Source organism: Phasianus colchicus, chromosome Z (assembly GCF_987193195.1).
Source record: "Phasianus colchicus chromosome Z, bPhaCol1.hap1.1, whole genome shotgun sequence".
NCBI lineage: Eukaryota > Metazoa > Chordata > Aves > Galliformes > Phasianidae > Phasianus > Phasianus colchicus.
This window is the reverse complement of record NC_143476.1, coordinates 7,172,883-7,241,839: the sequence shown is the minus strand read 5'-3', so window position 1 is coordinate 7,241,839 and position 68,957 is coordinate 7,172,883. Positions and strand designations below refer to the sequence as shown.

The window sequence follows — 68,957 nt, the reverse complement described above, 5'->3', positions numbered from 1 at the left end:
ACTAATATGATTTGATAGCAGAGATTCATTAAGGAATTTCTATCTGAACAGCAGAATACTTGCATTTCAAATAAAACCTCCAGAAGAGAAATCACGCTTTGGTTCTGCTGATGTGTTCTTATCAGTTATTGCAGCTTTCAGGTAACTCTTAGTTTGCCCTTATCAAACTTTCCTGTTTAGGGGAGCAACTCATGTGAGAAAGGAGGAAAGATGATACGTGGAAAGTATTACACACACTAATCTCTATTGTAGAAAATGCTGGCATACAAAATAATCTCCTTTATTAAAAAGCGTACAGTTAAGAGTCCAGCCCACATGAAGACAGAAGCTTCACTTCTTTTGGTGTCTATCTGGAGCTCTGCTGCTACATTTCTAATAACATTAGAAACATGACAAACCTAGCTAGCAACACTAACCTTAGAGTCTAAACCATGAAAAAGAAAAGGGAAGGCAGCAATTTCACATTTCTACTGCTGTCACCGTCCAAGGAGGTGACTAGGCTGCATTATTTTCAACAGCTGAAGTCATCAGGGCCCAAACTGTGTAACTGTAAAGGAAGACCAGCGTGTTCTGACTCAGACTGCTTGCTTATCTCTGTAGCGGAAAGGAAAAACTGAAATCTTCCATTCAGTTCAGCAGTCAGCTCCTCCAGCTGACACAAGGCCAAATGTTCTATTGCACTCACTCATAAATAAAGCATGGGGCAGATCTGCTAGGTTTACAAATTGCTGGAGGAGATGGTGTCTGCAGATTGCCTTTCCTTTGCCCTCTTCTACTACATGTGAGAGGAATCCAAACTGAGTTCTTCCTCTGCCTGGGGCATTTGGAACCCACACAGTCAGATCCGATACTAGGAGAAAAATTCTAAGAGTGGTGAGGTGCTGAACACCTCAATAGAAAGCAGAAAACTCTCCAAATCCTGTCCTTATTGCTTGTGTCCCACACTGAAGTTAGCTTTTCCCTTCCCACCAAGGGCCGCACTCTTTGATTCTCTCCATCTTCCCCCATCTTGCTCCCTTGCCCGTCACAGGAAAGCTCTACTTTCTAAAGTGCACACGATGCCTTGTTTACCTGCTGCCATGCTGCTCAGTACCGTCTCTTCTCCTGCTCTGTGCTGGAATACATTCAGACACAGCCTGATTTTCCAAGAAATCAAGCTCACAGTTCTGTTCCGACCATTACTGGATTGTGGAAGGATGCTCCCAGCAATATGCCATTCAGCAGGTAGAGCTTGTTGCTGGGAGGATGGTAAGATTTGACTCAGAAAGAAGGCTGTCACTGCAGCCAAAACCTTGTCAGAAGAGAGACGTGAGCTTGTCATTTGTCCATTGCATTCCTTGCAGGTTTGATATAGCACATGAAGATTTCGGTACATCAGCAGTGAGCTTTCACCATTCTCATCTTCACTTGTGATTGCTTGGGTGATTTACATACCAGCAGCACAAGGAGCCTTTATACTTCTTCTTCCTTTGTTTTCTTATTGGAAAATCACTGTGAGACAGGTAACATGGTTTACAAGTGTCAGTGCAATATATTTGCTTCTAGTAATGCAGATGTATTGATGCCTTGTTTTTCATCTGGCGAATGTACTTTGTAAGTTATGTACTTCTTTGTAAGCAGTAAGCAAGTACTTTTAATTACTGATACAAATTATTTTACCTGGACTTGAGCAAGGCCTTTGACATGGTCCCCCACCACATCCTTCTCTCCAAACTGGAGGGATGTGGATTTGATGGGTGGACCACTCGATGGATAAGAAACTGGTTGAAAGGCCGCAGACAGAGGGTGGTCATCAATGGCTCCATGTCCAGGTGGAGGCCGGTAACGAGCGGCGTCCCCCAGGGGTCTGTCTTGGGACCGGTGCTCTTTGACATCTTTATCAATGACATCGATGACGGAATCGAGTGCACCCTCAGCAATTTGCTGACGACACCAAGCTGAGTGGTGTGGTTGACACAGTTGAAGGACGGGATGCCATTCAGAGGGACCTCGAGAGGCTGGAAAGGTGGGCCCGGGTGAACCTGATGAGGTTCAACATGGCAAAGTGCAGAGTTTTGCACTTGGGCCGGAGGAATCCCAAGCATCCCTACAGACTGGAAGGAGCGGTCCTTGAGAGCAGCCCTGTGGAGAAGGACCTGGGGGTCTTGGTAGACGAAAAGCTTAACATGAGCCAGCAGTGTGCCCTTGCGGCTCGGAAGGCAAATGGTATCCTGGGCTCCATCAGAAGAGGGGTGGCCAGCAGGGACAGGGAGGTGATTGTTCCCCTCTACTCTGCTCTTGTGAGGCCCCATCTGGAGTACTGCGTCCAGGTCTGGAGCCCCCAGTACAAGAAAGACAGGGAGCTGTTGGAGAGGGTCCAGAGGAGGGCCACGAAGATGATCAGGGGACTGGAGCACCTCCCCTATGAGGACAGGCTGAAAGAGCTGGGCTTGTTCAGCCTGGAGAAAAGAAGGCTGTGGGGTGACCTCATGGCAGCCTTTCAGTACCTAAAGGGAGCCTACAAACAGGAGGGGAATCAACTCTTTGAAAGGGTGAGTGACAGCAGGACAAGGGGAAATGGTTTTAAGCTGAGGGAAGGGAGATTTAGGTTGGACGTCAGGGGGAAATTCTTTACAAAGAGAGTGGTGAGGTACTGGAACAGCTGCCCAGGGAGGTTGTGGATGCCCCATCCCTGGAGGTGTTCAAGGCCAGATTGGATGAGGCCCTGGGCAGTCTGGTCTAGCATTAGGTGGGATGGTTGGTGGCCCTGCGTGTGGCAGGGGGGTTGGAGATTCATGATCCTTGAGGTCCCTTCCAACCCTGGCAGTTCTGTGATTCTGTGATTCCTTGATAAAATTCCTTACTACCTTCAGTTGTATAGCCAAAGCAGTGTTTGAGCTGGTAATGTATTCTTGAACAGCACTGCTGCCTTTAGCATTTGTATGTTTAGATATGAAAAGAGAACTTGGTCATTATTTCACGATGAGAGAACCTTGATTTCACACAACAGAATTACAATACTGTAAAATGCCACTGTAAGAATGTGGCTTTTCTTCTTTCTTTTTTTTTTTTTTTTTTTTTTTTTTTTTTTTCTTATTGCAATGGTGAGTGTATGATTGATTCAAGATAAACATTTTTTTGTAAGTCAATCTCTATACCTGTTTTGAAAAATATGTGTTTTTATTTCTCATTATTTAAAAATTGTCAGGCGTGAAGAATCAGGAGGTCACTCATGATACAAGATCAATAAATATCTCATATCAAGGTTAGAGAACATTCTCTCTGTACATTTTAACAGAGGAGCTGCATCTGTACGTAACTGTAGCTACACACGATGAGCTTTTCTTGAAGGTAGGCAGGAAATTTGGTCTGCCCTGGAACAAAAATCCAGTCCTGTTTTGACTGCTATACTTTTCACTGAGATAAAAAAATGGCATCATTCTGCAGGATGAACTAGATATACGGAATTTGGCACTGCCCTTAAATTTTGTGTAGTGAACTGAGGGACATCAGAGCTTTACAGATTTCTACATATTCTCATGGAGAAATCTAGAGAGATCACAGGACGTAACACTGAGCTTCCAAATGAATAACAAAACACTGATGTTTTTCAGAAGACCAGAAGCTGTAGAGGACCAAGTAGCCTGGCTAGAAAAAGAGTGCACTGAATAATTGGCTGGATTAAATGAACTGCAGTGTATTTGCAGTGTTTATTCTGGAGTACTGCAGGACTTGACTAATTTTTGGCATCCTATGAGGAGATACTACAGCATTTACATTCTGATTAAATCATAGAATCACAGAATGGCCTGGGTTGAAAAGGACCACAATGATCATCTAGTTTCAACCCCCTGCTCTGTGCAGGGCAGCCAACCACTAGACCAGGCTGCCCAGAGCCAAATCCAGCCTGGCCTTGAATGCATACAGGAGTGGGGCATCCACAACTTCCTTGGGTTTTGCCTCTCTGGTAGTATTCCAGAGACGTCATGCAGCCTGGAGGAGAGGACCAAAGTTCCACCTGATGAGGACCTGCTGAAAACTGAGAGATTCTTCAGTCTGTGTTTGTCTAGTCTGAACTATGGGCAAATTGTCAGGTGGATCCTCAGGGTCCAGAAGAATGTGTGATTGCCAAAGTGAAAGACAATTTGCTGATAGTCCATGGAAACAGGAATCCTCCTGGCATCTGGCACTCAAAGACAAAGAGAACAGGAAAACCAGATGTGTTTCCCTGCCCATGGCAAACACCAGCCTTTCCATCCTTCCTGATGCCCACAGACGCCAACAGCTGATGCCCTCAAGTACAGGCAGCCTGGACTTATTTTCATTACATATCTTTGTCCTGATGTCCTTCTAGAAGATTGGATATTTCTCCATCTCAGGAGCAGAGGGCAGGAGGGGTCCAAGGTGAGGGCACACTCTCCTCTATTTTTCTGGCACTCAAAGACAGAGAACATGAAAACCAGATGTGTTTCCCTGCCCATGGCAAACACCAGCCTTTCCATCCTTACGGTCCTTACTGCCTTCAATAGTGATATTTGGCTGTCTTTTACCACTTCATCTGTTTAGCTGCTGTCATTCTAACGAAAAAGTACTTACAAGCATTTTTAATGTTTTTATATTAAATGTCAGAATTAAGGAACCATTATTATTACCAAATATTTAAAACATTCAACCCAGTGAGAAGTGAACTGATGTTGCATTTAGCATTCAGATAAGAACTTGACATTTCTCCGGGAAATTCTGTAATCATCATAGTGTTTCACAGTTTTCAGTTTATGAATACTAGTTAAGTCTTCACTAATACATTATCTTCTTCCCCCTTTATGCTTTCTATATTGCTTCTGAAGCAGACTTACCTCATGATTGAATAAATGTATAGTAACGTCCAAGGTGCTTGGATTGAACAAAAATAATCCCAGTATGGGGTTCAGTCAGACTTCTATAGAATAGGTGAATCTTATGCACTGGTGCCAGAGATTTCCAATAGACGACAGGAAGTTCAACAGATGAAAAGTGCACCTAAGTAAAAAGTGCTACTTTAATAAACTATAGTCTCATTGTCAAGCCTTGCACTGTCTCAGCAGATTATTACAAAATGTTCATTCAAGCAGGAATTCAGAGATGCGTCTGAATTGATAACAACAACGAGTAATTAAGAAAGCTTGACTGCAGTCTGCTTGAGGATTCCAGTCTGAAGTGTGTTCCACCTGATGACAACTGGGAATGTCTTTCTCTCACCATTAGAACCATTGCACCTCTGACTAAACACATAGCTAATCACCACTGAAAACCTAGGTGCAATTTCTGCAGTGCACAGACCAACTACGCGTTGATTAACATTCAGAGAGATTGTGCAGGTGTCCTTTTAGGAACTGGCCTACAGTATGCTAAGAGGGATGGATGTGGGGACATTAGGATAACGTGCCCTCTGCCTTTTAAGACAGCTCCAGCAGAGCAGGTCAGCAGGCTGAAGAGCTGAGTGGGTCACCAGGGCTCAGAGACTTCACTCGGCCATCTGAAAGTTGAGGGACTTCAGCCCAAGCTGCCCTTTTCCATGCAGGCAAGGAGGCCAAGAGAAGGTGGATCGGCACGGTTCTGGTGCAGACAGGGGCTGCAGTGTGAGCAGGCCTACACAGACAAGGCTGTGCCCACACAGAGTGACAGCAGCTTTCGCTGTGAGCAGATTCCCAGGGGGCCTGAGCCATGGCAGTTCTTGATGGCAGCATGTTCCAATCAGCCCTGGAAGTCTTCTCTGGACGTCTGTCGCATTCTGGAATCCACACTGAGGACGCAGTCGCTGTGTCAGAGCAGCTGGCAGAGTCACGGGGAACCGTGACGTAGTTGGCCCAGGGAGCAACAACAAGGCCTGCACTGCTCAGCCAGCCCAGGCCAAAGGGGAGCACGAGAGAGAGCAGAGGAGAGAGGGGGGGAAAGAGGGCCAGGAAGGAAAGGCCTGTGCCTGAATGGACGTGTAGCAGCAGCTGCTGACAGCAAACTCGGTGATGGCAGGGGCACAGCAGAGCAGTGCAATGCTGGCAGCTTCCTGTGTCTTTCACACAGGCACTGCAGACATGGCCAGCACTGGGAGATCAGCAGAACTGCTGCACACCTCTGCCAGCCCAGGCCAGAGGAGTGCAGAACAGTGAGCTGCTGCTGAGGGGAGAGAGGATGGCCTGAGAGCTGACCTGAGAGGCAGGGCTGGCTGTGTTACAGCAGCCTCTGTGTCCTCCTCCTGTGTCTGTGAGGGCCAGAGGGCCAGAAGAGAACATGCCCAGACAACGAAGCCCTGCTGTCCTCTGCTGCTCAGCTGGAGAGATGTTCCGCCTTCCTGAAGGACGCTGATCCAAAGGGAAGGAATCAAAGGAAGTCCAGGCTGGCTGTCCTTGTGGGCATCAGCTGCTGGCAGCTGCCTCTGTGCTGCCATGGGCAGGGCACAGCACACACAGTGTTTGCAGTTCCCTGTGTGACACTGGCCCTGGTGACCTGACAGCCATAGGGAGACAAGAGAAAGAGCTGCCTCCCTCTGCCAGATGAGGCAAAGGTGAGAATCCCAGAATCACAGCATGGCCCGGGTTGGAAAGGAGCTCAAGGTTCATGAATCTCCAACCCTTGGCTCTCCAAGGGTGCACAGGGGGCTTTGTTCTCCCTGTGGTGCAGCTTCAGTGCCAACTCACAGCTGAGCTGGTTGGCACACTGTGACAGCCTGCCGCTCTGAAGCTCTTGGGGCAGTGCTCAGTTCTTTCTGAAGTACTCTGGAAATGCTGCTTCTCCTTCACCAAGTCTGTTTCCAGACAGACGTCTTTTTCTCCTCTGTACACACAAACAGTATCTTGTAACTCCCTGGCACAGTGCTCAGAAGTGATACTTCTGGAAGCACGTCAGAGAAAAGTGGCCTTGTCCCAGTGGACTTTCAGAGCAGATGAGAACAAGTCTTGGTTGACGGCTTTCTTCTGCTTCTGGAACTGCACAGGCAGGTTGTGTGTTGTCATACTTTATGCCAGAGTGCCAAACTGAAGCAGTTTCTGCAACTTCTTTTTTTCATACTTGTCACTCTTTGCTGAGACCTTAACTTAGTCATTTTTAATGCGCTCTCATCTAAACTACTGTGTCCTCCAGTGTCAGTGTTGTATGAATCAGGACTGTGGGATTTCATCAGTGAAAGGATTCTGCTCTAATGACTGTCATTCTAAAGCTGATATTGTTTCTACCGCATCAGGCTTGCATGAAGCATCTTTGATCAACAGAGAAATCAGAAAAATGGCTTTTCCTATTGCAGTTTCCTTTTAACTAGTGATGAAAGCTGTCAGTTTATTTTTGGCACCAGAAATCCTGGGATGCAACCAGGTTAGATAAGAAGTGACACTGAGTCAACAGTAAGGGAACACAGATGAGATAGCATCACACAGCTCTGGAAAAGATGTTCCAGCTCTGTGTCTACCTACACCTTCAGGAGATGAAAAGTACTGGCTTACTGAGGTGTCCTGGGTTGCAGGCTCTGTTAATCTCCATTTTTGGAAGAGCTGCTTGCAATAAATACCTTGTAAGGTGAATGAGCTTGATAGAAGTAGGGTGTGAAAGAGATGGATTTGCTGTTTCCCTGAAGGTGCAGGAGTATTGCTGTGCCTACAGTCAGTAAACAAGGCAGAAATCACTGTGTTCCTCAGAATGAAAAGGAATAAAAATCTTTTTGGGAGTGACAGCACGCCTGAATGAAGCACAAATCTAAACATTTAAAATAAGGGCTAGTGTCAAAGGGACTTGCAGTATTTCTCGTGAAGAAATATTTGATGCTTCTTTATGAAAGTCATCATAACAAAAGTGTACTGATGTCTTTGCTGAGGATTTCCTTGGTTCCAGCCTGAAGGTGTGCGCAGGCATGAGCAGGCAGTGCTGAGCTGCAGGTGAGTGCCTGTGTCCCACAGCAGGAAACCCGTGGGTGTCTTCAGGGGGTTGAAATGGGCAGAGCTGTGAAACCTGCAGGCTTTCACTGAAATTGTCCCCTGCTTTATTTTGTAATCTTAGTTTCACCAATGCTTTCCAATATGATTTTCGTATGAATGCAGATACATGGGATAGGATTTAAAGTTTTTATGGTGCTGCTGTATAGTTTTCTGTGGTCATCATAAGCCAATAAAAAAAATAAATGGTAATCAGGCAATCTATTAACAACCTGTGGCACGTGTAAAACAATGAAATTCCTTGCAGGAAGACAATATTGCCATATAATAATGTGGCTATCCAAAACTGTTAATTATACTTGATGAGCTGGAGATAAACCTGAAATGCAGGACTTTGATCTTAGCCAAGAATAATAAAACTTATTATCGATCTTAAATTGGCAGCTGCTATCAAAAGCCTGTGTCTTATTTCCCTTTTAGTAACACTGGCTAAATCAGAGAAACTGATAAAAGAATTCCATGATTGCAGCTTAGGGATTGTTTCCCACTTGACCAGAAGTAATCTATGTCCAAAAATGTCTGTAAATACTTTTTCTATCTTATTTTGCCAGATGTATTGATATTTGAGATGAATGGCAAAAACATTTTGCGTACAAAGATAAGCAATGCAAATTCGCTGGATTGTTTTAGAGAAAAAAGCTCTGGTTATCTGATCGTTTCCATGCAGAAATAAGATTTACAGAAAAATTCTCCTTATTATTATTCACGCATGAATAAGTACAAAAAAGAGATGTGGGGGATGTTGTTTCAATTCAAGCTGATTGTAGGAAGGACTGTCAGGATAGAAAGGCTAGTGTCTGCCATGGGCAAAGAAACACTTCTGGTTTTCATGTTCCCTTTGTCTTTGAGTGCAAGAGGCCATGAGGAGAGTGTGCCCTAAACTTGGACCCTTTTTGACCATTGCAGCAGAGATGGAGAAGTGTTCAACCTTCTAGAAGGACTTCAGGACAAAGATATGTAATGAAAATAAGTCCAGGTTGGCTGTCCTTGTGGGCATCAGCTGCTGACATCTGCATAGTTGTTGCTATGGGAATGGCAGAACAGCAGGAATGTTGCATTTCCTTGTGTGACACAAGCACTGGTGAATTCAAAGCCACAGGGGTATAATAGAAAGAGCATCACCTCCCTGCCAGATTAGGCAAAGGTGAGTGGGATGTTGTTTCAATTAGTGCTGATGTCAGGAAGGACTGTAAGGATGGAAAGCCTGGTGTTTGACATGGGCAGGGAAACACATCTGCTTTTCATTTTTTCTTAATCTTTCACTGCTAGAAAAATAGAAAAGAGTGTGCCCTCACCTTGGAACTCTCCTGCCCTCTGCAGCTCAGAGGGAGAAATGTTCCAGCTTCTAGAAGGACATCAGGACAAAGATATATAATGTAAATAAGTCCAGGCTGGCTGTCCTTGTGGGCATCAGCTGCTGCCATCTGCATTGCTGCGGCCAAGAGCATGGCAAAGCAGGTAAAAGATTGCTTTTCCTTGTGTGACACAGGAGCTCTTGACTTGAAAGCAAGAGGGATGTAATAGAAAGAGCTGCAACCTCTGCCAGACATGGCAAACTTGAGTGGGATGTTGTTTCCATAGCTGCTGATGTCAGGTAGGACTGTAAGGATGGAAAGGCTGGTGTTTGCCATGGGCAGGGAAACACATCTGGTTTTCATTTCCTCTTAATCTTTCAGTGCTAGATAAACAGGGGAGACTGTGCCCTCACCTTGGACCCCTCCTGCCCTCTTCTGCTGAGATGGAGAAATGTTCCAGCTTCTAGAAGGACATCAGGACAAATATATGTAATGAAAATAAGTCCAGGCTGGCTGTCCTTGTGGGCATCAGCTGCTGGCATCTGCATTGCTGCTGCCATGAGCTTGGCACAGCAGGTAAAAGGTTGCTTTTCCTTGTGTGACACAGGAGCTCTTGACTTGAAAGCTAGAGGGATGCAATAGAAAGAGCTGCAACCTCTGCCAGACATGGCAAAGGTGAGTGGGATGTTGTTTCAATAGTGCTGAAGTCAGGAAGACTGTAAGGATGGAAAGGCTGGTGTTTGCCATGGGCTGGGAAACACATCTGGTTTTCATCTTCCCTTTGGGTGGCAGAAAAAGAGGAGAGTGTGCCTGCAACTTCTAACTCTCCTGCCCTCTGCTGCTCAGAGGGAGAAATGTTCCATCTTCTAGAAGGACATCAGGGCAAAGATATGTAATGAAAATAAGTCCAGGCTGGCTGTCCTTGTGGGCATCAGCTGCTGGCATCTGCATTGCTGCTGCCATGAGCATGGCACAGCAGGTAAAAGATTGCTTTTCCTTGTGTGACACAGGAGCTCTTGACTTGAAAGCTAGAGGGATGCAATAGAAAGAGCTGCAACCTCTGTCAGACATGGCAAAGGTGAGTTGGATGTTTTTTCAGTTGCTGCTGATGTCAGGAAGGACTGTAAGGATGGAAAGGCTGGTGTTTGTCATGGGCAGGGAAACACATCTGGTTTTCATTTTCTCTTTGTGTGCCAGAAAAAGAGCAGAGTGTTCCTGCTAGTTCTAACTCTCCTGCCCTCTTCTGCTGAGAGAGAGAAATGTTCCAGCTTCTAGAAGGACATCAGAACAAAGATATGTAATGAAAATAAGTCCAGGCTGGCTGTCCTTGTGGGCATCAGCTGCTGGCAACTGCATTGCTTCTGCCATGAGCATGGCAAAGCAGGTAAAAGATTGCTTTTCCTTGTGTGACACAGGAGCTCTTGACTTGAAAGCTAGAGGGATGCAATAGAAAGAGCTGCAACCTCTGCCAGACATGGCAAAGGTGAGTGGGATGTTGTTTCAATTAGTGCTGAAGTCAGGAAGGACTGTAAGGATGGAAAGGCTGGTGTTTGCCATGGGCTGGGAAACACATCTGGTTTTCATTTTCTCTTTCTCTTTGAGTGCCAGATAAACAGGGGAGAGTATGCCTGCAACTTGGACCCATCCTGCCCTCTGCTGCTCAGAGGGAGAAATGTTCCAGCTTCTAGAAGGACATCAGGACAAAGATATGTAATGAAAATAAGTCCAGGCTGGCTGTCCTTGTGGGCATCAGCTGCTGGCATCTGCATTGCTGCTGCCATGAGCATGGCACAGCAGGTAAAAGATAGCATTTCCCTGTGTGACACAGGAGCTCTTGACTTCAAAGCAAGAAGGATGTAATAGAAAGAGCTGCAACCTCTGTCAGACATGGCAAAGGTGAGTGGGATGTTGTTTCAGTTGCTGCTGATGTCAGGAGGACTATAAGGATGCAAAGTCTGGTGTTTGCCATGGGCAGGGAAACACATCTGGTTTTCATTTTCTCTTTGTGTGGCAGAAAAAGAGGAGAGTGTGCCTGCAACTTCTAACTCTCCTGCCCTCTGCTGATCACAGGGAGAAATGTTCCAGCTTCTAGAAGGACATCAGGACAAAGATATATAATGAAAATAAGTCCAGGCTGGCTGTCCTTGTGGGCATCAGCTGCTGGCATCTGCATTGCTGCTGCCATGAGCATGGCACAGCAGGTAAAAGATTGCTTTTCCTTGTGTGACACAGGAGCTCTTGACTTGAAAGCTAGAGCGATGCAATAGAAAGAGCTGCAACCTCTGTCAGACATGGCAAAGGTGAGTGGGATGTTGTTTCAGTTGCTGCTGATTTCAGGAAGGACTGTAAGGATGGAAAGGCTGGTGTTTGCCATGGGCTGGGAAACACATCTGGTTTTCATTTTCTCTTTTTGTGCCAGATAAACAGCGGAGAGCGTGCCCTCACCTTGGACCCCTCCTGCCCTTTGCTGCTCAGAGGGAGAAATGTTCCAGCTTCTAGAAGGACATCAGGACAAAGATATGTAATGAAAATAAGTCCAGGCTGGCTGTCCTTGTGGGCATCAGCTGCTGCCATCTCCATTGCTGCTGCCATGAGCATGGCAAAGCAGGTAAAAGATTGCTTTTCCTTGTGTGACACAGGAGCTCTTGACTTGAAAGCTAGAGGGATGCAATAGAAAGAGCTGCAACCTCTGCCAGACATGGCAAAGGTGAGTGGGATGTTGTTTCAATTAGTGCTGATGTCAGGAGGACTGTAAGGATGGAAAGGCTGTTGTTTGCCCTGGGCAGGGAAACACATCTGGTTTTCATTTCCTCTTTGTGTGGCAGAAAAAGAGCAGAGTGTGCCTGCAACTTCTATCTCTCCTGCCCTCTGCTGATCAGAGGGAGAAATGTTCCAGCTTGTAGAAGGACATCAGGACAAAGATATGTAATGTAAATAAGTCCAGGCTGGCTGTCCTTGTGGGCATCAGCTGCTGGCATCTGCATTGTTGCTGCCATGAGCATTGCACAGCAGGTAAAAGATTGCTTTTCCTTGTGTGACACAGGAGCTCTTGACTTGAAAGCTAGAGGGATGCAATAGAAAGAGCTGCAACCTCAGCCAGACATGGCAAAGGTGAGTGGGATGTTGTTTCAGTTGCTGCTGATGTCAGGAAGGACTGTAAGGATGTAATGGCTGGTGTTTGCCATGGGCAGGGAAACACATCTGGTTTTCATTTTCTCTTTCTGTGCCAGAAAAAGAGGAGAGTATGCCTGCAACTTCTAACTCTCCTGCCCTCTGCTGATCAGAGGGAGAAATGTTCCAGCTTCTAGAAGGACATCAGGACAAAGATATGTAATGAAAATAAGTCCAGGCTGCCTGTCCTTGTGGCCATCCACTGAGGCATCTGCATTGCTGCTGCCATGAGCATGGCAAAGCAGGTAAAAGATTGCTTTTCCTTGTGTGACACAGGAGCTCTTGACTTGAAAGCTAGAGGGATGCAATAGAAAGAGCTGCAACCTCTGCCAGACATGGCAAAGGTGAGTGGGATGTTGTTTCAATTAGTGCTGATGTCAGGAGGACTGTAAGGATGGAAAGGCTGGTGTTTGCCATGGGCAGGGAAACACATCTGGTTTTCATTTCCTCTTTGTGTGGCAGAAAAAGAGCAGAGTGTGCCTGCAACTTCTATCTCTCCTGCCCTCTGCTGATCAGAGGGAGAAATGTTCCAGCTTGTAGAAGGACATCAGGACAAAGATATGTAATGTAAATAAGTCCAGGCTGGCTGTCCTTGTGGGCATCAGCTGCTGGCATCTGCATTGCTGCTGCCATGAGCATGGCAAAGCAGGTAAAAGATTGCTTTTCCTTGTGTGACACAGGAGCTCTTGACTTGAAAGCTAGAGGGATGCAATAGAAAGAGCTGCAACCTCTGCCAGACATGGCAAAGGTGAGTGGGATGTTGTTTCAGTTGCTGCTGATGTCAGGAAGGACTGTAAGGATGGAAAGGCTGGTGTTTGCCATGGGCAGGGAAACACATCTGGTTTTCATTTCCTCTTTCTCTTTATGTGCCAGATAAACAGGGGAGAGTGTGCCCTCACCTTGGACCCCTCCTGCCCTCTGCTGCTCAGAGGGAGAAATGTTCCAGCTTCTAGAAGGACATCAGGACAAAGATATGTAATGAAAATAAGTCCAGGCTGGCTGTCCTTGTGGGCATCAGCTGCTGGCATCTGCATTGCTGCTGCCATGAGCATGGCAAAGCAGGTAAAAGATTGCTTTTCCTTGTGTGACACAGGAGCTCTTGACTTGAAAGCTAGAGGGATGCAATAGAAAGAGCTGCAACCTCAGCCAGACATGGCAAAGGTGAGTGGGATGTTGTTTCCATTGCTGCTGATTTCAGGAAGGACTGTAAGGATGGAAAGGCTGGTGTTTGCCATGGGCAGGGAAACATCTGGTTTTCATTTCCTCTTTGTGTGCCAGAAAAAGAGGAGAGTGTGCCTGCAACTTCTAACTCTCCTGCCCTCTGCTGATCACAGGGAGAAATGTTCCAGCTTCTAGAAGGACATCAGGACAAAGATATATAATGAAAATAAGTCCAGGCTGGCTGTCCTTGTGGGCATCAGCTGCTGGCATCTGCATTGCTGCTGCCATGAGCATGGCACAGCAGGTAAAAGATTGCTTTTCCTTGTGTGACACAGGAGCTCTTGACTTGAAAGCTAGAGGGATGCAATAGAAAGAGCTGCAACCTCTGTCAGACATGGCAAAGGTGAGTGGGATGTTGTTTCAGTTGCTGCTGATTTCAGGAAGGACTGTAAGGATGGAAAGGCTGGTGTTTGCCATGGGCTGGGAAACACATCTGGTTTTCATTTTCTCTTTTTGTGCCAGATAAACAGCGGAGAGCGTGCCCTCACCTTGGACCCCTCCTGCCCTTTGCTGCTCAGAGGGAGAAATGTTCCAGCTTGTAGAAGGACATCAGGACAAAGATATGTAATGAAAATAAGTCCAGGCTGGCTGTCCTTGTGGGCATCAGCTGCTGGCATCTGCATTGCTGCTGCCATGAGCATGGCAAAGCAGGTAAAAGATTGCTTTTCCTTGTGTGACACAGGAGCTCTTGACTTGAAAGCTAGAGGGATGCAATAGAAAGAGCTGCAACCTCTGCCAGACATGGCAAAGGTGAGTGGGATGTTGTTTCAATTAGTGCTGATGTCAGGAGGACTGTAAGGATGGAAAGGCTGTTGTTTGCCCTGGGCAGGGAAACACATCTGGTTTTCATTTCCTCTTTGTGTGGCAGAAAAAGAGCAGAGTGTGCCTGCAACTTCTATCTCTCCTGCCCTCTGCTGATCAGAGGGAGAAATGTTCCAGCTTGTAGAAGGACATCAGGACAAAGATATGTAATGTAAATAAGTCCAGGCTGGCTGTCCTTGTGGGCATCAGCTGCTGGCATCTGCATTGTTGCTGCCATGAGCATTGCACAGCAGGTAAAAGATTGCTTTTCCTTGTGTGACACAGGAGCTCTTGACTTGAAAGCTAGAGGGATGCAATAGAAAGAGCTGCAACCTCAGCCAGACATGGCAAAGGTGAGTGGGATGTTGTTTCAGTTGCTGCTGATGTCAGGAAGGACTGTAAGGATGTAATGGCTGGTGTTTGCCATGGGCAGGGAAACACATCTGGTTTTCATTTTCTCTTTCTGTGCCAGAAAAAGAGGAGAGTATGCCTGCAACTTCTAACTCTCCTGCCCTCTGCTGATCAGAGGGAGAAATGTTCCAGCTTCTAGAAGGACATCAGGACAAAGATATGTAATGAAAATAAGTCCAGGCTGCCTGTCCTTGTGGCCATCCACTGAGGCATCTGCATTGCTGCTGCCATGAGCATGGCAAAGCAGGTAAAAGATTGCTTTTCCTTGTGTGACACAGGAGCTCTTGACTTGAAAGCTAGAGGGATGCAATAGAAAGAGCTGCAACCTCTGCCAGACATGGCAAAGGTAAGTGGGATGTTGTTTCAATTAGTGCTGATGTCAGGAGGACTGTAAGGATGGAAAGGCTGGTGTTTGCCATGGGCAGGGAAACACATCTGGTTTTCATTTCCTCTTTGTGTGGCAGAAAAAGAGCAGAGTGTGCCTGCAACTTCTAACTCTCCTGCCCTCTGCTGATCAGAGGGAGAAATGTTCCAGCTTGTAGAAGGACATCAGGACAAAGATATGTAATGTAAATAAATCCAGGCTGGCTGTCCTTGTGGGCATCAGCTGCTGGCATCTGCATTGCTGCTGCCATGAGCATGGCAAAGCAGGTAAAAGATTGCTTTTCCTTGTGTGACACAGGAGCTCTTGACTTGAAAGCTAGAGGGATGCAATAGAAAGAGCTGCAACCTCTGCCAGACATGGCAAAGGTGAGTGGGATGTTGTTTCAGTTGCTGCTGATGTCAGGAAGGACTGTAAGGATGGAAAGGCTGGTGTTTGCCATGGGCAGGGAAACACATCTGGTTTTCATTTCCTCTTTCTCTTTATGTGCCAGATAAACAGGGGAGAGTGTGCCCTCACCTTGGACCCCTCCTGCCCTCTGCTGCTCAGAGGGAGAAATGTTCCAGCTTCTAGAAGGACATCAGGACAAAGATATGTAATGAAAATAAGTCCAGGCTGGCTGTCCTTGTGGGCATCAGCTGCTGGCATCTGCATTGCTGCTGCCATGAGCATGGCAAAGCAGGTAAAAGATTGCTTTTCCTTGTGTGACACAGGAGCTCTTGACTTGAAAGCTAGAGGGATGCAATAGAAAGAGCTGCAACCTCAGCCAGACATGGCAAAGGTGAGTGGGATGTTGTTTCCATTGCTGCTGATTTCAGGAAGGACTGTAAGGATGGAAAGGCTGGTGTTTGCCATGGGCAGGGAAACATCTGGTTTTCATTTCCTCTTTGTGTGCCAGAAAAAGAGGAGAGTGTGCCTGCAACTTCTAACTCTCCTGCCCTCTGCTGATCACAGGGAGAAATGTTCCAGCTTCTAGAAGGACATCAGGACAAAGATATATAATGAAAATAAGTCCAGGCTGGCTGTCCTTGTGGGCATCAGCTGCTGGCATCTGCATTGCTGCTGCCATGAGCATGGCACAGCAGGTAAAAGATTGCTTTTCCTTGTGTGACACAGGAGCTCTTGACTTGAAAGCTAGAGGGATGCAATAGAAAGAGCTGCAACCTCTGTCAGACATGGCAAAGGTGAGTGGGATGTTGTTTCCATTGCTGCTGATTTCAGGAAGGACTGTAAGGATGGAAAGGCTGGTGTTTGCCATGGGCTGGGAAACACATCTGGTTTTCATTTTCTCTTTTTGTGCCAGATAAACAGCGGAGAGCGTGCCCTCACCTTGGACCCCTCCTGCCCTTTGCTGCTCAGAGGGAGAAATGTTCCAGCTTGTAGAAGGACATCAGGACAAAGATATGTAATGAAAATAAGTCCAGGCTGGCTGTCCTTGTGGGCATCAGCTGCTGCCATCTCCATTGCTGCTGCCATGAGCATGGCAAAGCAGGTAAAAGATTGCTTTTCCTTGTGTGACACAGGAGCTCTTGACTTGAAAGCTAGAGGGATGCAATAGAAAGAGCTGCAACCTCTGCCAGACATGGCAAAGGTGAGTGGGATGTTGTTTCAATTAGTGCTGATGTCAGGAGGACTGTAAGGATGGAAAGGCTGTTGTTTGCCCTGGGCAGGGAAACACATCTGGTTTTCATTTCCTCTTTGTGTGGCAGAAAAAGAGCAGAGTGTGCCTGCAACTTCTATCTCTCCTGCCCTCTGCTGATCAGAGGGAGAAATGTTCCAGCTTGTAGAAGGACATCAGGACAAAGATATGTAATGTAAATAAGTCCAGGCTGGCTGTCCTTGTGGGCATCAGCTGCTGGCATCTGCTTTGTTGCTGCCATGAGCATTGCACAGCAGGTAAAAGATTGCTTTTCCTTGTGTGACACAGGAGCTCTTGACTTGAAAGCTAGAGGGATGCAATAGAAAGAGCTGCAACCTCAGCCAGACATGGCAAAGGTGAGTGGGATGTTGTTTCAGTTGCTGCTGATGTCAGGAAGGACTGTAAGGATGTAATGGCTGGTGTTTGCCATGGGCAGGGAAACACATCTGGTTTTCATTTTCTCTTTCTGTGCCAGAAAAAGAGGAGAGTATGCCTGCAACTTCTAACTCTCCTGCCCTCTGCTGATCAGAGGGAGAAATGTTCCAGCTTCTAGAAGGACATCAGGACAAAGATATGTAATGAAAATAAGTCCAGGCTGCCTGTCCTTGTGGCCATCCACTGAGGCATCTGCATTGCTGCTGCCATGAACATGGCAAAGCAGGTAAAAGATTGCTTTTCCTTGTGTGACACAGGAGCTCTTGACTTGAAAGCTAGAGGGATGTAATAGAAAGAGCTGCAACCTCTGCCAGACATGGCAAAGGTAAGTGGGATGTTGTTTCAATTAGTGCTGATGTCAGGAAGGACTGTAAGGATGGAAAGGCTGGTGTTTGCCATGGGCAGGGAAACACATCTGGTTTTCATTTCCTCTTTGTGTGGCAGAAAAAGAGCAGAGTGTGCCTGCAACTTCTAACTCTCCTGCCCTCTGCTGATCAGAGGGAGAAATGTTCCAGCTTGTAGAAGGACATCAGGACAAAGATATGTAATGTAAATAAGTCCAGGCTGGCTGTCCTTGTGGGCATCAGCTGCTGGCATCTGCATTGCTGCTGCCATGAGCATGGCAAAGCAGGTAAAAGATTGCTTTTCCTTGTGTGACACAGGAGCTCTTGACTTGAAAGCTAGAGGGATGCAATAGAAAGAGCTGCAACCTCTGCCAGACATGGCAAAGGTGAGTGGGATGTTGTTTCAGTTGCTGCTGATGTCAGGAAGGACTGTAAGGATGGAAAGGCTGGTGTTTGCCATGGGCAGGGAAACACATCTGGTTTTCATTTCCTCTTTCTCTTTATGTGCCAGATAAACAGGGGAGAGTGTGCCCTCACCTTGGACCCCTCCTGCCCTCTGCTGCTCAGAGGGAGAAATGTTCCAGCTTCTAGAAGGACATCAGGACAAAGATATGTAATGTAAATAAGTCCAGGCTGGCTGTCCTTGTGGGCATCAGCTGCTGGCATCTGCATTGCTGCTGCCATGAGCATGGCAAAGCAGGTAAAAGATTGCTTTTCCTTGTGTGACACAGGAGCTCTTGACTTGAAAGCTAGAGGGATGCAATAGAAAGAGCTGCAACCTCAGCCAGACATGGCAAAGGTGAGTGGGATGTTGTTTCCATTGCTGCTGATTTCAGGAAGGACTGTAAGGATGGAAAGGCTGGTGTTTGCCATGGGCAGGGAAACATCTGGTTTTCATTTCCTCTTTGTGTGCCAGAAAAAGAGGAGAGTGTGCCTGCAACTTCTAACTCTCCTGCCCTCTGCTGATCAGAGGGAGAAATGTTCCAGCTTGTAGAAGGACATCAGGACAAAGATATGTAATGTAAATAAGTCCAGGCTGGCTGTCCTTGTGGGCATCAGCTGCTGGCATCTGCATTGCTGCTGCCATGAGCATGGCACAGCAGGTAAAAGATTGCTTTTCATTGTGTGACACAGGAGCTCTTGACTTGAAAGCTAGAGGGATGCAATAGAAAGAGCTGCAACCTCTGCCAGACATGGCAATGGTGAGTGGGATGTTGTTTCCATTGCTGCTGATTTCAGGAAGGACTGTAAGGATGGAAAGGCTAGTGTTTGCCATGGGCTGGGAAACACTTCTGGTTTTCATTTTCTCTTTGTGTCCCAGAAAAAGAGCAGAGTGTGCCCTCACCTTGGACCCATCCTGCCCTCTGCTGCTCAGAGGGAGAAATGTTCCAGCTTGTAGAAGGACATCAGGACAAATATATTTAATGAAAATAAGTCCAGGCTGGCTGTCCTTGTGGGCATCAGCTGCTGGAAACTGCATTGCTGCTGCCATGAGCATGGCAAAGCAGGTAAAAGATTGCTTTTCCTTGTGTGACACAGGAGCTCTTGACTTGAAAGCTAGAGGGATGCAATAGAAAGAGCTGCAACCTCTGCCAGACATGGCAAAGGTGAGTGGGATGTTGTTTCAATTAGTGCTGAAGTCAGGAAGACTGTAAGGATGGAAAGGCTGGTGTTTGCCATGGGCTGGGAAACACATCTGGTTTTCATTTTCTCTTTGTGTGGCAGAAAAAGAGAAGAGCGTTCCTGCAACTTCTAACTCTCCTGCCCTCTGCTGCTCAGAGGGAGAAATGTTCCAGCTTCTAGAAGGACATCAGGACAAAGATACGTAATGAAAATAAGTCCAGGCTGGCTGTCCTTGTGGGCATCAGCTGCTGGCATCTGCATTGCTGCTGCCATGAGCATGGCACAGCAGGTAAAAGATTGCTTTTCCTTGTGTGACACAGGAGCTCTTGACTTGAAAGCTAGAGGGATGCAATAGAAAGAGCTGCAACCTCTGCCAGACATGGCAAAGGTGAGTGGGATGTTGTTTCAGTTGCTGATGATTTCAGGAAGGACTGTAAGGATGGAAAGGCTGGTGTTTGCCATGGGCAGGGAAACACATCTGGTTTTCATTTCCTCTTTGTGTGCCAGAAAAAGAGGAGAGTGTGCCTGCAACTTCTAACTCTCCTGCCCTCTGCTGATCAGAGGGAGAAATGTTCCAGCTTCTAGAAGGACATCAGGACAAAGATATGTAATGTAAATAAGTCCAGGCTGGCTGTCCTTGTGGGCATCAGCTGCTGGCATCTGCATTGCTGCTGCCATGAGCATGGCACAGCAGGTAAAAGATTGCTTTTCATTGTGTGACACAGGAGCTCTTGACTTGAAAGCTAGAGGGATGCAATAGAAAGAGCTGCAACCTCTGTCAGACATGGCAATGGTGAGTGGGATGTTGTTTCCATTGCTGCTGATTTCAGGAAGGACTGTAAGGATGGAAAGGCTGGTGTTTGCCATGGGCAGGGAAACACATCTGGTTTTCATTTCCTCTTTCTCTTTTTGTGCCAGATAAACAGGGGAGAGTGTGCCCTCACCTTGGACCCCTCCTGCCCTCTGCTGCTCAGAGGGAGAAATGTTCCAGCTTCTAGAAGGACATCAGGACAAAGATATGTAATGAAAATAAGTCCAGGCTGGCTGTCCTTGTGGGCATCAGCTGCTGGCATCTGCATTGCTGCTGCCATGAGCATGGCAAAGCAGGTAAAAGATTGCTTTTCCTTGTGTGACACAGGAGCTCTTGACTTGAAAGCTAGAGGGATGCAATAGAAAGAGCTGCAACCTCTGCCAGACATGGCAAAGGTGAGTGGGATGTTGTTTCAGTTGCTGCTGATGTCAGGAAGGACTGTAAGGATGGAAAGGCTGGTGTTTGCCATGGGCAGGGAAACACTTCTGGTTTTCATTTCCTCTTTCTCTTTATGTGCCAGATAAACAGGGGAGAGTGTGCCCTCACCTTGGACCCCTCCTGCCCTCTGCTGCTCAGAGGGAGAAATGTTCCAGCTTCTAGAAGGACATCAGGACAAAGATATGTAATGAAAATAAGTCCAGGCTGGCTGTCCTTGTGGGCATCCGCTGCTGGCATCTGCATTGCTGCTGCCATGAGCATGGCAAAGCAGGTAAAAGATTGCTTTTCCTTGTGTGACACAGGAGCTCTTGACTTGAAAGCTAGAGGGATGCAATAGAAAGAGCTGCAACCTCTGTCAGACATGGCAAAGGTGAGTGGGATGTTGTTTCCATTGCTGCTGATGTCAGGAAGGACTGTAAGGATGGAAAGGCTGGTGTTTGCCATGGGCAGGGAAACACATCTGGTTTTCATTTCCTCTTTCTCTTTTTGTGCCAGATAAACAGGGGAGCAGAGTGTGCCCTCACCTTGGACCCCTCTTGCCCTCTGCTGCTCAGAGGGAGAAATGTTCCAGCTTCTAGAAGGACATCAGGACAAAGATATGCAATGAAAATAAGTCTAGGCTGGCTGTCCTTGTGGGCATCAGCTGCTGGCATCTGCATTGCTGCTGCCATGAGCATGGCACAGCAGGTAAAAGATTGCTTTTCCTTGTGTGACACAGGAGCTCTTGACTTGAAAGCTAGAGGGATGCAATAGAAAGAGCTGCAACCTCAGCCAGACATGGCAAAGGTGAGTGGGATGTTGTTTCCATTGCTGCTGATGTCAGGAAGGACTGGAAGGATGGAAAGGCTGGTGTTTGCCATGGGCTGGGAAACACATCTGGTTTTCATTTTCTCTTTGTGTGCCAGAAAAAGAGGAGAGTGTTCCTGCAACTTCTAACTCTCCTGCCCTCTGCTGATCACAGGGAGAAATGTTCCAGCTTCTAGAAGGACATCAGGACAAAGATATGTAATGAAAATAAGTCCAGGCTGGCTGTCCTTGTGGGCATCAGCTGCTGGCATCTGCATTGCTGCTGCCATGAGCATGGCACAGCAGGTAAAAGATTGCTTTTCCTTGTGTGACACAGGAGCTCTTGACTTGAAAGCTAGAGGGATGCAATAGAAAGAGCTGCAACCTCTGTCAGACATGGCAAAGGTGAGTGGGATGTTGTTTCAGTTGCTGCTGATTTCAGGAAGGACTGTAAGGATGGAAAGGCTGGTGTTTGCCATGGGCAGGGAAACACATCTGGTTTTCATTTCCTCTTTGTGTGGCAGAAAAAGAGCAGAGTGTGCCTGCAACTTCTATCTCTCCTGCCCTCTGCTGATTTGAGGGAGAAATGTTCCAGCTTGTAGAAGGACATCAGGACAAAGATATGTAATGAAAATAAGTCCAGGCTGGCTGTCCTTGTGGGCATCAGCTGCTGGCATCTGCATTGCTGCTGCCATGAGCATTGCACAGCAGGTAAAAGATTGCTTTTCCTTGTGTGACACAGGAGCTCTTGACTTGAAAGCTAGAGGGATGCAATAGAAAGAGCTGCAACCTCAGCCAGACATGGCAAAGGTGAGTGGGATGTTGTTTCAGTTGCTGCTGATGTCAGGAAGGACTGTAAGGATGTAATGGCTGGTGTTTGCCATGGGCAGGGAGACACATCTGGTTTTCATTTTCTCTTTCTGTGCCAGAAAAAGAGGAGAGTATGCCTGCAACTTCTAACTCTCCTGCCCTCTGCTGATCACAGGGAGAAATGTTCCAGCTTCTAGAAGGACATCAGGACAAAGATATGTAATGAAAATAAGTCCAGGCTGGCTGTCCTTGTGGGCATCAGCTGCTGGCATCTGCATTGCTGCTGCCATGAGCATGGCACAGCAGGTAAAAGATTGCTTTTCCTTGTGTGACACAGGAGCTCTTGACTTGAAAGCTAGAGGGATGCAATAGAAAGAGCTGCAACCTCTGTCAGACATGGCAAAGGTGAGTGGGATGTTGTTTCAGTTGCTGCTGATTTCAGGAAGGACTGTAAGGATGGAAAGGCTGGTGTTTGCCATGGGCTGGGAAACACATCTGGTTTTCATTTTCTCTTTTTGTGCCAGATAAACAGCGGAGAGCGTGCCCTCACCTTGGACCCCTCCTGCCCTTTGCTGCTCAGAGGGAGAAATGTTCCAGCTTCTAGAAGGACATCAGGACAAAGATATGCAATGAAAATAAGTCCAGGCTGGCTGTCCTTGTGGGCATCAGCTGCTGGCATCTGCATTGCTGCTGCCATGAGAATGGCAAAGCAGGTAAAAGATTGCTTTTCCTTGTGTGACACAGGAGCTCTTGACTTGAAAGCTAGAGGGATGCAATAGAAAGAGCTGCAACCTCAGCCAGACATGGCAAAGGTGAGTGGGATGTTGTTTCCATTGCTGCTGATGTCAGGAAGGACTGGAAGGATGGAAAGGCTGGTGTTTGCCATGGGCTGGGAAACACTTCTGGTTTTCATTTTCTCTTTGTGTGCCAGAAAAAGAGCAGAGTGTGCCCTCACCTTGGACCCATCCTGCCCTCTGCTGCTCAGAGGGAGAAATGTTCCAGCTTCTAGAAGGACATCAGGACAAATATATGTAATGAAAATAAGTCTAGGCTGGCTGTCCTTGTGGGCATCAGCTGCTGGCATCTGCATTGCTGCTGCCATGAGCATGGCACAGCAGGTAAAAGATTGCTTTTCCTTGTGTGACACAGGAGCTCTTGACTTGAAAGCTAGAGGGATGCAATAGAAAGAGCTGCAACCTCTGCCAGACATGGCAAAGGTGAGTGGGATATTGTTTCCATTGCTGCTGATTACAGGAAGGACTGTAAGGATGGAAAGGCTGGTGTTTGCCATGGGCTGGGAAACACATCTGGTTTTCATTTTCTCTTTGTGTGGCAGAAAAAGAGGAGAGTGTGCCTGCAACTTCTAACTCTCCTGCCCTCTGCTGATCACAGGGAGAAATGTTCCAGCTTCTAGAAGGACATCAGGACAAAGATATGTAATGAAAATAAGTCCAGGCTGGCTGTCCTTGTGGGCATCAGCTGCTGGCATCTGCATTGCTGCTGCCATGAGCATGGCACAGCAGGTAAAAGATTGCTTTTCCTTGTGTGACACAGGAGCTCTTGACTTGAAAGCTAGAGGGATGCAATAGAAAGAGCTGCAACCTCTGCCAGACATGGCAAAGGTGAGTGGGATGTTGTTTCAATTAGTGCTGATGTCAGGAGGACTGTAAGGATGGAAAGGCTGTTGTTTGCCCTGGGCAGGGAAACACATCTGGTTTTCATTTCCTCTTTGTGTGGCAGAAAAAGAGCAGAGTGTGCCTGCAACTTCTATCTCTCCTGCCCTCTGCTGATCAGAGGGAGAAATGTTCCAGCTTGTAGAAGGACATCAGGACAAAGATATGTAATGTAAATAAGTCCAGGCTGGCTGTCCTTGTGGGCATCAGCTGCTGGCATCTGCATTGCTGCTGCCATGAGCATTGCACAGCAGGTAAAAGATTGCTTTTCCTTGTGTGACACAGGAGCTCTTGACTTGAAAGCTAGAGGGATGCAATAGAAAGAGCTGCAACCTCAGCCAGACATGGCAAAGGTGAGTGGGATGTTGTTTCAGTTGCTGCTGATGTCAGGAAGGACTGTAAGGATGTAATGGCTGGTGTTTGCCATGGGCAGGGAAACACATCTGGTTTTCATTTTCTCTTTCTGTGCCAGAAAAAGAGGAGAGTATGCCTGCAACTTCTAACTCTCCTGCCCTCTGCTGATCACAGGGAGAAATGTTCCAGCTTCTAGAAGGACATCAGGACAAAGATATGTAATGTAAATAAGTCCAGGCTGGCTGTCCTTGTGGGCATCAGCTGCTGGCATCTGCATTGCTGCTGCCATGAGCATGGCACAGCAGGTAAAAGATTGCTTTTCATTGTGTGACACAGGAGCTCTTGACTTGAAAGCTAGAGGGATGCAATAGAAAGAGCTGCAACCTCAGCCAGACATGGCAATGGTGAGTGGGATGTTGTTTCCATTGCTGCTGATTTCAGGAAGGACTGTAAGGATGGAAAGTCTGGTGTTTGCCATGGGCTGGGAAACACTTCTGGTTTTCATTTTCTCTTTGTGTGCCAGAAAAAGAGCAGAGTGTGCCCTCACCTTGGACCCATCCTGCCCTCTGCTGCTCAGAGGGAGAAATGTTCCAGCTTCTAGAAGGACATCAGGACAAATATATGTAATGAAAATAAGTCCAGGCTGGCTGTCCTTGTGGGCATCAGCTGCTGGAAACTGCATTGCTGCTGCCATGAGCATGGCAAAGCAGGTAAAAGATTGCTTTTCCTTGTGTGACACAGGAGCTCTTGACTTGAAAGCTAGAGGGATGCAATAGAAAGAGCTGCAACCTCTGCCAGACATGGCAAAGGTGAGTGGGATGTTGTTTCAATTAGTGCTGATGTCAGGAGGACTGTAAGGATGGAAAGGCTGGTGTTTGCCATGGGCAGGGAAACACATCTGGTTTTCATTTCCTCTTTGTGTGGCAGAAAAAGAGCAGAGTGTGCCTGCAACTTCTATCTCTCCTGCCCTCTGCTGATCAGAGGGAGAAATGTTCCAGCTTCTAGAAGGACATCAGGACAAAGATATGTAATGAAAATAAGTCCAGGCTGGCTGTCCTTGTGGGCATCAGCTGCTGCCATCTCCATTGCTGCTGCCATGAGCATGGCAAAGCAGGTAAAAGATTGCTTTTCCTTGTGTGACACAGGAGCTCTTGACTTGAAAGCTAGAGGGATGCAATAGAAAGAGCTGCAACCTCTGCCAGACATGGCAAAGGTGAGTGGGATGTTGTTTCAATTAGTGCTGAAGTCAGGAAGACTGTAAGGATGGAAAGGCTGGTGTTTGCCATGGGCAGGGAAACACATCTGGTTTTCATTTTCTCTTTCTCTTTGAGTTCCAGATAAACAGGGGAGAGTGTGCGCTCACCTTGGTCCCCTCCTGCCCTCTACTGATCAGAGGGAGAAATGTTCCAGCTTCTAGAAGGACATCAGGACAAAGATATGTTATGAAAATAAGTCCAGGCTGGCTGTCCTTGTGGGCATCAGCTGCTGGCATCTGCATTGGTGTTGCCATGAGCATGGCACAGCAGGTAACAGATTGCTTTTCCTGGTGTGACACAGGAGCTCTTGACTTGACAGCTAGAGGGATGCAATAGACAGAGTTGCAACCTCTGCCAGACATGGCAAAGGTGAGTGGGATGTTGTTTCAATTAGTGCTGATGTCAGGAAGGACTGTAAGGATGGAAAGGCTGGTGTTTGCCATGGGCAGGGAAACACATCTGGTTTTCATTTTCTCTTTCTCTTTGAGTGCCAGATAAACAGGGGACAGCGTGCCCTCACCTTGCAACTCCCCTGCCCTCTTCTGCTGAGATGGTGAAATGTCCCAGCTTCTAGAAGGACATCAGGACAAAGATATGTAATGAAAATAAGTCCAGGCTGGCTGTCCTTGTGGGCATCAGCTGCTGGCATCTGCATTTCTGCTGCCATGAGCATGGCACAGCAGGTAAGGGATTGCTTTTCCTTGTGGGACAGCTGTTAAGCCATTCTGATTCACCCTTTTCATCCACAGCATACAGATTTTTCCCACACTGCTGTTTCTGTCCAGCAATTTTCATATGTGCAATGGTACAGAGGTTGGTGGCCCTGCCTGTGGCAGGGAGTTGGAGATTCCTGATCCTTGAGGTCCCTTCCAACCCGGGCCATTCTGTGTGTGTGTGTGTGACTGGCTAAACACCAATTGTTGCTAGCTCAGCAGGTATACTGCTAATTATTGAACGTCTGACAGCTGCTTATCAACACTTGGCCACTATTTCTGGACAGCTGCTCATCCCTGAAAAGAGAGAAGTTTGGAAGGAGGACAGAGGGGAGTCTCTTGATGCCTGCCTGTTGCATCCCAACCTGCCCACAGTGTGAGTCAGTTCGGCCTTGTGTGGAGGCCCTGGCTTCTTTGGAGTCTGTTTTTCTTTTGCTGAGCTTCTCCTATCCAAACAGAATGGCCTTACAACATGCTTTCTGGTCCTTAATACTATACCCATGCAATTTTTAACTATTACAGTTCTGTAAGTGAGAATTGATCACATGATTGAACAACTGTATTTCTAAAACATGTTATGAAATAGCTTCTTTTTACTAATACTAATAAAGTCTTTCTACTTTTTCAAACTGTTTCTAAGGGCAAATTACAAAACACATGGTGCTGTACTGCTTCAGAGCAATCCCACATTTGATAGCCAGTGCAGAAACAACATTCCATCCTACAGCATTAGCTAGTTCAGAGGTACCAGACATGTATCTGGATGTGTCTGTTGTGCGTAACTGGGGCTGAGGGATCAGAAATGACAGCTCCACTCTTGGAGACCACAGAACTAAAATGGAAAGATAAAATAGTTGCAGGGCAATTGTTCTCTGTGCCTGAAGCAGGGACCGATTTATGGGGGAGAGATTTAACAGTTAAATGAGGATTACAGCTGCAAGTCTGTTAAACACATATCAGGGGTCAATGAATGTGTTAACAGCTGGTGATGAGAAGAAATGAATCCAAAGGTGTGGGCAGGGGAAGGAAATCGGGGTGGACTCACAATTTTCCCTTACAAATAACTGCCCAAGGAGGGAGTGGAGCTGTGAAACAGCAACAATATCCCATAGCCTTAGAAGGGAGAGTGGGTCTAAAAGCTGTAACACAGACAGTGGTTAAGGATGGTCTTCTGGAACCTTGTCTGTGGCCTTATAACACCCCAATCCTGTCGGCACGGAAGGCAGACGGCACGTATCGGCTGGTGCAAGATGTAAGGAAATGACTGAACCCGTTCTCAAAAGACAGCCTGTGGTTCCTAACCCCTATACCCTAATGAGTCAGATCCCACACGGACAGCAGTGGTTTGGTGTGAGAGACCTCAAAGATGCTTTCCGGACAGCCTTTGGACTCAGAGAGAAATGGCTGCGTTTGTATGAGGACACATTGTAATCCTATCGTGATTCGTGATGATACTGTAGATACTGGAACTCGTGCTAATCCTTGTCTTTGCAGCATTTGAAGCAAGCAACTGGTGCTGCTGTCATGCAGAAAGCTCCCTTCCAACCACTCAGCAAGCATTTGGATGAGACAGCTTCCTGCTGGGAGCCCTCCGACATCACTGCTGCCTCCTCCAGAACCATACCTGCAGATGCTTCAGAGCTCTTCAGCATGGACTTCCTTCCTCCCATCAGCAGCTGCTCCTGCACTGACCTTCATTCACACTGGGATACCATCTGCTTCCAGCAGGAGCTGACCTGCGAGACAGAGAAAGGAAACGTGGGATGAGCACCAATGCAGAAGCACAAGGCTGTGTCACCACCACGTCTTGCAGCCTTGGGAAGTCAGCTGCAACTGCAGCCTTGGTCAGAATTACAACGGGCACCGTAAATTAAGTGTGACCTCTGAAGTTGTTGCCATGATCAGAAATAGACGCTGAAATCGCTCACATAACTGTCGGTGGTTCCCTCCAAATTCTTTTGCTTTGGGGAACAGATGGACTCGGAATGGAAGGACACGAGAAAAATGACATCTGTTTGAGCTCAGCAGACTTGAGAGGTGGGCCTGGGTGAACCTCATGAGGTTCAGCACAGCCAAGTGCAAGGTTTGGCATTTGGGCCGGAGGAATCCCAGGCATTCTTTTGTCATCGTGGTGGTTTCCAATAGACCCCAACAATGAGACATCAGGTCGCCGTGTGGGCTCCTGGGTGACACTGCCATTTCCCAGCCATTGCAGCCTAGGGGCAAATAAAGTAAAATACTTCAGAAAGATCTCACACTGATTGCATATTTTACTGTTCTTTTACACAAAACAGAAGGAGAGGGCAGCAGATGCATACAGCTGCATCAACACCCAGGCTGCTAAAGGAATGGAAAGACAGAAACATCAAATATCAATGCCTTATTCTAATGCAAGGAGGGAAGCTTCTATCAATGTTACTTTTTATCATTTAAAATGAGCAGTTGGCACTCTTAAAGGAAAATCCTAGGCCCCAGGTTCTGACAGTGTGGCAATCTGGACTCAGCTGTGACTGATCCAAACAGTCTGTTCCAGATTTTAACATCCCTTCTATGCATTCACAAGTTTTCTCTCTTGACTTCCCCTTACAGCCGTTAGATGCCAGCAAAACATCCCACAAACACTCCTTAACTCTGTGCACACAGGCACCCATCCAACCAGAGCCATCAGTCATTCCCAGCCATGCGCTCTTCCTCCAATCATGGTCAGCATCACACGGCCGTCACGCAGCTCACTTGACTCAGTTTTTCTCTTCTTTCTGGAGGTGTCCTTGCTTCTCAGCCTTACCTTCTCGTGATGTTTATCTCGCTCTGCAGCTCCTGCTCTGAATAGGCTTTCTTGGATTCCCGCATGACAGGCACAAAATGCAGCCACAGCCCCTGCCACCAAGGTCAGCTCTTCAGCACACATTACCTGAGGAGCACTTGGCAACTCCTGCAACCTGAGCAGTGCCAGGAAGACTGTTTCACTTCTGCTTCTCCTGGCTCAGAAATTCATTTTCCTATCTAGAAAATGGAAAAAGAAAGGAAAGAAAAAAAATCCTGACATAAAGCAGACACAATTGATACTATGGAATTCTGGAAGGCAAGGGATTTGCCCTCTATGATGAGAAGTTGAGTGCAAAGAACTAAGAAGAGCCATGAGCAGGTTGTGAACTTGTGGGTAAAATTAGGAAGTGCAGCAGTGCAGGGCTTCTGGAGGTGAGGGTCTGCTACAGCCGCCTGGAAAGAGAGCCTGTTGGTGGGAGCTGCTTACTGCAGCCAGCAGAAGCATCGCACTCACTGACTCTCATCCTGATGGGGGATTCCAGTCAGTCTGGGAAATCAGCATGGCTGGCTGCAAGCAATCTGACAGACTCCTGGAGTGCAGTGAGAATCACTCTGTGGTGCAGGCATTGGGCACAGCAAGCAGAAGGGAAGCATTGCTGGACATGGTGCACACCAGGGGTTACGACAGGAGGCGGTCAGGGCTGCAGTGACCATGCCCTCCTTGAGTTGGTGATCTCAAGGAATGCGGGCCTGGCAGGAAGCAAAGGCAGGAGCCTGAACTTCAGGAGAGCCAGCTGCAGGCTGTTCCAGGAATCCTTGGACGAGATCCTCTGGACAACTGTTTGTAGGGGCAAAGGGATGGAAAAGAGCTGGTCACTTTCTCAGAAAAAAACTTGCTCAGGTTGCACGCTGAGCTGCAGGAGAGGAAGGGGAGGAGGTGCCAGCACGGCTCTGCACGATGCTCTGCCACACTGGGCAGCTTGATCATGGCTCAGCAGTGGGATCAGATGAGGAGAAGGGGAGAAGGAAATCAAGGATGGGAGGGAACCATCAGACACAGTCAATAAGTGTCTGTGAAGTCTTGCAAACCAGAGATTCCCAGGTTGTTTCTGCTTTTGCAGCATTTGTGTGGTGCAGGGTGAGCAAAAGGTTCTGCTGCTTGATTCTTCTGCAGGAGCCGCCTAAAAGGGAAATGGCCACTGAGCTGCAGACCAAGCAGTACTGCCTGACGTTGGCCAGGGGGAGCTTCTCCTGCCGCAGTGTGCTGATGACAGGTCTGGAGATGATCTGCAGGGCCAGTTCGTAGATGGGAGCCAGGAAAGGACATGATGGGAGGAGGGAGGTGTTAAGCAACATCCAAGGCATCAAAATGCATCAGAAGGCCCTGAAAAGCGTCACAAAGCCACAGCCAGGAAGCTTGGGAGTATCATGAGCAGCATCCAGGATGCGAGAGATTATTTGCTACCATGCCAAATAGTAGCAGAGCTCCCCCTGCAGACATCCCAAAGCCAGACAAAACAGGAACAAACCCGGAGCTGTGCTGCACGCACCCCACAGCCACAGCATTGCAAGCTGGGGTGCCTTGCTGTGTGCTGCATTCATCCCAGTCCGTGTGAATGAAGACTCTGGAGGCAGTCAAGGCGTTGATTGAGCACGAGTGTGATTTTATTATTATATAAAGGACAGGAGGGTGTGAGAGGTCCACGGTGAACATGGGACTCATCCTGTCTTGTCATGGAGAGAGTGGCTCAGAGCTCTCAGTGCTGCTGTCCGGTGCCTGGGACTGGAGGCCTGATTGAAAGTCCCCCTGCAAGAGGCTCTGCTCCTCTTCACTGATGCTGACCTGCTCCTGCATGGAGGTGCTGCTGTTGGGGCACTCACACTGTGCTTGGGATGGGCTGCACTGCAGAGACTCTGGGTTAAAATCCACACTTGTGACTGTGGTGTCTGGGAGGCTCAGGTCAGCAACTTCAGCAGAGCCAGGTGTAATGAGAGCATGGACTTCGATGAGCTCCTTCTCTCCATTAATGTTGTTAGATGGAAGGCTGCTATTGGAACTGCAGCAATTTGTGCTTCCTATGAGCTCTCCACTGATGGAAGCACACAGAGCATCCTCGCTACTTGCCCTGGATCTTATGGCTTGGCAAGGGCTCGATTCACCTAGAAAGGATACACAGGGGTTAGTGTCAAACTTTCACAAGCTGAATTACGACAGTGGTTCTTGATCAGGGGTGAAGATTTAGGCACGGGATTGAACGCTAGAAAGAGATACATGTGCAGAGCAAGCTTGAATTGTATGTTCCTGAAAAGCAGGGATTTGGATGCTGCATTTGCACCCTTACCTGCCAGGACTACCACTGCTGTTTCTGAGGGCTGCCTGGCATTGCGCTGCAGTTGGCGTTTGCTGCCAGAGGATGGCTTCCTGAGGCTGAAGCAGCAACACCAACTGCTAGCTGGTGATTCCTCAGTCTTGCTGGGTGGATTTTGTCTGGAGAGAGAAAACAGCCAATGCTGTGAGTCGTGCGTGGTGCAGGGTGAGGGAAGAGCAGCACTGAGCTCTTGGCAGCAGTTGCTTGTTCCTAGCACTGCCTGGTTTCTGCAGGAAAACACAAAAACCCACCCAAACAATGATGCTAGGTGCTGGAAAAGAAAGTCCTCTTTACCTGTCAGATGGAAAGTTGATGATGGTGTGGAATTTGCCCTGCCCAGCTGCAGGGCTTTCTTCCACTTCAATGTCGTGGCTGCTCTCTGTCACAGGGGGAGAGCTGCTGTGGCCTCGCCTCTGTGCCTGTGCCTCCTCCAGGCTGAGCAGCTTTGTGGCAGCAGAAGAGACCCCCACAGACTTGGGCCCTGGGAGAGAATTGTGCCCTGTCAGGGAAAACCACAGGTAAGAGCGAGGATCAGAAAGCAGCAGCACAGCCACCACAGTTCTGGGGGAGGTGCTGTATTTTTCTCAGTCTTGCTTCTCCCAGCCACTGGAAGAAGAGGAGCTCAAAATAACCATGTGGGCAGAGGTCTGTTTATGGCAAAGGACACGGTCATCATTAAGAGAGCTCACCCCTAGATAAAAGGGGCAGGGAACTGAGAAAGCTTCGCTGCCACACTTGCATCAAGCTTTTCCTGCGTGCAAACCATAATAATGACGGTTTCCTCCTTGTGAAGTTTGGGCTTGGACATTCTCAGCATCCAGCAACAGGATGCCATACCCTAATGGAAGTCCAGAGGTCTGCTGTCCCCTTGATGGTAAAAGAGTATCTCAAACATCCTGGAGAAGGCCTGCATTTGGTCAAGGTGTCAGGTCAAGATCAAGCTAATGTAGGAAGACACTCACCTGCTGCATCTGCAATGTCTGCTCTGGATTTGGAGCCGAAGAGGACGTCGGTGTGGTTGATGATGAATTCCACCACATCCGACTGCGTCTGCAGCTCCATGCAGGCAGCTCTTCCGCTGGCGCAGGCAGACTCGTTCTGCTGTGATCTGTAGAAAAGGCAGATTTTAGAAGTCATTTCTCCAAGACCGTTTCCCCGAGTCTGAATTGTTGCAGCCAAAAGCTGTCAGCTGAGGCTCTGGAGACTTCCGCAGTGGGCAATCAGTGATGCCACTGCAGAAATTCTCCTGGATGATCAAGGACACGTCAGTCCCATCTCAACAAGACTGCAGAAATTGTCACCTAGACATTGTGCCCGTGGGGTTGGAGAACAGCCCAGGCTCCTGCTCTTCTGTCAGCCACAGATTTTACAGGAGAAGAGCACATTTGATGGAGAAAAAGGGAGCACTGTTTTTTTTTTTAATGGAGAACAGATGTAAGCGTTGTGTTGAAACAGAACCAGCAGTTTACCTTAAGAGGTTTGGAGCCCACACAATGGCTAGGTTCTTGGCATGCATGTTTGTGATGGTGGAGCTCCCAGCCAGACACGCCAAGTGTCTCATCAGGAACTCCAGTGTCCTGGAAAACAAGAGAGGCAAACGTTCAGCACCAACGAGCATGCCGTGCTGCAATTCAGAAAGCAAACCTCCATTCATGCTACTTCTTGTGATTGCTACTGTCACCGAAGGTGAAGTAGATCCAACTTGACTGAGTGCCACGCTGCAGCACCAAGCCCCAGCACAGCACAGCCGCAGCCATCAGCTGCACCAAGCGTGCCCCCGTGCCCAGGAACTGACCCCATAAAGTAAGCCCATGGAGCCTTCAACCCTTCAGCATACACAGGCATCGTGTTGCCGGCGTGAGACAGAGCCTGGAACCGCATCGTTGCCCTCTGCAATGCAGTAGGGCTGAGCTCAGCAGGCTGAGGGCAGCACTGACCTGTAGTGAGGAGCGGGCAGCTGCTGGATGACGTCCTGCATTCTGAGCAGCCGCTCCTCCTCTGTAGCGGCACCAACAGCATCCTGGAGTAGTGCAGAAAGGGAGCGAGACACCAATCAGGCTAGTACACCACTGCGAGTAAACCTCGTGGGGCTGACAGCAAAAGGGCCTCCGAGCTGGGGCACTGCTGCAGCCATCTGCCAAGAGGCCCAGGAAGAGGGAAATGAAAGACGTGGCCTTGTGCTTACCGAGAACTTGCCGTACAGCTGGTGGGTGAGCAGAGGGTTCGGGAGCTCCCTGAAGTACATCTTGCAGAGGGAGCTCACGCTGTGAATGTCCCGGACGGTGAGCTCAGGAATCTGCTCAGACTCAAATTCCTGCCTGGAGAGAGGGACGCAAACCCGGTTGAGCGAGAGGAAGGCAAGCCCAAAGCCACACCAGATGCACTCAGGCTGTGTCAGTCGCAGCACTCTTACCGCAGTCTCTGGATGTTGGACGCGACGCCGGACAGGCGGTATATCCCCTGCACCACGCCGTGCTGCTCAATGAACTCAGCGCAGCTCTGGAGGACCTGGGGGACTGAAGAACACGTGCCAGCCGTCAGTGGAGCTCCTGATTCAAGTCCTGCTGCAGGCTGTGCTTCACATCCCATCCACTAAGCCCAGCCAGGCTTGGCTGAAGCAAATACAGATGTGCTTGTCTCTTAGGAGCATCCGCCTCACTTGATCCTTCAGCCATCAACTCCCATTACACGTGTCTCCACGGCTATCAGCTTGCCCCCTGCTAGATATGAGCTCCCTTTCATCTTCTTTAGATGCCCAGCAGAGGAAGATCTCAGGAATGGGCAGCTCCTTACCATCACGACCGGAGTGGAGAAGATGCTCTCCCAGGTCACCGCCAAACACCCTTTCCTTCTCCACCTCCCGCTCGGTCGGTTTCTTTGGGCGGGCCTTCACCAAGGAACGAAGGAAGGTGAGGATCTTGCTGCGTTTCTTGGGCACTGCACAACAAAAGGAAGAAACCAGGTCATTTCAGGTCTGGCTCCGTTGGACGAGGCCGAGCACAGCACATTCTACAGAGAACGTCAGAACGGGAAGAACATTACCAACCAGTACATACAAAAAGGGATTTTCCCCATCTCTGGAGGAGCCCAAGGCCAGGTTGGATGGGGCCCTGGGCAGCCTGGTCTAATCTGACATTAAATGTGGGGGCTGGCAGCACAGCCTGATGCAAGGAAGTGGAAGCTTGAGGATCCTTAAGGACCCTACCATCCCAAGCCATTCTATGACGATTCTATAGTTTCCCCAAGTCCAATCATAAACACAGGAGGATTGGGCCAAATCTCTGCCCCATGGTGTGCATGAAGAATCATCAACCCAGAGGACAATGTGGGATGGATAAAGGAGGTACTAAACATGGAACGCACCCCCAAAAAGACTTCATTTTGCTTCCCCACACCATCAAATGTAACATCCCTACCTGGCTTTGGCACTGAGTTGATGAGTGCCTCAGGAATGTTCTTATTAATGAGTTCCACACACTCCCCTGGGAAAAATCCAACCTGTAACAAGAAGAGAAGCCAACTATTGCATGCAGCACTTCTCAGGTCTGAACTGTTAAACCAAAAGCCACATAACATTTCCCTCGGAACGTGCTTGCCTGACGTTCCATAAGACTATCCAGCAGAAAATGGCCATAGTTCAAAGCATAAAGGTAATAATTTTTCAACATTTGCAGCCAACGGCAAGGTCCCCTGACACCGACACAGGGAAACTGTTTACGTCCATTAGGCATCCTGTGCATGCAGAGCAGCTCTAAGCTAAGATTCCTGCCTTTACTGCAGTTGCACTCTCCAGTCTGAAGCTTGTGCCTACCTGGAAGCCGAGCTTGCCTCTCCACCAGGGGGTCAGCTCCTTTGGTGGCATGTCGATGACACACACGATGTCTCCGACCTGCAAGAGATTGCAACGTCAATCCCAGCTTCAGCACAGCTGGGAGGAAAGCACAGCTCAAATGTCTGCATTCTTCTGCACTGCCAAACATCGCCGAGCATTAAAGCACTTGCACCAGTGCAGCTCTGAAGACATTTGCCATTGTAAAATTGAGCAACAAGGAACGCCTTGAACTGCTTACCTCAATGGAGAGTTCATCCGCTGCCTGGGCAACGTATCTCTTAATAGCATGGGCAGCAGCAATAGCTGGAACATTCACAGGTGCCACCTCATGGTCTAGCAGGGGCTTCCCCTTGTTCTCAGCCTGAAACAGAGAGCACAGGCCACGGTGAGGAGCTGGGAACCAACAAGGAGGATTTCAAGGTGAGGAGCACATCTGCAGAGAAAGCTGCAGGAAATGCACTCGGTCCTTATCATGGGCACTTCAGAAGGAACTGCAAGTCTAATAACGGCTGTTTCTCTCCCTGGTGTGCAGCAGGCACACGCCAGCAAAGATGCATCTCTCCCCATCCAGACTAATCAGCAATGGCACTGACGCAGACAGGTGGCCTTGTGTATTTTGCCACATCCTTTCCTGCGCTCTTTGTGCAGGAAGGCTGACTCTTTAAGATGCTAGGAGACCGTGAAGAGGGAAACCAAAGCTACGGCTGCAGTTACAAGGTGCAAACAGTGCCATTGCAAGCACCAAGCAGCTCTCTTGAGCAGTCCAACCAACAGCGAGGCCAAACAGAGCAGAGAATGATTGTTGTTTCTGCAGCCATTTCAAGGGAAAAGTCAGTAGAGGACAAACACAACAGCCGAGATGGCTCTGGTACTTTTATAAACTTGCCACGCTTGCACTACTGTCTTGCCACAGAGGAGCTCTCTTGGAAAGCAGGAGAGCACATCTGCGGCTCACTCTGCTGGCTGCAGTCAGGGAACAAAGACCAATCAGAGCTTCATACTCTACCTCTGTCCATGCCAGGTCAGGCCCACAGCTGATCTCGCTGCACGCCACAGCCATCAGCGTAGGTGTGACAAGCTGGAACTGAAAAGAAACACGCTTTTATTTTCTCTGTTCACATCTCTGCTGTGCTCCCTACAGCTGTCGGGCACACTCACACAGCCCAAGCACGCCTGCTGGTGTCCCTGGTGATGCTGTGCAGCTCTGCACAAGCTGGGGCTGGGACTCTTTGCCTAAGGGATTGCTTTCCATAAAACCAGCTGGTCACAGCACCACAGACAGCATCCTTATGAGGGCTGAGCTGCAGAGCATGTGGAGAAAACCCACACGTGACCAGCGTCCCATCAAAGCTGGATGAGGCTGTGTTACTAAACACGGGGCGTCACGGGCTGCTAAAGCATGTGGGGGGACAAACCATGGCAGGTACCTGGCAAGAGATCAGAACGAGGGAGACAAATCTCACGAATCCGCAGCCGTTCCTTGTCACTTTGCTCTGATCTTCCACGAGCAAAAGCTGCAGCAGGGAAGCAGGCAGAGGGTGGAGAGAGGAGAGAGAAAGAGCAGGTCAGTTTGCTTCCACGGTTTAGCAAAGACTACAAGGGAAAAACCAAAATCTGCCCTCCCTCAACTTAAAAACTTAAGTTTTCAACTTAAAACCATTTCCCCTTGTCCTGCAGTTATCTACCCTTTCAAAGAGTTGATTCCCCTCCTCTTTTTAGGCTCCCTTTAGGTACTGAAGGCTGCCATGAGGTCACCCCACAGCCTTCATTTCTCCACGCTGAACAAGCCCAGCTCCCTCAGCCTGTCTCTGCAGGGGAGGTGCTCCAGTCCCCTGACCATCTCTGTGGCTCGCCTCTGGACCCTCTCCAGCAGCTCCCTGTCTTTCTGGACACTGTACTGCAGCTGGGGCCTCACAAGAGCAGAGCAGGGGGGGACGATCACCTCCCTGTCCCTCATGGCCACCCCTCTGCTGATGGAGATAATGTGATCCTATGAGCTCCGCCAGCCAGCAGTTCTCAGCACTCACTGTCCCCCCGTCTCTCCCACACTGTCTCAGCTTACCTACAAGGTGCTGCACAGGACGGTGTGAAGACAAAGGGACGCAGTCGGTGCACAAGTGCAACAAGCGAGCTGCTCAGTCAGAGCTCCAGCGCTCCAATGAAGGGACGCAGCACGCACTGCTCCTCCCCTCATTCTAGCCCTTATGACATCACTGAGGGCCACCAGGCTGCTCCACCACGACGGACAGGGTGGGGAGGCAAGACCAGTCACAAGGGCAGAAGATTCCAACAGCCCAGCCCAACGTTCTGGAATCAGGGGCTGCTTGGAATTCTACCCCAGCCAAATCCTGGAGAAGCTGGCACAGGGTCGTCATGACCAAAGCGCAGGACCTGGCGCTTGCTCTTGTTGAGCCTCGCACAACTGGCCTCAGTGCATCCCTCTGGAGGGCCTTCCTGCCCTCAGCCAGATGGACGCTTCCTCCCAGCAGCGTACCTTGCAGTGCTGGGCCCATGTCAAATCCACACTAGAGTGGGTTTTGTTACATTCAAGGGCATGTTGCAGCACCCATCTATTTCACCTGGAAGGAAATAAAGCAGGAGATGGGAGAAACACAGAACTACTGCCAGACTGCTTTATCCCTTTCTTAGCCCAACTTCCCTTGCCTCATCCCCTACCCCAACTCCTGGATGATGCCCACGGGCTGATAGTTGGATCTCAAGTCCATAGGACTCCTTTCACAGGGCTCCATCAAAAAGGCTGTCACACTTGTTCCGTACACTCACACTGACCCAGCAGTGGTATCACAGTCACTTAACACACACACAACAACCAAACCCCGAGCATGCACATCCCTTCCTGCGTGACTGCAGCCCACAGCTCCCCTTCACACCTCCGTGGATCTCTGGTGTTTTACACGGATGCAGCCTCGCTGCAGCTCCGTCGCTGTCACACAAGGCCTGCAGGACCTCTTTCTCTGCAAACCCCGTCTGCAGGCATTGGTTCACGAGCTTCACCTCCTGCCCTCCTGAGCAAAAAAAGCACTAAGAACAAGAGCAAAGCACACTGGACTCGACCTGGCTGGATCCCCAACCCTCAGTCCTGTCAGTCGTACCCTGGTGTGGAGACTCATCCCCAAAGCCTGGCTGGACATCAGCACAGGCATCATTCTTCAAACGCCCCATCCAAGCAGCAAGGGATCAAAGCGTTGGCACAGCTGAAACAGAAATGCTGTGTGAGTTTCCTGTTAGCACTGAGCAGGAACAAATCTACCGCTGAGCAGCAGGATGTGAGACAAGCAGCAGAAGACACCCAACCTGCAGAACCAGCTTGTTTGGGGTCGGTCCAGATGTTTGTCTGCTCCCTTCCCTGGCCCAGGCCAAGCTTGTGAGCTGCTCCTCCTTTGTGCAGGGGGAAATGGTGCAGATGCCATGTGGTGGCTATGCACAGCATGCCTTGCACTTGCTTTTCCTCTCTCCATCTGCCATTAGCAAACAGCATCTCCAGCCTCCAGAGATCACTGAGTCCAACCCCTGCACAACAGTGAAAAAAAAGATATGATAAGGGGTTCTTAAAGCACAGCATCTGTAATCAGATCAGACTCCTGCACTGTGAAGACTTCCATGAGTATTCCTGCAGAGTGCATCACTTAGTCTCTCTTTAGCCTTGTGTTCATGGTTTTCCTGTAAGAGCTTGTCTAAACACTGCCTATAATCGTGGTTATGCTAGAAGCATTTGGATTTCTTGATCCTCAGTGTGATTTCAGTAACAAATCCAGATGCTTTTTTGTTAAGGGCAGCTTTCAATTTCTCAACTGAAATTTCAATATTGCATTAGGTGTTGACAACCACGGGGCTGCAGTACAGAGAATTACAGGGAGATTAATTTCTCCACCTCCATGCTCCTAGACATTTATGGTTACAGTGATGTAGTTATATACAAAGTTGCAAGATACCAAAGCTAGAATAACCTCTTGGTGCAGCAGGATGTCTGGAGCCCAAGTGCAGAGTCTCAGTGTTCCAAAGCCTTGAAGAGGTGCACCGTATGTGCTGGGGCTGATGACACAGACACTGGAGCAAGGCCAGTGTGCTGTTAGAAACTTGACCAGCAGCTGATCTGCTGTCAGCCATTTCTGGACACAAACGGGATCTGGTCGACTTAGGACATGACCTTTGGGCTGGAGAGCAACTCCCCGAGGAATCACACAGCCACTGCAGACCGTTGGCAAGAACCCCATACCAAAACAGCTCATCTGCAATCAGTTTTTAATCTGTGCAGCAGTGATTGGAACAGGCGCACGCTCTCTGGAATTGCAGGAATGTTCACAAGTGGAATGTACATCACCTGTGTGCTCCAGCTCTTCTGTGTGCATGCTAGGAGCAGTGATCCCCCTGCACCCAGGGCTGCAATAAAGTCCTGTTGGGTTTCTAACCTGCCCACCATCAGCCCAGGCTGCCCAGAGCCACATCCAGCCTGGCCTTGGCTGCCTGCAGGGATGGGGCATCCACAGCCTCCTTGGGTAACCTGTTCCAGTGCCTCACCACCCTCTGGCTGAAAAACTTCCTCCTCACATCCAACCTAAACCTCAACACCCCCCGTCTCAGTTTAAAGCCATTCCCCACGTGTCCCATCACTATCCACCCTCCAAAACAAAACACCTCGGCTGTTCAACACTGAAAGAGCAAAATAACCCACAGCTCTTACTTCCACTGTATGCATTTAATTCCAAACTTAAGGTCACAGGTTAATTACTCATGTGATCCTTCCTGACAGAAGAACTACTCGTAGTGATGTGTAGGAGTAAGGAACTGTTTGAAAAGGTCATGGACATATTAGAACTTGCAGCATTTATCTTAATAGATGCCTACATTGCAAAGCATTTTGTAAAACACACGTTACAAGTACTGTGCATTGGATTACACTATATCAAACTCTAAGTAACAATACAGGTTGCTTTTAAATCTACACTTACATGCTAACTCCTTGATAAAATTCCTGACTGCCTTCAGTTTTATAGCCAAAGCAGTGTTTGAGCTGGTAATGTACTCTTGAACAGCACTGCTGCCTTCAGCATTTGTATGTTTAGATCTGAAAAGAGAACTTGGTCATTATTTCACGATGAGAGAATCTTATATGACAAAACAGAATTACAAAAATCTGACAATACTGTAAAATGCCAGCGTAAGAATGTGGCTTTGATTTTTTTTTTTTTCTTTTTTTTTTTTAAATGGTGAGTGTACCATTAATTCAAGACAAGAATTTTGTTTGTAAGTCGATCTCTATAACTGTTCTTGGCATCATTCTGTAGGATGAACTAGATACATGGAATTTGGCACTGGCTCCCCAGGGCAGTGGTTTGGCACTGAGCTGACAAAGGCCAAAGAGCATTTGCACAATGCTCTCAGACACAGGGCTTGACGCATAGGAGGTCCGGTGTGGAACCAGGAGGTGGAATACATGATCCTCGAGGTCCCTTCCAAATAAAGATATTCCATGATCCTCTAATACTTATATTCCCAAGTCCTGTACACAGTGCTCAGATGCTTAATTGAAAGGTTCCATGAAACAGTGAGGTATCTATGTCCCTTTACCACTCAGTTATTCAATTTGCCACGTGGATCTTTTATCCAGTCACATTAAAAAACCCCTCAAAGTATTTCCTTCAGTCTTCCATTCTGATAGAGCTTTCTGGAGCAAATAAAGAGTTGCAACTCAGAATGTCCACACCTCCCTTCCTGCACCCTGCATACATTTTTCATTGCGCTGTGATTACGTACCATTCTATTGTCACCCTCATTCTGTCATTATCTAGGCAGTTTACTGCCATTAAATTTTCCAGCAACAGATGCCCACAAGGACAGCAAGCCTGGACTTATTTCCAATACTTACCTTTGTCCTGATGTCCTTGTAGGAGCTGGGACATTTCTCCATCTCAGCAGCAGAGGGCAGGAGGGGTCCAAGGTGAGGGCACGCTCTCCTCTATTTTTCTGGCACTCAAAGACAAAGGGAACAAGAAAACCAGATGTGTTTCCCTGCCCATGGCAAACACCAGCTTTTCCATCCTTACAGTCCTTCCTGCCATCAGCACAGACATTTTGCTTTCTTGTGCCACTTCATCCCTTTAGCATCTGGCATTCTAACAAAAAAGTACTTACAAAGAATTTTAATATTTTCATATTAAATGTCAGAATTAGAACCATTATGTTTACCAAATATTTAAAACGTTCAACCCAGTGAGAAGTGAATTGATGTTGCATTTAGCATTCAGATAAGAACTTGTAAAGGAAGTAAAAAGTGCTGCTTTCATAAACTATAGTCTCATTGTCAAGCCTTGCACTGTCTCAGCAGATTATTACAGAATGTTCATTCAAGCAGGAATTAAGAGATGCGTCTGAATTGATAACAACAACGAGTAATTAAGAAAGCTTGACTGCAGTCTGCTTGAGGATTCCAGTCTGAAGTGTGTTCCACCTGATGACAACTGGGAATGTCTTTCTCTCACCATTAGAACCATTGCACCTCTGACTAAACACATAGCTAATCACCACTGAAAACCTAGGTGCAATTTCTGCAGTGCACAGACCAACTACGTGTTGATTAACATTCAGAGAGATTGTGCAGGTGTCCTTTTAGGAACTGGCCTACAGTATGCTAAGAGGGACGGATGTGGGGACATGAGGATAACGTGCCCTCTGCCTTTTAAGACAGCCCCAGCAGACCAGGTCAGCAGGCTGAAGAGCTGAGTGGGTCACCAGGGCTCAGAGACTTCACTCGGCCATCTGAAAGTTGAGGGACTTCAGCCCAAGCTGCCCTTTTCCATGCAGGCAAGGAGGCCAAGAGAAGGTGGATCGGCACGGTTCTGGTGCAGACAGGGGCTGCAGTGTGAGCAGGCCTACACAGACAAGGCTGTGCCCACACAGAGTGACAGCAGCTTTCGCTGTGAGCAGATTCCCAGGGGGCCTGAGCCATGGCAGTTCTTGATGGCAGCATGTTCCAATCAGCCCTGGAAGTCTTCTCTGGACGTCTGTCGCATTCTGGAATCCACACTGAGGACGCAGTCGCTGTGTCAGAGCAGCTGGCAGAGTCACGGGGAACCGTGACGTAGTTGGCCCAGGGAGCAACAACAAGGCCTGCACTGCTCAGCCAGCCCAGGCCAAAGGGGAGCACGAGAGAGAGCAGAGGAGAGAGGGGGGGAAAGAGGGCCAGGAAGGAAAGGCCTGTGCCTGAATGGACGTGTAGCAGCAGCTGCTGACAGCAAACTCGGTGATGGCAGGGGCACAGCAGAGCAGTGCAATGCTGGCAGCTTCCTGTGTCTTTCACACAGGCACTGCAGACATGGCCAGCACTGGGAGATCAGCAGAACTGCTGCACACCTCTGCCAGCCCAGGCCAGAGGAGTGCAGAACAGTGAGCTGCTGCTGAGGGGAGAGAGGATGGCCTGAGAGCTGACCTGAGAGGCAGGGCTGGCTGTGTTACAGCAGCCTCTGTGTCCTCCTCCTGTGTCTGTGAGGGCCAGAGGGCCAGAAGAGAACATGCCCAGACAACGAAGCCCTGCTGTCCTCTGCTGCTCAGCTGGAGAGATGTTCCGCCTTCCTGAAGGACGCTGATCCAAAGGGAAGGAATCAAAGGAAGTCCAGGCTGGCTGTCCTTGTGGGCATCAGCTGCTGGCAGCTGCCTCTGTGCTGCCATGGGCAGGGCACAGCACACACAGTGTTTGCAGTTCCCTGTGTGACACTGGCCCTGGTGACCTGACAGCCATAGGGAGACAAGAGAAAGAGCTGCCTCCCTCTGCCAGATGAGGCAAAGGTGAGAATCCCAGAATCACAGCATGGCCCGGCTTGGAAAGGAGCTCAAGGTTCATGAATCTCCAACCCTTGGCTCTCCAAGGGTGCACAGGGGGCTTTGTTCTCCCTGTGGTGCAGCTTCAGTGCCAACTCACAGCTGAGCTGGTTGGCACACTGTGACAGCCTGCCGCTCTGAAGCTCTTGGGGCAGTGCTCAGTTCTTTCTGAAGTACTCTGGAAAATGCTGCTTCTCCTTCAAGTCAATGTCTGTTTCCAGACAGACGTCTTTTTCTCCTTTGTACACATAAACAGTATCTTGGTAACTCCCTGGCACAGTGCTCAGAAGTGATACTTCTGGAAGCACGTCAGAGAAAAGTGGCCTTGTCCCAGTGGACTTTCAGAGCAGATGAGAACAAGTCTTGGTTGACGGCTTTCTTCTGCTTCTGGAACTGCACAGCCAGGTTGTGTGTTGTTATACTTTATGCCAGAGTGCCAAACTGAAGCAGTTTCTGCAACCTCTTTTTTTCATACTTGTCACTCTTTGCTATTTCTGAGACCTTAACTTAGTCATTTTTAATGCGCTCTCATCTAAACTACTGTGTCCTCCAGTGTCAGTGTTGTATGAATCAGGACTGTGGGATTTCATCAGTGAAAGGATTCTGCTCTAATGACTGTCATTCTAAAGCTGATATTGTCTCTACCGCATCAGGCTTGCACGAAGCATCTCTGATCAACAGAGCAATCAGAAAAATTGCTTTTCCTATTGCAGTTTCCTTATAACTAGTGGTTAAAGCTTTCAGTTTATTTTTGGCACCAGAAATCCTGGGATGCGACCAGGTTAGATAAGAAGTGACACTGAGTCAACAGTAAAGGAACATAGATGAGATAGCATCACACAGCTCTGGAAAAGATGTTCCAGCTCTGTGTCTACCTACACCTTCAGGAGATGAAAAGTACTGGCTTACTGAGGTGTCCTGGGTTGCAGGTTCTGTTAATCTCCATTTTTGGAAGAGCTGCTTGCAATAAATACCTTGTAAGGTGAATGAGCTTGATAGAAGTAGGGTGTGAAAGAGATGGATTTGCTGTTTCCCTGAAGGTGCAGGAGTATTGCTGTGCCTACAGTCAGTAAACAAGGCAGAAATCACTGTGTTCCTCAGAATGAAAAGGAATAAAAATCTTTTTGGGAGTGACAGCACGCCTGAATGAAGCATAAATCTAAACATTTAAAATAAGGGCTAGTGTCAAAGGGACTTGCAGTATTTCTCGTGAGGAAATATTTGATGCTTCTTTAGGAAAGTCATCATAACAAAAGTGTACTGATGTCTTTGCTGAGGATTTCCTTGGTTCCAGCCTGAAGGTGTGCGCAGGCATGAGCAGGCAGTGCTGAGCTGCAGGTGAGTGCCTGTGTCCCACAGCAGGAAACCCGTGGATGTCTTCAGGGGTTTGAAATGGGCAGAGCAGTAAAACCTGCACGCTTTCACTGAAATTGTCCTCTGCTTTATTTTGTAATCTTAGTTTCACCAATGCTTTCCAATATTATTTTCGTATGAATGCAGATACATGGGATAGGATTTAAAGTTTTTATGGTGCTGCTGTATAGTTTTCTGTGGTCATCATAAGCCAATAAAAAAAATAAATGGTAATCAGGCAATCTATTAACAACCTGTGGCACGTGTAAAACAATGAAATTCCTTGCAGGAAGACAATATTGCCATATAATAATGTGGCTATCCAAAACTGTTAATTATACTTGATGAGCTGGAGATAAACCTGAAATGCAGGACTTTGATCTTAGCCAAGAATAATAAAACTTATTATCGTTCTTAAATTGGCAGCTGCTATCAAAAGCCTGTGTCTTATTTCCCTTTTAGTAACACTGGCTAAATCAGAGAAAGTGATAAAAGCATTTCATGATTGCAGCTTAGGGATTCTTTCCCACTTGACAAGAAGTAATCTATGTCCAAAAATGTCTGTAAAGACTTTTTCTATATTCTTTGGCCAGATGTATTGATATTTGAGATGAATGGCAAAAACATTTTGCGTACATAGATAAGCAATGCAAATTTCCTGGATTGTTTTAGAGAAAAAAGCTCCGGTTATCTGATCGTTTACATGCAGAAATAAGATTTACAGTAAAATTCTCCTTATTATTATTCATGCATGAATAAGTTCAAAAAAGAGATGTGGGGGATGTTGTTTCAATTCCGTCTGATTGTAGGAAGGACTGTCAGGATGGAAAGGCTAGTGTCTGCCATGGGCAAAGAAACACTTCTGGTTTTCATCTTTTCTTTGCCTTTGAGTGCAAGAGGCCATGAGGAGAGTGTGCCCTAAACTTGGACCCTTTTTGACCATTGCCGCAGAGATGGAGAAGTGTTCAACCTTCTAGAAGGACTTCAGGACAAAGATATGTAATGAAAATAAGTCCAGGTTGGCTGTCCTTGTGGGCATCAGCTGCTGACATCTGCATAGTTGTTGCTATGGGAATGGCAGAACAGCAGGAATGTTGCATTTCCTTGTGTGACACAAGCACTGGTGAATTCAAAGCCAGAGGGGTATAATAGAAAGAGCATCACCTCCCTGCCAGATTAGGCAAAGGTGAGTGGGATGTTGTTTCAATTAGTGCTGATGTCAGGAAGGACTGTAAGGATGGAAAGCCTGGTGTTTGACATGGGCAGGGAAACACATCTGCTTTTCATTTTTTCTTAATCTTTCAATGCTAGATAAATAGAAAAGAGTGTGCCCTCACCTTGGAACTCTCCTGCCCTCTGCAGCTCAGAGGGAGAAATGTTCCAGCTTCTAGAAGGACATCAGGACAAAGACATATAATGTAAATAAGTCCAGGCTGGCTGTCCTTGTGGGCATCAGCTGCTGGCAGCTGCATTGCTGCTGCCATGAGCATGGCAAAGCAGGTAAAAGATTGCTTTTCCTTGTGTGACACAGGAGCTCTTGACTTGAAAGCTAGAGGGATGCAATAGAAAGAGCTGCAACCTCAGCCAGACATGGCAAAGGTGAGTGGGATGTTGTTTCCATTGCTGCTGATGTCAGGAAGGACTGTCAGGATGGAAAGGCTAGTGTCTGCCATGGGCAAAGAAAAACTTCTGGTTTTCAAGTTCCCTTTGTCTATGAGTACAAGAGGCCATGAGGAGAGTGTGCCCTAAACTTGGACCCTTTTTGACCATTGCCGCAGAGATGGAGAAGTGTTCAACCTTCTAGAAGGACTTCAGGACAAAGATATGTAATGAAAATAAGTCCAGGCTGGCTGTCCTTGTGGGCATCAGCTGCTGGCATCTGCATTGCTGCTGCCATGAGCATGGCACAGCAGGTAAAAGATAGCTTTTCCCTGTGTGACACAGGAGCTCTTGACTTCAAAGCAAGAAGGATGTAATAGAAAGAGCTGCAACCTCTGCCAGACATGGCAAAGGTGAGTGGGATGTTGTTTCAGTTGCTGCTGATGTCAGGAGGACTGTAAGGATGCAATGTCTGGTGTTTGCAATGGGCAGGGAAACACATCTGGTTTTCATTTTCTCTTTGTGTGGCAGAAAAAGAGGAGAGTGTGCCTGCAACTTCTAACTCTCCTGCCCTCTGCTGATCAGAGGGAGAAATGTTCCAGCTTCTAGAAGGACATCAGGACAAAGATGTGTAATGAAAATAAGTCCAGGCTGGCTGTCCTTGTGGGCATCAGCTGCTGGAAACTGCATTGCTTATGCCATGAGCATGGCAAAGCAGGTAAAAGATTGCTTTTCCTTGTGTGACACAGGAGCTCTTGACTTGAAAGCTAGAGGGATGCAATAGAAAGAGCTGCAACCTCTGCCAGACATGGCAAAGGTGAGTGGGATGTTGTTTCAATTAGTGCTGAAGTCAGGAAGACTGTAAGGATGGAAAGGCTGGTGTTTGCCATGGGCTGGGAAACACATCTTGTTTTCATTTTCTCTTTGTGTGGCAGAAAAAGAGAAGAGTGTGCCTGCAACTTCTAACTCTCCTGCCCTCTGCTGATCAGAGGGAGAAATGTTCCAGCTTCTAGAAGGACATCAGGACAAAGATACGTAATGAAAATAAGTCCAGGCTGGCTGTCCTTGTGGGCATCAGCTGCTGGCATCTGCATTGCTGCTGCCATGAGCATGGCACAGCAGGTAAAAGATTGCTTTTCCTTGTGTGACACAGGAGCTCTTGACTTGAAAGCTAGAGGGATGCAATAGAAAGAGCTGCAACCTCTGTCAGACATGGCAAAGGTGAGTGGGATGTTGTTTCAATTCGTGCTGATGTCAGGAAGGACTGTAAGGATGGAAAGGCTGGTGTTTGCCATGGGCAGGGAAACACATCTGGTTTTCATTTCCTCTTTCTCTTTTTGTGCCAGATAAACAGGGGAGACTGTGCCCTCACCTTGGATCCCTCCTGCCCTCTTCTGCTGAGATGGAGAAATGTTCCAGCTTCTAGAAGGACATCAGGACAAAGATATGTAATGTAAATAAGTCCAGGCTGGCTGTCCTTGTGGGCATCAGCTGCTGCCATCTGCATTGCTGCTGCCATGAGCATGGCAAAGCAGGTAAAAGATTGCTTTTCCTTGTGTGACACAGGAGCTCTTGACTTGAAAGCTAGAGGGATGCAATAGAAAGAGCTGCAACCTCTGCCAGACATGGCAAAGGTGAGTGGGATGTTGTTTCAATTAGTGCTGATGTCAGGAAGGACTGTAAGGATGGAAAGGCTGGTGTTTGCCATGGGCAGGGAAACACATCTGGTTTTCATTTTCTCTTTCTCTTTTTGTGCCAGATAAACAGAGGAGAGCGTGCCCTCACCTTGGACCCCTCCTGCCCTTTGCTGCTGAGATGGAGAAATGTTCCAGCTTCTAGAAGGACATCAGGACAAATATATGTAATGAAAATAAGTCCAGGCTGCCTGTCCTTGTCGCCATCCGCTGCTGGCATCTGCATTGCTGCTGCCATGAGCATGGCAAAGCAGGTAAAAGATTGCGTTTCCTTGTGTGACACAGGAGCTCTTGACTTGAAAGCTAGAGGGATGCAATAGAAAGAGCTGCAACCTCTGCCAGACATGGCAAAGGTGAGTGGGATGTTGTTTCAATTAGTGCTGATGTCAGGAGGACTGTAAGGATGGAAAGGCTGGTGTTTGCCATGGGCAGGGAAACACATCTGGTTTTCATTTCCTCTTTGTGTGCCAGAAAAAGAGGAGAGTGTGCCAGCAACTTCTAACTCTCCTGCCCTCTGCTGATCAGAGGGAGAAATGTTCCAGCTTGTAGAAGGACATCAGGACAAAGATATATAATGAAAATAAGTCCAGGCTGGCTGTCCTTGTGGGCATCAGCTGCTGCCATCTGCATTGCTGCTGCCATGAGCATGGCAAAGCAGGTAAAAGATTGCTTTTCCTTGTGTGACACAGGAGCTCTTGACTTGAAAGCTAGAGGGATGCAATAGAAAGAGCTGCAACCTCTGCCAGACATGGCAAAGGTGAGTGGGATGTTGTTTCCATTGCTGCTGATTTCTGGAAGGACTGTAAGGATGGAAAGGCTGGTGTTTGCCATGGGCTGGGAAACACATCTGGTTTTCATTTCCTCTTTGTGTGCCAGAAAAAGAGGAGAGTGTGCCTGCAACTTCTAACTCTCCTGCCCTCTGCTGATCAGAGGGAGAAATGTTCCAGCTTGTAGAAGGACATCAGGACAAAGATATGTAATGAAAATAAGTCCAGGCTGGCTGTCCTTGTGGGCATCAGCTGCTGGCATCTGCATTGCTGCTGCCATGAGCATGGCACAGCAGGTAAAAGATTGCTTTTCCTTGTGTGACACAGGAGCTCTTGACTTGAAAGCTAGAGGGATGCAATAGAAAGAGCTGCAACCTCTGTCAGACATGGCAAAGGTGAGTGGGATGTTGTTTCAGTTGCTGCTGATGTCAGGAAGGACTGTAAGGATGGAAAGGCTGGTGTTTGCCATGGGCAGGGAAACACATCTGGTTTTCATTTCCTCTTTCTCTTTTTGTGCCAGATAAACAGGGGAGAGTGTGCCCTCACCTTGGACCCCTCCTGCCCTCTTCTGCTGAGATGGAGAAATGTTCCAGCTTCTAGAAGGACATCAGGACAAAGATATGTAATGAAAATAAGTCCAGGCTGGATGTCCTTGTGGGCATCAGCTGCTGGAAACTGCATTGCTTATGCCATGAGCATGGCAAAGCAGGTAAAAGATTGCTTTTCCCTGTGTGACACAGGAGCTCTAGACTTCAAAGCAAGAAGGATGTAATAGAAAGAGCTGCAACTTCTGCCAGACATGGCAAAGGTGTGTGGGATGTTGTTTCAGTTGCTGCTGATGTCAGGAAGGACTGTAAGGATGGAAAGGCTGGTGTTTGCCATGGGCTGGGAAACACATCTTGTTTTCATTTTCTCTTTGTGTGGCAGAAAAAGAGAAGAGTGTGCCTGCAACTTCTAACTCTCCTGCCCTCTGCTGATCAGAGGGAGAAATTTTCCAGCTTCTAGAAGGACATCAGGAAAAAGATACGTAATGAAAATAAGTCCAGGCTGGCTGTCCTTGTGGGCATCAGCTGCTGGCATCTGCATTGCTGCTGCCATGAGCATGGCAAAGCAGGTAAAAGATTGCTTTTCCTTGTGTGACACAGGAGCTCTTGACTTGAAAGCTAGAGGGATGCAATAGAAAGAGCTGCAACCTCTGCCAGACATGGCAAAGGTGAGTGGGATGTTGTTTCCATTGCTGCTGATTTCAGGAAGGACTGTAAGGATGGAAAGGCTGGTGTGTGCCATGGGCAGGGAAACACATCTGGTTTTCATTTTCTCTTTCTCTTTTTGTGCCAGATAAACAGCGGAGAGCGTGCCCTCACCTTGGACCCCTCCTGCCCTCTGCTGCTCAGAGGGAGAAATGTTCCAGCTTCTAGAAGGACATCAGGACAAATATATGTAATGAAAATAAGTCCAGGCTGCCTGTCCTTGTCGCCATCCGCTGCTGGCATCTGCATTGCTGCTGCCATGAGCATGGCAAAGCAGGTAAAAGATTGCGTTTCCTTGTGTGACACAGGAGCTCTTGACTTGACAGCTAGAGTGATGCAATAGAAAGAGCTGCAACCTCTGCCAGACATGGCAAAGGTGAGAGGGATGTTGTTTCAATTAGTGCTTATGTCAGGAAGGACTGTAAGGATGGAAAGGCTGGTGTTTGCCATGGGCAGGGAAACACATCTGGTTTTCATTTTGTCTTAATCATTCAGTGCTAGATACGAGGGGAGAGTGTGCCCTCACCTTAGAACTCTCCTGCCATCTGCTGCTCAGAGGGGGAAATGTTCCAGCTTCTAGAAGGACATCAGGACAAAGATATGTAATGAAAATAAGTCCAGGCTGGCTGTCCTTGTGGGCATCAGCTGCTGGCATCTGCATTGCTGCTGCCATGAGCGTGGCAAAGCAGGTAAAGGATTGGGTTTTTTTTGTGTGACACAGGAGCTCTTGACTTGAAACTGGAGGGATGCAATAGAAAGAGCTGCAACCTCTGCCAGACATGGCAAAGGTGAGTGGGATGTTGTTTCAATTCGTGCTGATGTCAGGAATGACTGTAAGGATGGAAAGGCTGGTATTTGCCATGGGCAGTGAACCCCTTTTTGGTTTTCATGTTCTCTTTGTCCTTGTGTGCCAGAAAAAGAGAAGAGTGTGCCCTAACCTTGGACCCCTCCTGCCCTCTTCTGCTGAGATGGAGAAATGTTCCAGCTTCTAGAAGGACATCAGGACAAAGATATTTATTGATAATAAGTCCAGGCTGGCTGTCCTTGTGGGCATCAGCTGCTGCCATCTGCATTGCTGCTGCCATGAGCATGGCAAAGCAGGTAAATGATTGTTTTTTTTTCTGTGACACAGGAGCTCTTGACTTGACAGCTAGAGGGATGGAATAGAAAGAGCTGCAACCTCTGTCAGACATGGCAAAGGTGAGAGGGATGTTGTTTCAATTAGTGCTTATGTCAGGAAGGACTGTAAGGATGGAAAGGCTGGTGTTTGCCATGGGCAGGGAAACACATCTCGTTTTCATTTTGTCTTAATCATTCAGTGCTAGATACGAGGGGAGAGTGTGCCCTCACCTTGGAACTCTCCTGCCATCTGCTGCTCAGTGGGAGAAATGTTCCAGCTTCTAGAAGGACATCAGGACAAAGATATTTATTGAAAATAAGTGCAGGCTGGCTGTCCTTGTGGGCATCAGCTGCTGGCATCTCCATTGCTGCTGCCATGAGCATGGCAAAGCAGGTAAAGGATTGGGTTTTTTTTGTGTGACACAGGAGCTCTTGACTTGAAACTGGAGGGATGCAATAGAAAGAGCTGCAACCTCTGCCAGACATGGCAAAGGTGAGTGGGATGTTGTTTCAATTCGTGCTGATGTCAGGAACGACTGTAAGGATGGAAAGGCTGGTGTTTGCCACGGGCAGGGAAAGACATCTGGTTTTCAGCTTCTCTTTGTGTGCCAGAAAAAGAGGAGAGCGTGCCCTAACCTTGGACCCCTCCTGCCCTCTTCTGCTGAGATGGAGAAATGTCCAAGCTTGTAGAAGGACATCAGGACAAAGATATGTAATGAAAATAAGTCCAGGCTGGCTGTCCTTGTGGGCATCAGCTGCTGGCATCTGCATTGCTGCTGCCATGAGCATGGCAAAGCAGGTAAAGGATTGCTTTTCCTTGTGTGACACAGGAGCTCTTGACTTGACAGCTAGAGGGATGTAATAGAAAGAGCTGCAACCTCTGCCAGACATGGCAAAGGTGAGTGGGATGTTGTTTCAATTCGTGCTGAAGTCAGGAATGACTGTAAGGATGGAAAGGCTGGTGTTTGCCATGGGCAGGGAAACTCATCTGGTTTTCATCTTCTCTTTGTCTTCGTGTTCCAGAAAAAGAGGAGAGTGTGCCCTAACCTTGGATCCCTCCTGCCCTCTTCTGCTGAGATGGAGAAATGTTCCAGCTTCTATATGGACATCAGGACAAAGATATTTATTGAAAATAAATCCAGGCTGGCTGTCCTTGTGGGCATCAGCTGCTGGCATCTGCATTGCTGCTGCCATGAGCATGGCAAAGCAGGTAAAAGATTGGGTTTTTTTTGTGTGACACAGGAGCTCTTGACTTGACAGCTAGAGGGATGCAATAGAAAGAGCTGCAACCTCTGCCAGACATGGCAAAGGTGAGTGGGATGTTGTTTCAATTCGTGCTGAAGTCAGGAATGACTGTAAGGATGGAAAGGCTGGTGTTTGCCATGGGCAGGGAAACTCATCTGGTTTTCATCTTCTCTTTGTCTTCGTGTTCCAGAAAAAGAGGAGAGTGTGCCCTAACCTTGGATCCCTCCTGCCCTCTTCTGCTGAGATGGAGAAATGTTCCAGCTTCTATATGGACATCAGGACAAAGATATTTATTGAAAATAAATCCAGGCTGGCTGTCCTTGTGGGCATCAGCTGCTGGCATCTGCATTGCTGCTGCCATGAGCATGGCAAAGCAGGTAAAAGATTGGGTTTTTTTTGTGTGACACAGGAGCTCTTGACTTGACAGCTAGAGGGATGCAATAGAAAGAGCTGCAACCTCTGCCAGACATGGCAAAGGTGAGTGGGATGTTGTTTCAATTAGTGCTGATGTCAGGAAGGACTGTAAGGATGGAAAGGCTGGTGTTTGCCATGGGCAGGGAAACACATCTGGTTTACATCTTCTCTTTGTTTTCCAGAAAAAGAGGAGAGTGTGCTTGCAACTTGGAACCCTCCTGCCCTCTTCTGCTGAGATGGAGAAATGTTCCAGCTTCTAGAATGTCATGAGGACAAAGATATGTAATGAAAATAAGTCCAGGCTGGCTGTCCTTGTGGGCATCAGCTGCTGACATCTGCATTGGTGTTGCCATGAGCATGGCACAGCAGGTAAAAGTTTGCTTTTCCTTGTGTGACACAGGAGCTCTTGACTTGAAAGCAAGAGGGATGCAATAGAAAGAGCTTCAACCTCTTCCAGACATGGCAAGGGTGAGTGGGATGTTGTTTCAGTTGCTGCTGATGTCAGGAGGACTGTAAGGATGGAAAGGCTGGTGTTTGCCCTGGGCAGGGAAACACATCTGGTTTTCATTTTCTCTTTCTCTTTGAGTGCCAGATAAACAGGGTAGAGTGTGCCCTCACCTTGCAACTCTCCTGCTCTCTGCTGCTCAGAGGGAGAAATGTCCAAGCTTCTAGAAGGACATCAGGACAAAGATACGTAATGAAAATAAGTCCAGGCTGGCTGTCCTTGTGGGCATCAGCTGCAGGCATCTGCATTGCTGCTGCCATGAGCATGGCACAGCAGGTAAAAGATTGCTTTTCCTTGTGTGACACAGGAGCTCTTCACTTGAAAGCTAGAGGGATGCAATAGAAAGAGCTGCAACCTCTGCCAGACATGGGAAAGGTGAGTGGGATGTTGTTTCAGTTGCTACTGATGTCAGGAAGGACTGTAAGGATGGAAAGGCTGGTGTTTGCCATGGGCAGGGAAACACATCTGGTTTTCATCTTCTGTTTGTCTTTGTGTGCTATATAAACAGTGGAGAGTGTTCCTGTAACTTGGACCCCTCCTGCCCTCTTCTGCTGAGATGGAGAAATGTTCCAGCTTCTAGAAGGACATCAGGACAAAGATATGTAATGAAAATAAGTCCAGGCTGGCTGTCCTTGTGGGCATCAGCTGCTGACATCTGCATTGGTGTTGCCATGAGCATGACACAGCAGGTAAAAGATTGCTTTTCCTTGAGTGACACAGGAGCTCTTGAGTTGAAAGCTAGAGGGATGCAATAGGAAGAGCTGCAACCTCTTCAGCAGCATGAAATAGAAAGAAGGAGAGCTCTGACACTGATGACTCAAAACCAGCAAATACTCCAAATTTCAAAGCCAGCGTAATTTGAAAACTGTGATGAAATCATAGGAGTATGTTTAGCAAAAAACACTGTGATTACCTCTTTCTTGACAGTCTGCTGCTTCATGGGTACTTGATGGATATTATGTGCATTCATAGCAGTACATAGGTTGAGCAAGTGAGTTTCAAAGTACAAAGCTAAATGTTTTCATAGTTCAGTATTTTAGGATGAACATAGTGCAGGTGTGACCTAGAAAATCAGTTCTCTAGAAACATAGTCCATTTCTTTTGTTACATTTTGGCTTATTGAAGGATACAGGTAGGATTGCATGTTACAGTTGTCACTGGAGCACGCATTTTACATAGAATGTCTATTTAAGTTTAAAAAATATTTGACTTTTTTTTTTTTTTTTTCAGTATTGAAAAGATATTATGCTGTTTTGTGGATTCTGGGCTATCATTTATTCACACTTTTATGTACCTCTGACTGCAATTCCTGCATATATTAATTCTCTTTTTAGCAGCTTCATCTGCAGGAAGAAAAACGGCAGCACAAGAGTTGTCCTATCTGCAAATTTTGCTCCTTGCAAACTCTGAAAAACATTTCAATACAGTTTTCCTTGTGTCTAATATTCTAATCTTGCTAAAAGCAGTGTTTTGTTCCCATTTCTAGGGATTTATTTACAGTATGAGGGAACCATCAGCTGCACTTCCTTTCTCTTGTAATTTTTGCTCCTTGATTGAAGTTGCTGTTACATGGCTTCTCCTGGAAGCTGTTGGCACTGTCTGTGGTCTCTACCAGCATCATGATTTGGAAGGTACGACATTTCTGGCTCAATGGAAAGAAAGTACATGTAGTAGATGTAGAAAGTCATGCTTCCATGTTCTGACAGCACTTGGTTACAGGACGGCAGCCCTTTGGCACTGTGCAGCTGGGTGATTTAGAAAGAAGTTTGCTGAGGCATCTCCAGACAGTGTGGGAAATTCAGTTCACAAAGGGCTTAGAAATGAAGGATGTATATTCCTGTGCCCTTTTTCTGTTGCTGTGCTTTTTCTTGGCAGTGTGAAAGTAGGAAACAGTAACGGAAGGAACAGAAACCTGCAGATGATGTTCTTGCAAACAAAGTACGCTCATGTTACTCTTGAGATTTTCTCCTTGCAGATCGCTGAGTAGAATTCAGGTGCTTATGCATGAATGGCTAGAACTATTTTAGATGCCTTGGGACACCTGAAACATTCAGAAGCCTGCAAACATGCCATGGATCCTACAGAAGATCTGTATCCTTGTGGAGAGAAAGTTACAGGCCAAGAGAAAAGCTGGGGAGGCTTAATTGGTGTTAGATGTCCTGTGCTTATTTGAAAGATTCCTGTCTACACTGCGTCTCAGGTGAGTGTCCTGTGTCTGAAAGGAGAGGGCAAAGAGTGGAGAAGGGAGGTTCACATGCATGTATTGGTAGAAATGTTCTGTAGATTGTAGGTCAGTTGGCTCTTATCTTCACCATCACTGTTAGTAAGAAAACTATTTTGCATTGTATAGCACTGTATGAGTGTGCCTTTCAGTGCATGGATTGTTCTTACCGTGTTTGCTCTGAGAACTTGCCCCTTGCTCTACAGCACTGGTGATGTGAAAGAGGGGAAGGTTGAGCTCATCACAGCACCAGTGCTTTTTGTGAGAGCACTTATATAGTGTATGTTAGCCTCCAGAACTGCTGGATGTTCTTTCCCCAGGTCAGGAGGTACTGCTTAAAATGGAGATTGCTTATGTTACCTGAAAGCAAGTAAACTGTGTTACAAACACTGATGAAATGATTTAATCTTCTTCATTCATACAAATAGAATTAAACCACTTTTCTCCACTCTTCCCTCTAATCCTCACACTGACACAGAGTCAGTGGGACAGTTGTTATTCTGGGGTTTGCTATCTGATAGAACAAAAAAATAAAGGACTTATTCATTACAGAATGGTTTATGGCCAGTGAAGCTCTGACTACCTGTTCTCTTTAGCTGTACTGTATTCTCATGTCAGGAATGAGAAAATACAAATTTGTCCATTTCATTTCTCTTTTGGGAACAAAAAAAGTTGTAGCAATTTTTGTTTGGACACGTGCTAATTTTTCTTCCTGATTTAGGACAGAATGGTTTGGAAATGGCTTTAACAGAGTGCTTTGGAAACTGTTCCCAGCTAATGAAAGCTATTAAGTAGCCAGATCTAGCTGAAGGAGGATGGCTTTGGTAACCTGTGTAGAGCAACATGCTGGTTTTGCTTTGCAGTATAATTAGTCTCTGGATGAGGCACCCTGCTTTTATTTTAAAAGTAAAATATACGTGTGGTTTATGAAAACCAAGCATCTGCCACAGAGACACTAAAATACGTACCCTAAAATATCTGCTGCTAATACACTGCTAAGTACATTAAACAAATTAACAACAATCCAAACGGACATTTTAACACTGAAATTATGGTTACCTGTCACTTAACTCATGTATCTTCCCATTAACTGTACTTCTGATATACAAAAATATATCTTCCATGTTTCTGAATCATCTTTTCGTCTACTGACCACAAGACTTGCTTCACTCCCAGAATGAGCAGATCTCATACATTTTTCCTCTTAATTGTATAGGATTGATTCCTCTTTATCATTGCTCAGTGATGTCTACCCTAGAAAAACAGAAGACCAGTTTGTCACCTGTCAGATGCTGGCAGAATAAGAGACACTGATTGATGGAACGATGACTTCAATCTCCCCACATATGCCGAAACTGCCCTAAATATTCCTTTGGCCGTGGTATTTACAGGAAAAAATGCTGGAATATGGCAAAATGAATATGAAGGGCAGACTGACTTTTCTGCTGGTGGTTTTCGCTACACAAAAACTTAACTCCCAGGCGGTGACACCTTGTACTAATGAGAAGCACCGTTATCCAGGGTCTTTCCTAACAGCACAGGAAGCTTACTTGAAGTTTCAGCTTTCTCTCCCCTACTAATAGAAACTAGAAAACACAACTAATGCATTTGATAATTAAATTGCCAAGTTACTTCATGGGAAACCGCTCACACCACTTCAGCTTGTGTTCAAATCAGCAACCGGCTGGAGAAACGTGGTGTCTTTTCATCATTCTGTTGTCAAAGGGCAAGCTTGGAAAACAAACTGAAACATGCATGCTGGCTTTCTGTCACTGAAGAGGCGGTAGCAAAAAGTGAATGCTGACACGGACTTAAAGATTGGAGATCTTGAAAGTGAGGGAGGCAAGTTTTCCTAAGATTTCATTAGAACTCTCCAATAAGGTAAGGCAAGGCTGCACTTACAGGCACTGAAATTGTTGAGAACAGAAATAATTTCTGTTGAGAGTCAGAGTTGTAGTTCATGGGAGGAACTACTCTTAAAATCTCCTCGTCTGAATGGAGTTTGATAGCTGGATAAGCTAATGGTGTGAATTAAGTTTCTGTCTGTACATTCCCTTTTATTTATTTGTTGATTTGTTTACTTTGCTTTTCAGGGAGGAAGAGGCAGTAGGACAAGACCAGCTGTTTTAACATCAGGCTGTGAAAAACAGCCACCAAATAATGCAATAAATTATTCCTCTTGTCCAGTGAGCAGCACTATGGAACCACCTTCAGTGAGAAAATAGAGATTCGTAAATACAGAACATTTCACAAGGATTGTATTAAGAAATCTTTGGTAATAAATTTGTTTCAACTTCATTTAGAATAAAAAATGTGTGCATTTTTCATGCTTCATGTTGATGGTAAACTTGAGACACACACAAAATGAACATACTTCTACATGTATAATAAGCCATGGTGCAAATGAGAAATCTTTTTTAAAAGAAATAGGTTGTTTTTCACTGAGGGCATTCTGAGTCTTCATTCTGGAAAACTATGGCTCTCATTTCAGTACGATTTTAATTGCAAAGTCTCTTTCAGCAGAAAAAACAATGAACTGCTGGACAGGTAGATGAAGGTATGTGATTAATGGAGTTGTTCCCTGGAAAGGGAAATATTCGGCCACATTAGAAGTCCAGCCTGTTTCTGTTTGCATATTTGGCAGCCTTAAAAAAAAGACATTAACTGGTACTGCTGTGTCAGTGGGGTTATGTCATATTGTGTGGGGACACCAGTGGTTCTTCCCTATATGATATTCTAAGGTTGAAAAGGAGAGGGAGAGAAAAAAAAAAAGAAAATAAAAAGAAATCCAAATCAAAACCAAGTTGTTCATTGTTGCTGTTGTAGTGTTTCTTTCAGTGCATAAATTAAAACATAGTTTTATGATGCTTTAAGACATGCGACCTTTGTCTGTGAATAAAATGTATCAGAGAATCATAGGATCACAGAATAGCCTGGGTTGAAAGGAACAATGATCACACAGTTTCAACGCCCCTGCTGTGTGCAGGGCACCAAGCACTCAACCAGGCTGCCCAGAGCCACATCCAGCCTGGCCTCGAATACCTCCAGGGATGGGCATCCACAGCCTCCTTACTCTTCTCCAGTGTGAGAAATGCTATTGCTGGGCTACCTTTGAGTTTGTTCTGTGTCCTCACGATGTTCTAGTGAGGCCAAACATCTGCCAACCTGTCTAATTGAGCGTGGCTGACAGCTGCTTTTGCTTCTGGAAGTCTGTAAACCCACTGAATCTAACTAGGAGCACAGCGTAGTTGTGAGAGATGTGTGAACTTGCAGCCTAATTCCACCCTTAGCTGTGCAGCCCATCTGCCACTGCTGAGAGTGGCTTCTATTACTGTTGGTTCACATTTCGTGCTGTTGCCAAAATAATGCAAATTATTGTGTGAATATTTCCAGATTTGCTGCCAAGAGAAGCAGAGCTAGCAGATAAATACCTCTTTGGCATCTGAGTTGCCAAGAGATGTTGCTGAGTTTTGAACGAGCGTCAGCCACTCAGTGAGGAACCACCCACAGCTCCAACATGGACCAGATTCTCTCAGTGGTACTCATGTCTGACTGCACAACTGAGGAGCCTCCAAATTTAAGGCGTCTGCAGCAACTACATTTGAGTGTCTAAATGTAAGTGTCTGAATCTAGAGCTGAGCTACACAGCTTCTGGTCTGAAAGACTGTTAAAATTAAAGCCTGCCACCAAGCACTGTCTGCCAACATATTATGACACATTTTGTCATACATGCTAGGGATGTGAGGAATTTAAGGGGGAAAAAGAGACGTGTAGATGTGTCCTAGTTTCATGAGAGACACATGCTCTTAGACTGCTGAGGTAAACTTTTACAGTTCATAACTCAACTAGTTTTTCAATTCTGAAGGCCATTCAGACTTTCAGACCCTTCAGTAAGGGTGATGCAGCACTGGAGCAGGTTGCCCAGAGAGGCTGTGGGGTCTCCTTCTCTGGAGACATTACTCAAACCCTGCCTGGATGCGTTCCTGAGTGACCTAATCTAGGAGTTCTGCTAAGGCAGGGGATTGCACTAGATGAGCTTCCCAGGTTCCTTCAGCTATAAATAGGAAGACTGCTAAAAAAGTACCCTTTTCACATCTCAGCCAGGATTCTCGCATTTATTTATTTTTAATAAATGATACAATCTTCTCTTTCTTCTCTTCTCTTCTCTTCTCTTCTCTTCTCTTCTCTTCTCTTCTCTTCTCTTCTCTTCTCTTCTCTTCTCTTCTCTTCTCTTCTCTTCTCTTCTCTTCTCTTCTCTTCTCTTCTTTCTCCTCTCTTCTCCTCTCTTCTCTTTCTTTCTCCTCTCTTCTCCTCTCTTCTCCTTTCCCCTCCTTCCCTTTTTCCTTCCCTTTTCCTTCCCTTTCTCCTTCCATTTTCCCTTCCCTTTTTCTTCTACTCCTCTCATTTTAATTTTTTTTTTCATTCCCTTTTTCCTTCCCTCTCTGTTTCCTCCTCATCCCCTCTCCTTTCCCTTTTCCCTCCTCTCCCTTCTCCTCCCCTTTTCTCTTTTCATTTTCTTTCCTCTCCTCTGCTCCCCTCCCCACTCCTCCCCTCCCCACTCCTCCCCTCCCTTCTCCTCCCTTCTCTTCTCCTCCCTTCTCTTCTCCTCCCTTCTCTTCTCCTCCCTTCTCTTCTCCTCCCTTCTCTTCTCCTCCCTTCTCCTCCCTTCTCCTCCCTTCTCCTCCCTTCTCTTCTCCTCCCTTCTCTTCTCCTCCCTTCTCTTCTCCTCCCTTCTCTTCTCCTCCCTTCTCTTCTCCTCCCTTCTCTTCTCCTCCCTTCTCTTCTCCTCCCTTCTCTTCTCTTCTCTTCTCTTCTCTTCTCTTCTCTTCTCTTCTCTTCTCTTCTCTTCTCTTCTCTTCTCTTCTCTTCTCTTCTCTTCTCTTCTCTTCTCTTCTCTTCTCTTCTCTTCTCTTCTCTTCTCTTCTCTTCTCTTCTCTTCTCTTCTCCTCCTCTTTTTCTCTTCTCTCCTCCTTTCCCCTCCTTCCCTTTTTCCTCTCCTCTCCTCTCCTCTTCTCTTTTCTCTTCTCTCCTCCTTTCCCCTCCTTCTTTTTCCTTCCCTTTTTCCTTCCCTTTTTCCTCTCCTCTCCTCTCCTCTCCTCTCCTCTCCTCTCCTCTCCTCTCCTCTCCTCTCCTCTCCTCTCCTCTCCTCTCCTCTCCTCTCCTCTCCTCCTCTCCTCTCCTCTCCTCTCCATTTTAAATTTCTCTTTTTCATTCCCTTTTTCTTCCCCCCCCCTTTCCTCTCATTCCTCCTCATTCCCTCTCCTTCCCCTTTTCCCTCTTCTCCCTTCTACTCCCCTTCTCTCCTTCTTCTCTTTTTTTCTTTTTTCTCTTCTTTCATTTTCTCTTTTTCCTTTCGTTTCCTTTTCTTTTTCTTCCTTTTTCTTCTACTGGCTCCACCGTTGAAGGCAGAACTCTCTTATTCTCTTCCACGTCTCACTAGAAAATGGAGAGTCTCAAGTTGTGACTGAGTAATTTCCACCTCACACAGACTTTGAGAGGAAAAAAGAAAAGCTGCCTCCTCCCTGGATCCCTCTGGCAGAGGCAAGCTACAACAACAGCAAAGGCAGGAGTGCCAGTACCTGTCTGTGGGTCCAGGCGGCCGGGAGAAGTTGTTCATCACGGCCTCAGTGTGACAGCGGGTGAGGATGACCACGGCCTGGCACAGGAAGGGCACGAACGTGCTCTGCTGCGTAGATGACGCGCAGCTGCGCAGGATGTAGAGGATGGGTGGCACCTGGAAGAAGAAGGGGAGAAGGAATGACTTGCTGCATCCTGGACTCTGCAGGGCCTGACCATGGACATTCAGCGCGTGAGCAGTGCCTGCTCCCTTGACATGCTGCAATGCCTAAGCCTAAATTTCAAACCAGCCCCCCTGTCCAAGCCCTGGCTCTGCGCTCAGGCTGTGCTGCTTTAGTACCAGAGGCAGACGGCACAGGGCATGGTGCAACAGCCAGAAACAAACCAAGACACGTGGAAGAATGAAAGTCTCTTACGTTCCAACAGATGTCCTTCCCGTGCATCTGCAGAAAGGTGGTCACCCACTTCCCAGCAGCACGCACGCGCACTCCTGTGGCTTTCCGGATGGTCTCCTTGATGGCCATCATGAAGTCGATGGTGCGTTCGACGGGGAAGTTTCTGCACACGATCTGCAGAGAGATGAGAAGCAGGAGAGATCCCATCACTGCTCTGCGCAGCTCTTCAGAGCACAAAGCAGGCTGGAGGGCATTCTTAGCTCAGTGGCTTGCCGGCCATTCACAACGCTCCTGCTGTCCGTACCCTGCTATTTACACGGAAGGCGGCTGAGCCTTCGCTCAGCTTCTGCACCCATGGTGTCTGCTGACATGCAAAGCCTACCTCCCAGCAGCCACAGTCACACATGCACGCAAGTGCACACACACACACATGCACATCATACAGACAGCTCCTTGCATTGGGCACCTGAAGGTGAGACATAGCTGAGAGCCTCCTGCTACTTGCTGAGAACAGCGGTCTCAGGGTGACAGCTCATTTTGGAAACAGTGTGAAAGGCTGGGAGCAGCACAGAGTCGTGCAGAAGCCTCCACACAGAGATCCCACCACCCCTTTCTGGGTCCACTTACCATGGCCATTTTGGACGTGGTCTGGAGCTGAGAGACAGTGCTGCAGGCATGCAGTCCCTCAGACAGGCTCCCGATGTCTCCTGGCTCCATGACTCCGTTGGCTGCTTTGGCTGGAAAGAGCCCAGGGAGAAAAGGGAAGTCATGCTTCTGGAAATGGAACCGCTCTCCACGGGGGAGAGACAGAGGACAGGGTGGGGACGAGAAGAGAGCTGTGCACGGTGCCTCTCCCTCCTGTAAACAGGGCCCAGCCCGTGGGGCTCTGGCAGTGCTACGGAGGAGGGCAGAGGGCTGGTGCAACCTGCTCTGCTCACCTTGGATTCGGAGAAGGGAGCTCAGACACGTGGCAGCCAACTGGCGGGATGCGGGCATGGGGTCGCACGTCAGAGGCGCCAGCAATCCCACCAGGGAGCCAAAGTGCTCGCAGGCATCTGCTCTCTGCAGGGGTGAGAGGCAGGAAGAAAGCTGTAGGCAGCCCCGGCTCTCCCTGGCTTCTCCGCCTGTGCCTTCCTCACGCCGTGGCACAGCATGCACAGCTGGGCAGAGCTCGCCTTCCAGCTCAGGGGCTCTGGGGAGGGAGCAGGGGGCATGCGGTGGGGCTCTTTACTCACTTGAAGCTCTTCACAAACAGCCAGAAGCTGGGAGCAGGTCTGCAGGGCCCTCTTGCGCTCCCACACGTTCTGCGACACCAAGGATTTCTGCAGGACCTGGGGTAGAGCATCTGTCTCACTGAGGACGTCTTTGCTTTCCCTCCTGCCGCCCCTCTCCCTGTCCCTCCTTCCCCAGCACTTTCCCCCAAGGCTGCCCTGTGGCTCCACGTGGCCTCCAGCCTCACTGAGCACCGGCACTGCTGCCCCCGCTCTCTGCAGTCGTCCTGCCTGCCAACCCGGGAGCTTTTCCTCGGCTGTGGCCTGCCAGGGGCTGGCTCCTGCCTTTCCCCTGCAGGGCCCATCGCTCTGCCCATTTCTGAGCTCGCAGTGAGCTGGCACGTCAGCAGGAGATTGCTCCCCTCTGATCACCCTCTCAGTCCCCAGATCTGCCCCCACTACCGACAGGCACCATGCTTTCTCCCTTGCCCCACACATACTCACATGCACTATGTTCTGAAAGAAGCCGCCGCTGGGCTCTGTCTGGAGCAGAACCGCCATGAGCCGGCCCAGAGCTTTCAGGGACGTTTGCTGAAGCTGAAAGCAGAGGAGGGCAGTGAGGTTTAGCTTCACGGCTGCTGCCACAGCATAGGCTGTGTGTGCTGAGGTCGGGTTTGACCGAGAGGTGGCCGGGAAAGTTACGGCAGGTTACCTGCAGGTACTGCACTGCGTGCTGTGACTTCCTGATCTTCAGCATCATCTCTGCTGAAGGGTGCGTCACGATGTTCTTGCAGCACAGGACCAACATCTCCCGCATGTCCTTGCTTTCGAAAGTGGGCTTCAGCTTGCTGACAGGAGGAAGAAAGGAAGAGAAATCAGAAAGGGCCTTTAGCAGTGCTCTCCAGACTGGTTCAGACAACATCTGACTTTCTCCTAATCGACAGCTACCAAGCCAGTACCCCCAGCTCCTGCTGCTGAGCACTGTCTTCAGTTCCAGCAGCGCCCACCTCCTCCCCGGCAGCACTGAACCAGCTCCCGCTCTGAAGGGAAGGAGACCCCAACTCTCCCTTCTCTTTCCTGCCAGGGGACAGGAGCACCAGGGCCTTTCTCCCTGCCCAGAACCTCAGCTTGTCTGGGCACAACAGTCCAGCCTTCACTCCTATAGATGCAGCTCCTCTTCCCCTACCCCCTCCAGGCCTTCAGGAGCTACCCAAAATGGGGACCACCATCCTGCCTTGCAACCTCAGACCTTACCTCAGCTGCTCCAGGGCCAGAACCACCTTGAGGGGCACTGGGGAGACAGGAATGCCCGAGTAGTATTTCTTCAGCAGGTCCTGCAAGTCCCAGAAAGACACTGTCAAGGTGGGCAGGGGGCACATGAGAGCTTTTCCACCCAGCCCCGAGACAGGCACAACTGCCACACACCAGCCCCATCACTCCCATGTTTCCCATGGAAGCACTGCAGGATGCAGCAGCTCGACAGCTGGTGCACCTAGCCCGCTGCCCAGCCGCTGCCTCCAGCACCCAAGGTCCCCACCAGCTGGAGACGTGTGGCTGATGGAGACCTGTGTGCCCCCAGGGAAGTGGGCTGCGTGGCACAGCCCAGAACTCTGCAGGCAGCCCTGCCTCTAGGCACTCACCATCAGGATCTCCAGAAGCTTTCCCTTCAAGGAGGGATTAAAGCATGCAGAATCACCCACGACTGCTTGGAAGGCAGAGCTGAAGTCGGTGATGCTCTGCACCAGTGCAAGGTTGTTCTGCAGGTCCTGAGGCCCAAGAGAGAAGAACATTCTTTGAACTGCGGGACGGGACAAGGGCTGCAAGGGGGACACGTGGGGACAACACTAAGGGAAGGGCTTGGGTCTTCATCTGGGCACAAACCATTCCCCGGGGGACCTTTGGAAAGGGAAGGCCCCTCTCAGCATCCCCCCATGTGGAGGGGCTGCAGCTGGGCGCTCAGACACCTGGCACGCTTTGAGCTCTCACCCGGCAGCTGCAGCTGTAGAGCATCAGGATGTTGCCCACGATGTCTCCCTCCAGGTGGGCGAGCAGCTGTTCCTTGGAGGCACGCAGTGCCAAGCTGCCGTGGGCGAGCACGAGAGCGCTGCGTGTGGCCTGAGCTCTCGTGCTGTCCAGCTCCATCTGTGTGGGAAGAAATGCCTTGAGACACTCGCTCAACGGCCCCCAGTGCCCCGCGATGCACCTGGGCTCCAAGGCAGAAAAAAAGGCAGAAGAATGCCAAGATGGAAACCCATAACGCTTTACCTTCTTGCGCCTGGAAATCCTCGCGTTGCGGCCTTTGCACAGCCTGGACGCAAACGTGGTGAGCGTGGCCAGGACTGCTTGGAAGTTACTCTCAGCCGCGTGGCTGAGAAGAGAGACCATTCCCTGCACAAAGGAACAAGGGGCAGTTGGCACAGGCCTGCATCTACAGATCCTCTCCTGAGGAAAAGGGCAGCAGGGAGGAGATGGAAAGGCGCGGAGCAGGGCCAGGAGAAGCCCTCTGCCCCAGGGACGGAGCGGGGATGCTCGCAGGAGCTGGAGGAGAGCAGGGCTCACCTGGGCCTCACATGGGTCCTCCGCGTTTGCTTCCTCCAGGTGCTGCAGCAGCTTCTCCTGGATGTGGAGGACTCCCTTACAGGCTCCCAGCACTGTGCCCAGAGCCTTGTACAGGAAAGACTACAGGGGAAGGGAAGGAAGAAGCTGAGATGTGGCAGCAGCTTAACCTGTTGGGGGAGGGCCAGGTGGAAGGACCCACGCTCCCTGGGAGTCACTGAGAGCAGCTGCAGGGCCGAGCTTTATCCATCCCTGGGCAGATTGCAGGGAAAGGCCCTCTGGGGGCACAGACTGGGGAAGCAGCATCAGCATCCCGCGTGGGCAGAGCACCAGCCGCAGCCCCAGCCCCAGTTGGACACCTGCAGCTGCACCGCTGGGTGGAGCCGGGGGGAACTCACCTTTTCTGCAGAGCTGCTGGCAGAGCTGCTCAGCCACCGGCTCAGCTCACAGCTCAGGGCCTCGATCCAGGCCTCATCCCGTATGGTGTCCATTGACGCCCCGAGGAACTGTTGGAGAACAGGAGAAGACGATGTTCCCTCGCCCTTTGCCTCTTCCCTCACTCCCAATTGCTGCAGCCCTCTGGGGAGAGGTGTCTGGAAGAACAGTTCCTCTCCCAGCTCCCCAGCATTCCCTCCATTTAAGCCTCCTGCCGCTCTTCTCCTAAGACCCCCCTTGGGCTTGGGACAGAGCGGAAGAGGCAGCGCCTCAAAGGCTCCTCAGCAGCACTGGAGAGGCTGTTCCTGTCCCGTGGTGGCTCATATGGGAGCGGGGCTACTTGGGGCAGGCAAGCACTTCTCTGCACCCAGCAGTGCTGTACCTTCAGCAGACGGCGCTCCCACCCTGCAGCGTCCAGGAAGCTCTCATCTTTCCCTGCACAGCAACAGGAAGAAAAAGACCCTTACTTGGGATCAAGGCACAGAAGAAGAGCTGCTGCAAACCTGGCTTGGCCTGGGCACTTGACACTGCCAAGCTGGGACGCGCACCCCCTCCACCATGACCTGTCCCTCCCCACAAACACTGTCCCCGCAGGAACACAGAACTAACTGAGGGGACGTGAAGGGCCCATCCGTGTCCTGGAAGGGGCAGATCCCCGCGGGGAAAGATCCCCGGGCCTCAGCGCTGTCCCCCTGGAATGGGAACAGCAGCAGAGCAAGCACTGGGCTGCAGGCAATGCTTCCCCTCTGCCACCCTGCAGAGAGAGCTGCATTTTCACTCCCGCCCTTCCCTGCCTCCGCCTCTCCCTCCCCACCAGCACTTTACCTTGGAGACACTGCAGCAGCAGGGGGATCTCAGCAGCCCACATGGCCCCCACAGCTCTGTGGAACCTGCTGTGGAGGTTTTGCATCAGCTGTAAGGCAGCGGCCTGGAGTTCGCTGCCTGCAACAGGGCTCCCTGCCACCACCTGAGCGAGAGCAAGGAGAAGCAGGGTCACTTCTGCAGCAAGAGCAGCGGCTTCCCCCCAGGATGGAAGCAGCGTGGCTCTGCCCTGGCGGGCAAGGAGCAGCCAACAGCTCTGCCCGTGGCCGTGCTGCTTCCTCCCGGGGGCTGGTGGCACTGGGCTCTGGAGCATCTACTCACCAGCAGGCGCGCCAGCAGTGTCTGGGGAGTCAGTCGTGGGCCTGTGAGGAGAAAAAAGTGCTGAGTCAGACTCCAAGACGCTCCGTGCCCAGCCACGCGCAGCTCCGCTGTCCCTTCTGGGTGGTAGCACAGGTCAGCAGAGCTCACTAGCAGAGTTTCTGCTCCTACCTTGAAACATGGAGCTGAGGAAATGGGGATCCAGCTCCTCTACTCGCCGTCCTGTCAGATCCTCTCTCTCGGCCAGGGCTCGGACACAGCGCGAGACCGGGATCAGCATGCCGGTGTGCTGGGCTGGCACCACGAACAGCAGCAGCCGTGGCCACAGGAGCTGTCGGGAACGAGGCAGTTGAGCGTGTCAGCATTCCTGCCTCCGCTCAGAGACGAAGAGGACTCTGCGAATTTCCCTGAGTCTTGCGTGCTTCAGAGCACGCTGGAGGAGAGACCTGGGGTGGTGGGATGAGGAACAGGTGGTGCGAAGGCAAGGAGCAGCAGCAGGGCAGATGTGACTTACTTTGGACATCCCTGTCGCAGAGACGTCCAGAGACCCCAGGATGTCCATGCACAGCTCCTGCAGAGCTCCTTCCTCCTGGGCTTCCCGGGGAGAAAGGTCTCCAGCTGCCTGCACAACAACGGTGTTGAAACCCGGTTACCTCAGTTCTCAGAGCCTCTCAGGAGGCTCAGGTGCGGCCCCAGCGGTGCTTCTGTGCCACCCTCTGAGCAGCACAGGTCTTCCCAAAGAAGATGCTGCCCACTGTCCTTACCCTTCTTCCAGCGGTGCGGCTGAACTCAGTGAAGATGTGCCCCACCACATCCCAGGCTGAGCAGCTCCGGGTGTTTGAACTGAGCAGGTCCTTGATGAAGTGCAGAACTGCCGTCCTCACCTGCCAGGGGTCAATTGAGGGTGTGATTTTTCAGGTCAGAAGGCAAAGGGAAGCCACCTGCTCATTGGGGCAGCCCTTTGGGCACGAGCAGAGACAACAGGAGCAGAGGAGGAGCCTTGGCTCCTGAGGTGAGGGCCAGGCCGTAGCAGCAGGCTGTGCACTTTCCAAGCACAGCACAGGGACCTGCCCGCTCCACTCTGCCTGCTCTCCCCACAGGAGCCATCGCGACCGTGTGGTCAATGCCCCAGCACCTCTCTAGTCACCCCAGCCCTGCCCGTGTTGGCAGCAGCATCACCACCCCAACAACACTTTCTATTCCCAAAGCAGCTCACCCGGATCCTGAGGTCGCTGCACAGACACTGCACAGCCTCAACCACCTGGGGCAGCTTCTCCATCATCACGGGCTCTGCAAGAGATGCACAGAAGCATGAGCGGAGCCACAACCCCGATGGCAGAGGGGATCCCTGGAAGTCCCAGCCTGTGCTACTGACCATCAGAGCGAGCCAGAGCACCGAGCAGACCCAGTGCTGCCACGCGTCCAGCCTCCCAGTCCTCGCCCAGCTGTGACTGCAGAAACAGGACCATTTCCTCTGGGCAGATCCGGGCTGCAGGGAGGAATTCCCACAGTATGTTAGCAAGAAACTCACGCCCATTCCTGAGGTTTGTGAGAGGGGTTTTGGCCAGGGCACTGCAAGCATTGCCAAAGCTCCTCTCCTTACCCTGCAGCAGGATGCAGTGGGTCAGCTCCGCACGATCAGGCTCGCTGTGCTGCTTGGTGTTGTCATAGAGCTGTGGGAACAAAGTCCATATGAGAAAATCACATCAGCACTGAGGATGGAAAAGACGCTGTGCTGCTGCTCTCGTCTCCCTGGGCACTCTCAGGAAGAGCACAGGCAGACCAAACCCAGCCTGCCTCACAGCATCCCTGGGGGGACAGGCACGGCTCTGGAACAGCCGTGAGCATGCAGGAGCCAAGGCTCAGCTGCATTAGTCAGGGGCTCAGACCTTTGCACTGCTCCTGAGACTTAGGTAAGAGGGAAACTGCTGTGGGCACAGGGATAGTCTCCCCTTACCTGGTAGAACACGGCACTCGTGATGTCCAGAAACCTGTCCTTCTGGATGATAGACTCAATGCCCTCTAAGGCCTCCAGGAAGACAGTGAGGCTCTGCAAGAGACAAGGAGAGAAAGAAAGGGATGAAGCCACATCTAGCCACTTGGGAGTGGAAAAACTCTTTCCCAATTGTTTCTCTGCAGGGAGAAGCTCCTGCACAGGCTTTTTATCCCCCACCTCCCAGCAGCACCGAGAGTCTCTCTGCTCTCAAACAAGCTGTGTTTGGGCATCATTTGCAGGCATTTCCCACCCAGCAGCCCTCTTCTCCTCCAGTCAGATGCAACTGGATGTGGTCCCCCCAGTTGCTAGCACAGAGCTCCTCAGGCTCTCAGGCACCCATTCCTCCTTTCTCCAAGGGCTCCCCACCTCCTCCCTGCACCCCCCGACCCCTCGTGGCACTTGCACTGGCCCCACGTCCACCCTGAGCCCTGCACAACGTCTCACCTTGGCCACCCTGCAGGTGTCTTGGATCTCCTGACACGGGTGCACGAGCCAGAGGAGCTGCTCCCAGACGTGCTCTTGGTGCAGCTCCTCTTGCAGGAGAACATCCAGCATGGCAGCCACGGCCCCGAGGACG

The 68,957-nt window shown here is 48.8% G+C and overlaps 3 protein-coding genes and 2 long non-coding RNA genes across 5 annotated transcripts in view; all 5 read right to left on the bottom strand.

Annotated features, from left to right (window-relative positions):
* Window positions 1-32,710: 32,710 nt before the first annotated feature.
* On the bottom strand, window positions 32,711-33,479 carry LOC149912364 (uncharacterized). Its single transcript, XR_016461533.1, has 3 exons — window positions 33,421-33,479; window positions 33,173-33,255; window positions 32,711-32,812 (listed from the first exon to the last, which is right to left on the bottom strand). It is a non-coding gene; the product is annotated as an uncharacterized LOC149912364 (long non-coding RNA).
* Window positions 33,480-33,644: 165 nt separating this feature from the next.
* On the bottom strand, window positions 33,645-35,227 carry LOC149912363 (rho GTPase-activating protein 32-like). The gene is made up of 3 exons (XM_090130782.1): window positions 34,652-35,227; window positions 34,029-34,172; window positions 33,645-33,751 (listed from the first exon to the last, which is right to left on the bottom strand). The coding sequence occupies exons 1-3, from the start codon at window positions 34,809-34,811 to the stop codon at window positions 33,645-33,647; spliced, it is 411 nt and encodes a 136-aa protein (XP_089986908.1). The 5' UTR covers window positions 34,812-35,227.
* A 121-nt stretch (window positions 35,228-35,348) lies between these two features.
* LOC149912362 (uncharacterized) lies at window positions 35,349-37,419 on the bottom strand. The gene is made up of 4 exons (XR_016461402.1): window positions 37,130-37,419; window positions 36,495-36,581; window positions 36,074-36,151; window positions 35,349-35,428 (listed from the first exon to the last, which is right to left on the bottom strand). It is a non-coding gene; the product is annotated as an uncharacterized LOC149912362 (long non-coding RNA).
* A 23,067-nt stretch (window positions 37,420-60,486) lies between these two features.
* On the bottom strand, window positions 60,487-65,300 carry LOC149912361 (maestro heat-like repeat-containing protein family member 2B). Its single transcript, XM_090130781.1, has 12 exons — window positions 65,258-65,300; window positions 64,813-64,904; window positions 64,519-64,641; window positions 64,240-64,395; window positions 63,894-64,019; window positions 63,508-63,587; window positions 63,035-63,101; window positions 62,278-62,373; window positions 61,981-62,104; window positions 61,670-61,779; window positions 61,064-61,216; window positions 60,487-60,804 (listed from the first exon to the last, which is right to left on the bottom strand). Exons 1-12 carry the CDS (start codon window positions 65,298-65,300, stop codon window positions 60,487-60,489), a joined length of 1,488 nt encoding a protein of 495 aa, XP_089986907.1.
* A 937-nt stretch (window positions 65,301-66,237) lies between these two features.
* Window positions 66,238-68,957, bottom strand: part of LOC116241449 (maestro heat-like repeat-containing protein family member 2B) — a 4,683-nt gene continuing 1,963 nt past the window's right edge. Inside the window, exons 7-15 of the mRNA XM_090130780.1 lie at window positions 68,825-68,957; window positions 68,342-68,434; window positions 67,988-68,057; window positions 67,760-67,873; window positions 67,601-67,674; window positions 67,149-67,268; window positions 66,899-67,006; window positions 66,556-66,715; window positions 66,238-66,428 (exon numbers count right to left, since the gene is read on the bottom strand). The exon at window positions 68,825-68,957 is cut by the window's right edge and continues 11 nt beyond it. Of these exons, the coding sequence (XP_089986906.1) occupies window positions 66,238-66,428; window positions 66,556-66,715; window positions 66,899-67,006; window positions 67,149-67,268; window positions 67,601-67,674; window positions 67,760-67,873; window positions 67,988-68,057; window positions 68,342-68,434; window positions 68,825-68,957 (1,063 nt within the window). The remainder of the gene's footprint in view (window positions 66,429-66,555; window positions 66,716-66,898; window positions 67,007-67,148; window positions 67,269-67,600; window positions 67,675-67,759; window positions 67,874-67,987; window positions 68,058-68,341; window positions 68,435-68,824) is intronic.

Bases quoted from the DNA above. Each gene is read 5' to 3' on its own strand.
- LOC149912363 (XM_090130782.1), bottom strand. From the start codon at position 34,811: ATGTTATGTGGCTTTTGGTTTAACAGTTCAGACCTGAGAAGTGCTGCA. The intron at 34,173-34,651 runs GTAGGGATGTTA...TTTGTTGTGCAG, and splicing joins CAACTCAGTGCCAAAGCCAG to TGCCCAAGAAACGCAGCAAG. The intron at 33,752-34,028 runs GTAAGGAGCTGC...CGTGTTCTTCAG, and splicing joins TCTCCACTCCGGTCGTGATG to TCCCCCAGGTCCTCCAGAGC.
- LOC149912361 (XM_090130781.1), bottom strand. From the start codon at position 65,300: ATGGACACCATACGGGATGAGGCCTGGATCGAGGCCCTGAGCT. The intron at 64,905-65,257 runs GTGAGCTGAGCC...CTCTGGGCACAG, and splicing joins CTGGATCGAGGCCCTGAGCT to TGCTGGGAGCCTGTAAGGGA. The intron at 62,105-62,277 runs GTGAGTAAAGAG...TCACCCCTGCAG, and splicing joins CTGTTTGTGAAGAGCTTCAA to AGAGCAGATGCCTGCGAGCA.